This window comes from Peromyscus maniculatus, chromosome 1, assembly GCF_049852395.1.
Source record: "Peromyscus maniculatus bairdii isolate BWxNUB_F1_BW_parent chromosome 1, HU_Pman_BW_mat_3.1, whole genome shotgun sequence".
NCBI lineage: Eukaryota > Metazoa > Chordata > Mammalia > Rodentia > Cricetidae > Peromyscus > Peromyscus maniculatus.
The window spans coordinates 26,675,134-26,747,222 of record NC_134852.1 but is presented as its reverse complement, the minus strand read 5'-3'; the positions used below and the strand labels follow the sequence as shown (position 1 = coordinate 26,747,222).

The following is a 72,089-nucleotide window of genomic DNA, read 5'->3' as shown; positions in this document are numbered from 1 at the left end:
CTGGTAACTAGATAACTGGAGTTACCAACTGTTGTCAGGTACCCTTGAATGCAGTAAATTGGATGGCAGTCTTCTGGAAAGGTATCCAGCAACGTTTACTGCTGAACCATTGCTCCATCCCATCACAGTTACTTTCTTAAAGAGGATGGAACCGCTCTGAAAGACTAGGTTGTAACCTAATACTTTGGCATCTGAAATGTTTTAGCAGGAATTCAAGAGGTAATCATAATTTCATTTCTACATCTTTCTTCCGTTTTTGATGTCTTCCCACTCTGCATGTCTGGCTCTTTTTGAATTTATTCCATGGACCAAGTGAGCTTTAGACTGACATCAGACTACTCTGATCAGTGCCGTAGACTATCACATCATGCCTGGTTCATGAATTTCTATTTAATCACCAGTAACCACACTGGTAGTCTTAGACAAACAATATTGAATGGTTGCCTTTAACATAAATATAATGACTAGCAAGACCTTTTACTTGTCTCAATATTAACTAATTTGACTCAAATGTTTTGAGTTGAATTAAATAAGCATTATTTCCTGCCATAATAGGTTTTCTACTTAATCCTTGGACTGAGAGAATAGCTAGGACAATGGAGAAATGGGGTTTTTATAACTCCAAAAATGCAAGGGTAAGGGTTTTCTGGGGGATGGGGAGAGTGTTTTAGTGTAAAACCCCGAGAAGTGGAAATAACAGCTGTGTAGGAATGGACACCATCCCTATTTTATCTAAGATGAATCACAATAAAATATACACTTGTGGTGGTTATTCTTGGTTCCCAATTTAAGAAGACATAGAATTAACTAAAACCCTAACATGGAGGGCACAACAGTGAGAAGTGTTATGCTTCAGTTGAAGTGGGTAGATGTAGCTAGAGTTTCCCAGCCTTGCCCACAGTCAGGACAAATCTTTGTCAACCACCAGTCCCAAAGCCGCTCAGACCCAACCAAGTAAACACAGAGACTTATATTGCATACAAACTGTATGGCCGTGGCAGGCTTCTTGCTAACTGTTCTTATAGCTTCAATTAATCCATTTCCATAAATCTATACCTTGCCACATGGCTGGTGGCTTACCGGCATCTTCACATGCTGCTGGTCATGGCGGCGGCTGCAGTGTCTCTCTGCCTCAGCCTTCTGCTTCCCAGAATTCTCCTCTCTCCTTGTCCCACCTACTTCCTGCCTTGCCACTGGCCAACCAGTGTTTTATTTATTGACCAATCAGAGCAATTTGACATATAGACCGTCCCACAGCACTTCCCCTTTCTTTTTTTTTAAAAGGAAGGTTTTAACTTTTACACATCTCCAAAGTCAGCTTGGTATATTTGGGAATTTGGGCGTAGCTTCTCTTACTACTTCCTGCTGGAGGGGGGCGCTGTATCTTATAGGGACAAAAAGAAAATTTTAGGATCATGGAGTAGTCCGTGACTTGAAACAATTCTGGATGTTGGATCATCTGGGCCATGGTGTCATTGGAGACCTTTCAGGTGGTCTTGGCTGGTCAAACCTGATGTATCTTAATCTGGAACAAATCCATAGCCTCTGGCTTTCTGTGGAAACAAAAGCAGAGCCTCCTTTCCAAAGCAACATATCCTTACATCCAAATTTTGAAGTTAATGTACCTTTAAAATACACATTTTGGCATAACTCAACAGCTTTTGCAATCAAATGTTTCTCTTCAGTTACGAATATCAAAGAGAACATAATCCAGATTCTCTCTGTGGTAGCCATCTTTATGTGGCTTATGTTTTATATTACCTTGAGCCTATTGCTTTAAACTGCAGCCTTCTAAGCCTGAAATGGCGCTGTGGCTGCTGGCTCCTCCCATTTCAGCTTCCCAACATGGTGGTGGTACGTTTTCCGCCAGCTCTGGGAGCCATCGTGGGTCTGTGCTTTTATCCAAGCAGCTTGTAGCCCAGAAACCTTTTTGTTTTGTACTAGTAAAGGCTAAATCCACCACGCAGCTTAATGTGTCACTTGCAGAGGCCTCATTCCCGCCATACTGCAGATCGAGCTCACATGCTAGGAACCCGACAGTAGCTCAAACCGGCAGGCTGCCACTCATTTGAGAGAGACAATTAGGAAGCTGTTTTTTGCTCCATTTTAGAATCTTTTCTCGGGTTTTAGGTAGAAACTTTTGCCCCACGTTGGGTGCCAGATGTTGATGTAACCAACTGTCTTATTAAATAAGAAACACAGAAACAATGTAAAAGAGAAAGCCAAGAGGTCAGAGCTCAGAGCTAAAATCTCACCCTTCCTCCTCTGTGTCCCAGCTTCTGGAAAAGAGAGCTATTTCCTGTGTGTAACTCGATTTTCCAGTCATTCTGCCTTCTCATTGGTTGTAAACCCAAACACGTGACTGCCTCGTCACTGTCTGAATGTACAGCCCCCTAGGTCTTAAAGGCATATGTCTCCAATGCTGGCTGTATCCCTGAACACACAGAGATCTATGGGATTAAAGGCGTGTGCCACCACCGCCACACTCTGTCTATGGCTCTAATAGCTCTGACCCCCGGGTGACTTTATTTATTAACATACAATCAAAATCACATTTCAGTACAATTAGAATACCACCACATTTCCCCTTTTCTATTTTAATAAAAAAAAAGTGCTGTGGGACAGTCTATATGTCAAATTGCTCTGATTGGTCAATAAATAAAACACTGGTTGGCCAGTGGCCAGGCAGGAAGTAGGTGGGACAAGGAGAGAGGAGAATTCTGGGATTAAAGGCTTGAGTCACCATGCTTGGCTGTTTCCAATGTGGCCTTGAACTCACAGAGATCCAGAGGGATTAATATGGATATGATAAGATAAAAAGGGAATCTACTTTTAAAAAGGAACTGCTTGTTTTAAATAAGATAAGTAATGAAAATTTTTTGGTCTGAGTTTATCAGATGTTACTGGACTGGACATTGTTAATATATATAATGGAGTTTTTATCTGAATCTGTCAAATGTTAATGGACTAGACATCATTAATGTAATTTTTGGCTGTATATATTGTATATACTTATTGGATAGTTTTTCTTGTATTAGTTATAAGCTTTCTTTAATTTTAGACAAAAAGAGAGGAAATGTGGTGGTATTGTGTTCCCCAAAATATTGTTTACCTTAATAAACTTATCTGGGGTCAGAGAACAGAAAAACCACTAGTTAGGCAGTGATAGCACATGCCTTTAATCCTAGCATTCCAGAGACAGAAATCCCTCTGGATCTCTGTGAGTTCAAGGCCACATTGGAAACAGCCAAGCATGGTGACTCAGGCCTTTAATCCCAGAAAGCCAGCCTTTAATCACAGAGAGTGGTGGTAGAAAGAAGAAAGATATATAAGGCGTGAGGACCAGAAACTAGCAGCATTTGGCTGGTTAAGTATTCAGGCTTTTAAGCAGCAGTTCAGCTGACAGTTCAGCTGAGAGCCATTGGGGTGAGGACACAGAAGCATTCAGTCTGAGGAAACAGGACCAGCGGAGGAATTGGCAAGGTGAGATAGCTGTGGCTTGTTCTGTCTCTCTGATCTACTAGCATTGACCCCAATAACTGGCCTCAGGTTTGATTTTATTAATAAGAACTTTTAAGATTCATGCTACAGGTAGATCCACTTCAAGTACGTACTTTGAATGTAGAAAGACTCAAACATTTAATCTGGATCTCAGGGCCTGAAGACACCCACCTTTAATCCAGATCTTGAGGATAGAAGACACACCCTAAATTGGGCCACACCCTCTGCTGCAAGCCTATAAAAGGACATGGAAGCAGGAAACCCTTGCTATTTGATTGCTTGCCCTCAACTTGCAGCAAGTCCATCCCTCCCCTGGTGTTAGATACTATTTGGAACACCAGCACATACTGAAGACCAGTGGACACATCCAACCTCCTGGACTGAGTAAGTACTGGAATTTTGGACTTTCCCTTCACAGCTAGCCAATGTGAGATTAGCAGGACTGCAGCCCTAAGTCATTCTAATAAATCCCCTTCCTTTATACACAGAGAGATTGCTTGTATATGTTCTGTTACTCTAGAGACCATAGTATAACATTTTTTGATATGAGTGATAGAATTTTCCAGATTTTTAAACAGCTGTGTATAATTGTCAAAATCAGTTACCTATCAACCTAAGATTCAATCTAGACCAAAAATGGACTGATGTAAGAGCCCCAAGTAAGCCTAGACTGTCTTCTCTGAAACTAGTATTAAAATCTGTATAGAAAATTTCAGAGATCCAAGTTTCTAGCCCCATCAAAAAGGGAATAGACGAAAAACAAAAACTTAACATGTAATTCATGTCTATTATTGCGTCTCACAAGGTGAAGAGAAAACAATTGCTAGTTCTTCATTTTGGATCCAGTTGAACCTTCAAACTACCTGGAGGAGAAATGGCAGGAGACGGGACAGCCCAGAGATGGGACCACACACATATCAGCCTTCAGAATTTCTCCTACATGTGGACCATCAACAACTTGCGTTTTCTTGTGGAGGAAAGGACAGAAGTCATTAGAAGCCCAACTTTCTCAAGAGAAGCCAATGGCAAATGGTATTTGACAGTAAACCCGAATGGAGTTGATGAAGTAAGTGCGGATTACCTGTCAGTTAACCTAGTTTTGCTCAGCTGTCTAAAGAGTCATGTTTGGGCAAAGTTCCAGTTCTGGATCATAACTGCCGAAGGAGAGAAAACACAAACTATGAGGAGCCCAAGAGCCATTAGGTTCGTGCCAGGCCGTGCCTGTGGATTCAAAAAGTACATCCTTCGAGATTTCCTCTTTTCAAATGCTCCTCGTCTTCTCCCAGATGACAAGCTCAGGCTGCTCTGCACTGTGAGTGTTGTCCAGGACTCCTTCAGAATCTCTGACCAGAACAGGAATCCAGGGATTCAAGTTCCCCCATGCACATTGGCAGATGAGCTAGGAGAGCTGTGGGAGAATTCCCAATTCACAGACTGCTGCCTGGTGGTATCTGGCCAGGAATTCCGGGCTCACAAGGCCATCTTAGCAGCTCGCTCTCCAGTTTTCAGAGCCATGTTTCAACATGACATGGAAGAGAGCAGAAAGAACCGCGTTGAGATCCCTGACCTGGAGCCACAAGTCTTCAAGGCAATGATGGGCTTCATTTACACTGGGAAGGTACCAGACCTGGACAGCATGGCAGATGCATTGCTAGCAGCTGCAGACAAGTATGGCCTGGAGCGTTTGAAGGTGATGTGTGAGGATGCCCTCTGCAGGGACCTCTCTGTGGAGAATGCTGCCCACACTCTCTTCCTGGCTGACCTCCACAGCTCAGGGCAGCTGAAAACCCAGGCACTGGATTTCATTACAGCTCATGCTTCTGAGGTCTCTGAGACCTCAGGCTGGAAGGCAATGGTGGACTCATATCCCCATTTAGTGGCTGAAGCATACCGTTCCTTGGCTTCTGCTCATCTCCCTTTCTTGGAGCCCCCTTTCAAACGCTTGAAGGAATCCTAGTACCTGGTCAGCCTTGTCCTACACTTGTCTCCCAGAAGCAGCAGCTAAATGTTGTTACCAATGACATCTGTCTAGGCTATGGGATGTGTGGAACATTTCCAGTGGAACTGGGGAAAGACAGCATGGTGGCTCAGGTAAACTAGAATGAGTTGTCAGGTTAAGGGAAGGGAAGTGCTGAACTATGTGGTATACTACGCCGTTACTGTCCTGGTTTGATTTTTGTCAATGAGTTGGAAACTGGAAGTTATTTTAGTTGCTGGTCCCAAACACATTACAACAGGGTTTCTTTGGAGAAACCTGTTTGGATTGGACTGAGCAGAACTTATGGTCAAGGACTCTGGAAAGGAGAAAATAAACATGAATGTTTGCTTACAAGGGAAGTGGAAGAGAATGAAGACATTTTTTCTCCTAACTCAGTGTATGGGACTAAAGAGATGAGTCAGTTGCAAAAGCAATTTTTCCTCTTGCAGAGGACCCTTGTTCAGTCCTCCTCTTGTCTCCATCGTCACATCCATCTCTGTAAACAATATATACCCAAATAAAAAAGCAAATGAATAAAAATGTTAAAATCAATTTGTGGATTCCAGTGGTGTTTCTTGTTAGAAGATGACCATTTTAGTCCAACCACCTGTGCTCAGCTGTGGAAGTTTATACAGTGTCTTCAATGCCACACACACACACACACACACACACACACACACACACACACACACACAAATCAATGAGACAATACCTAATGAAATCCTGATACACTCAGAGATTGTTGTCTAGTTCAGTGGATATCACTTGGGATTTCTCCAACAGCTGTTGGGAGCAGATACTGAGATCCACAGCCAAACATTAAGCAGAACTCAGTGAACCTCAAGGAAGAGGGGAAGACAGGATTTTAGGAGACATCAAAGACACAAGGGGAACAGAACTCACAGTGTCAACTAAATAGGGCTCATAGGGGCTCAGAGCATGAAGAGGCCATCACAGAGCATGCATGCATCTGTACGTAGTCCTTTGTGTACACACTGTGGTTGTTGATCTCAGGGGTTTTGTGGGAGTCCTAACAGGGTGAGTGTAGGGAAGTCTCTGACCTGTTTGTCTGAACCTGAAAACCTTTTCTTCCTTCTGGGTTGGCTTCTCTAGCCTTGATATGAGGGGTTTTGTGGTGGTATTGTGTTCCCCAAAATATTGTGCACCCTAAAAATATTATTTGGGGTCAGAAACAGAACAGCCACAATATTGAACATAGAGAATAGGCAGTGGTAGCACACGCCTTTAATCCTAGCATTGCAGAGGCAGAAATTCATGTGTTCAAGGATACAGCCAAGCATGGTGACTCACACCTTTAATCCCAGAAATCGAGCCTTTAATCACAGGGAGTGATGGAAGAAAGCAGAAAGGTATATAAGGAGTAAAGACCAGAAACTAGAAGGTTTTGGCTGGTTAAGCTTTTAGGCTTTTGAGCAACAGTTCAGCTGAGATTCATTCTGGATGAGGACTCAGAGGCTTCCAGTTTGAGGAAACAGGATCAGCTGAGGAACTGGCGAGGTGAGGAAGCTGTGGCTTGTTCTGTCTCTCTGATCTTCCAGCATTCACCCCAATAACTAGCCTCAGGCTTGATTTTGTTAATAAGATCTCTAAGAATCATGCTATAGGTTTTTGCCCACTATTATTACATTTTGTTTTGTTGTATTCAGTTGATATCCCCAAAAGACCTGTGCTTTTCTGTAGGAAAATACAGGAGTAGTACATCTCTGTGAAGTGGAGGGAGGGAAGACTGTGGTCATTTGGGACTGTATGAGACAAGAAAAAATACAAACAAAGAAGGAAATAAAGAAAAATTGGAAAGACATTTGGGGAAGAAGTATTTGGACAGATCTTCAAATCAGCAAAGAATGTGAAAATCCCTGTCCCTTGTTTGTGCTGATAAAAGATACCTTTATCAGAGGAGGATGAAGTCAATAATCAAGTAGATAAGATGACCCACTATGAAGACAGTCAGACTCTTTAACTAGCCATCCTCATTATTGCCCAATGGGCCCAAGTTCAAAGTAGCTATTGCATCAGAGATGGGGTTTATGAATGGAATTAACAACCTGGGTATCCACTCATCAAGAGTGACCTGGTTACAGCTGCTGCTGAATGCCAGCCAGGTCTTCCAACAACAGAGACCAACACAGAGCACCAGAAATGTCACCATGTCCTGGTCTGACCAGCCAACAAGGCCATGAAAAGGATGAATACATTGGACTACTTTCTCTGTGGAATGGACAACACTATGTCCATCCTGGAGTAGATACTTATTCTAGTTATATATTTGCATTTCCCGCCTGTAATGATTTTACCAAAACTACCACTCAAGGTCTAACTGCCTTCTCAACTATCATGGTGTTCCACACAGTATAGCTTCTGACCAAGATACTAAATTCTCAGACAGGGAGGTGCAACTCTGGCCCACAATCATGCATTCCACTGGTTGTACCAGGTTCACAGACTTCCTGGAGCAGCTGTTATGAACTTTGGAAGAGAAAGTTACAGAGCCAATGAAGTGGCCACAACCTGGAGGTTTGGTGTAGGATTAGTCAGGAGGCAGGTTTCTCCATAGTCCAGATCCAGGGGTCCAGGCACCAGGTGGTAGAAAAGGAAATAGTTCCAATCATTATCACTCCTATTGACCCTTTGGGAAAAATTTTCTTCCTGTTCCCATGACCTTAAGTTCTTCTGGCCTGGAAGTTTTGATTCTTGTGTGATTGGTGATGTGGGTCAATGCTCCTGTTTTTAATAACCCCCTCTATTTTACCAAGACCACCATGGCTTAAAGATAGATTTCAACAACATCAAAATTTACAGAAAGCCTACAATTTCATGGAAACTGAATAATGCTCAAATGAATCACCAATGGATCAAGGAAGAAATAAAGAAATTAAGGACTTTCCAGAATTAAATGAAAATGTGCCCTTAATTAGCAGGAAGTAGTATAGAACACTATGATCAAACTACCAAAGTATTCTTTATAAATATTTGTTTTCATTTAAGGGGTTACAAATTGTTATTGGTCATAGTTTTAAAAAAAGGCTAAATAAAGGAGTTAAATTCAGAGATCTCTTTCTAAAAGAAGAAAGGAGGATATGATATAGAAATCATAGGATAAAAGGGTAGATTATTGAATCTACTTTAATTCAAAAAACCAACAATTAATCTTAGATATTTTACATTAGTATGAACTTTTGTTTATTTATGCAAATTTGATGTTAATTTTGTTATACTGTGTGTATATTTCTACTCTCATTTAAGGTATTATGTTTTCTGCAGTTCATTTAAAAATATAATGTACAGTTAAGAAATACAAATTAATAGTCATGTATAATAATCAAACTTTTAGTCATGTTAGGTTTTCTAGATATACAAACATATATTTCAATTACATAGGTAATCTTCAAACACTTCAAAATCTACAGAATATGGCATTTGAAATGTTTTAAGAATTTAGACTTTTCTGGACAGTGAGACACGTCTGCTCTTGGCAGTACCAATTACTTCAAAGAGGTTGCTGGGCATCATTAAGAAACTCATTATGAAGTTCATTTACAATGTGGAAAAGACTACCCATTGGGGCAAGAAACTGCTCTTGCCTGGACAGCTTGACAGTATGTTGTATGAACTGCAGAACACAGAGAAAAGTGACTGATGAACTTTGCCATTAGGCAGAACAGTCCTTGAAATTTCCTGCTTCACTGAAAAGTATGCCAGAGACTCTAGGCCTGTGAGCTGAAGATAGATTACCCAACATTGCATAAGAACTTTGGGTGACCTTCTAGGCAGTCAGATGTCTCTGTTATTTCTAGAATTTTGAAAGTTGCATACAATGTGCTTCCTATTTATTCAGATAATATTATATCCTTCTGAGGTCTATGATGGAGTTGAAGACTAGATAGTTATAATTATAGTTTTTCTTGGTTAGGATAAAAGGTAAATTAGATATGAAACTTGAGACTCACAAATATAGGATAAATGATAGAATATTTTCTTTAATTTTGTCAAATACAAATAGACTAGATATTGTAAGAGTAATTCTTGTTGGATAACTGTTTTGTTATATGTAATTTTACTATGATACAATGAAAAAGTTTCCTTTTGATTAGACAGAAAAGGGGAAGAGCTGTGGGATGGTCTTTCTGTATGCTGTGAATATGTGTTGCTACCATTGGTTAAGTAAGAAGCTGCTATGCCCAATGGCAAGGCAAAATAGAGCCAGGTATGGAATCCAAGCATAGAGACAAGGAGAAAAATGGTGGAGTCAAAGGGATGCTGACCACGACCATGGAAGCAAGATGTAATGGAACACAGGTAATACCACAAAGGCACATGGCAAAACAGCTTAATTTGAATGGGTTGAGTTAAGTTGTAAGAGGTAGCTAGCAAGAAGCTGAGCCATAGGCCATTTGGTTTGTAATTAATATAAGTCTTTGTGTGTTTACTTGGGACCTAGTGGCTGAAAGAATGGGCAGGATACAGGAAAACTTCTGGTTACATTCCTATTTTCTGTAAAACTTGAAATTGACCAGGTTTTGACACACTTTTTGGAATTTGCCATTTTCCACACTCTCTCCTCTGTTCCAGCCAATCATGGTATACTCTACCTACTGCCTCTCAGACATTCTGAGTCACTCCTGTCTTTTCCTCCTTGGGCAATCACAAGTTCAAGTCTTTTACCTACTGTTTCTAGAAAACCCCCAAATTACCTTGACCTTCATCCTTGCCCTAAAACCTGCAATCCCCCTTTCTGTCGCTTCTTCCTCTGGTACTCCCTCTCACTCTTGCCCAGAGGCTGTGGAGGTCTTATGCTTGCCCCAGTCTAATCTCTTACATTAACCCCTCACAAATTCCCAACTCTCCATCTTTGTTGATGGAAGCTCTCTTATAGACAGATAGGAAACTGCCAGGCAGGACATGCAGTGGTCACTTCTATTAAAACAGTTGAATCGACCCACCCGCCAATGGGAACCTCTTCACAAAAGGCCAAATTAATGACCTTCAATAGAGCACTCCAAGAAGCCAAGGGTCAATGGGCTAACATATATACCAGTTCTAACTATGCCTTTTTAATAGACCATATCCATCTGCTCTTTGGAGAGAAAGGGACTTTCTCACTACCAAGGGTACTCCCATAGTTAATAGTCCCCTTATAACCAAGCTTTTGGAGGCCCTCTACCACTGCAGTAGTAGAATCCACTGCTGAGGACATCAGTCCTCCAAGGAACCAGTAGCCTTAGACAATGCCAATGCAAACTAAGTAGCCCAGAGCCTGGCCTGTAGCATCTCTGAATCAACAGAGCATATTTTGTTTTTGGTAACCTCCTATCAGCCCTGTTGTCAACCAGAGGAGACTGACGAAGTCCTGAAAAAATGGGGCCATGCAGAAAAGAATGGATGGCTTTACTTAAATAACTGTCTCATCCTTCCCCAGGACCAGGCACTGGTCATCATTTATTTTTTTCATTTTTCTTTATTAAGACATTTTCTTCTCACTCTACATACCACCCACAGATCCCACTTCCTTCCTCCTCCTACCCCCCAGCCCTCCCTCCCAAGTGACCCCATATCCCCATATCCCCCAAACCAAGGACTCCCATGGGGAGTCAGCAGAGTTGGCCATCATTTCAAACATCCACCAGACCTCACATGTAGGCCCATTTTGTTCCATTTTTTAGAGGCCCTCTTTGACCTCACCCATATTTAAGCTTGTATTTCACAGGTTCACTCCTCCTGCCAGACTTGTGGTGAGGCCAACCCACAGGCGCCCCTCCAGATATGTCATCATCTGCACCAGCTTCGAGGACACCAATGGGGGGACAATTGGTAGATTGATTTCAGCCCCATGCCCACTCATAAAAAACTCCATTATTTCCTAACTCTTGTTGACATCTTCACAGGATAGATAGAAGTCTTCTCTACATCCAGGCAAACAGCAGATGTAGTGCCTCAAATACTCCTGGACCACATCATCCCTTGATTTGGCCTGCCAAGACCATGCATATAGACAATGGGCCAGCCTTCCCTTCTAGGGTCATGGAGCTTGTGTTGGAAGCTCTCAACATTTCCTGGAAGCTCCACATCCCCTATCATCCACAATCTTCACGAAATGTTAAGAGGGCCAATGGACTCATCAAACAACCCCTCACCAAAACTCTCCATTGAACTCAGGTTATCTTGGCCCTCCCATCTCCTCATTGACGTTACCTGCCTCTGAGCCACCCCATGCTCTCTTACAGGCCTAAGCCCTTTGAGATACTATTATGAAAGGTCATTCTTCCTCAGTCACCTACCTTCCAGCCCAAACTCCTTCACTGGCTGGGTGCCTCCCCTACCTCTCCCTTCTGGGGTCCCTTCTCCATTCACATGCTGATAGCTATCTCCCTGCCCCCCACACCAATAGAATTAACTGCCCCCTGAGCCTGCCCCACTCTCCCTGGCGACCAAGTATTCCTCAAACACCTAGCACTTAAGTTTCTGGAGCCCAGATGGACAGAACCCTACACCGTGATCCTCAGCGCCCCTTTGACTGCCAAGCTCCTCGGCACTAAAGCTGGTATATCTCTCCAGGCTCAAGTGGACACCTGTTCAGCATACATGATCTGTGCAGAACCTAGGACCCCCTACCTTACAGTTTCCCAAGAAGTCCCAATGAAGGGCCTATCTGCTCTTCTGCCTTGTGCATTTGACTTTGTCAGAACAACCAGGATTCTTTCTGGCAGTCATAGGGCAGGTTTTAATAATCTATTCTTTCCCTAGCAACTTGACTTCTCTGCTCCTTCAAGAAAAAGATGCCTGAGGGCTCCAGGATGGCAGTTAACCAGATGCTTCTTCACCCACACATTCCACTGACTGTGAGCCCTACTGTGTACTCAAACTGACTGTTAAACCCACATATTATAGAACAATGTATCAATCACCATTACTGTCCTTGGACTTCCCACATAATCAACTTTTACAACCTAAACTAGTACATAACTGTAATCTTATGTTCTCTTCTATGCCCCCATCCAGAACAATGCATGTGTATCATTTGCAGAAAATAGCAAACATAGAAGTTGAAAACACTCTTCTTCAATGAATATCCACCAAAACTGTTGAACACAGTAGCATTGCTGGGTAAACAAAGGAGTTTATAATACTGTTTGTTGTCTGGGTGAGTTGGGGGCCAGTTGAAGTTATTGGCTTAATTTCTTGTAAGACTCCACGAATGATTTCTGTAAAGTATCCCACTCCTTCCCCATGTGATTCTTCCTGAGAAGTCAATAAAAGAGAGCACAACAAAAGGGACAGACACTCACATTCACACACAGGGACAGACAGACACTGACAGACATAGGGACAGGCACAGACTCTGTTAAAAAACAGAGACAGGGACAGACAGACTTCTTCAGACAGGCACAGACTCAGAGTCATGTACCAGACAGATGAGGGAAGACAGGGAGCATGAAGTAGAAAATCCAAACCTGGACTTGTTTTTGGTTGAAGGACTCCAAGTGGAAGTGCGTGTCTTTCTTTCCTTAACACAGCACTGATGCAGTATCGTAATCTGAGTTAATGGCTGATGTGTTGAGTCCATACAGCAGGCTCTCTATTGTTGTTTTGTTCAAACTACATGGCATCAAGCTGCCTTCTAAATACTCAGGCTTATACCTGTCCATTAGGGCAACTATCATCCCTCATCAGTGACATTTATTTATGCAGTGGGCTGTGGTGAATGCGCAGACTCACACCTGGCCAAACTTTAGAGAATGCAAAACTATGAAGTGCTCAGACCTCAACAGGATGTCTGAGTCACACCCTCCAAGGATCAGGGACTACTTTGGAAGAGGGAGGCAGAGGTTGTAGATGATTTCTGTGCAAGGGTGTCCAGGACACTATGATCTTCATACAGTGAGGGGCTCATAAGGCCCCTCCCCTCAGTGAGGGACTTTGTGCAGTGAATGTATGCTGGGGGATGGGATGTCATCAAATTAAAGGAAAAGGAAATGCAGGTATGCAACCACACTTGAACTCTATGGATGTTAAGGACAATATGGCACTTTGGGGGGTGTTTTTACTTGTGTTTGAGCAGTTTGAATATGTAAACCTCAACAAGGCTGGTTTGTGACTTGGAAAATCCATTAAGATTCATTGATACCTGTTATGTCCAAAGAAAACTCCAGTTCCCAAAATTCTAAGGGCAGGCCCAACCTGGACTTTAGGAGGATTTCTGGAAGGTAGCTAGAAGCCAACATTCCTCAAAAACTTGTGAAGCTCTACCCAAAGATGTCATTTCTCTTATGACTGGCAGTAGAGAAAATGGCTGCCTGTGGTACGTATTACCATAATGAGGCACATGCTAGCCTCCAGGCTCCTTCAGTGTCACAAGTTCTTGTTATGCATTTCAAAGTCTATGCTAGTGTCCTAGGTCCTCTTCCCTCCTCCCCTCCCCTAAACTCCCTCTAGTTCACATGCATCCCTTCTCACAGCTTCTCAGTGTCTTTGTGTCTCTGTCTCCTCCTGTCTCCATGTTCCTCTCCTTCTCTCTCTCTGTCTCCTCCTCTGTTTCTTTCTCTCTCTCTTCCTCTCTGATCTGTTTCTGTCTATCATTAGCCAGGTCCAGTTAGCTGACTATGTACAACCATCTTCTTCTGCTTTGGACATTCCAGATGACTCTATCTGTTCTATCTCTGTATCTATAATAAAATCCTCCCCCTTAAACACATAACTGAGAGGTCAGGTGATCAGTTTGTACAATACCAAGAAACAGCTTAAAATATTTGCATAATGCATTTTAATGGGAAATATTACAAACACATACAGAATTCAATATATACTGTGTCACCTTTCAGATAAATATTTAAATTTACAATTTCTATTTTTTATGAAATCTTCCTGACAGATTGATACTTGATGTGTTCTTCTTTTAAAGAATTAATGTTCTGCTTCAGCAGCAACTACAAAGAAAAGCAAGAATTATCAGTTGCATAAAGAACAACCCTGGTGACATGGTCAGGATCAGCAGGAGCAGTGGCATCATCAGTAGAATCTTATATAGTGACATTAGTATCATTGTGTTGGAGAAGGTGTGAGAATGTGGAGCCTTATTTTGTTGGTTTTATTCTCAGATGTGGCTTCTTTTGGAGTGTTTGTTTCCAAGAAGATGCCCTCCTCATAAGTCACAGTGTATGGAAACAAAAATAGAAACTAATATTTAACAGTTATATTTCTCTGCTTAGCCATTCAGAAAACACAAGATTCACATTAGGAGTGAAAGTAATTCCCTCATTCTAGAATAGGAGACAACCATGAACCTACCAACTTTACTTGGTCAGTTTTATTGGACTAAACGGTTATTTTTTTTATTTTATTTTATTTTATTTCAACTGTTATTTTTATGTGATGTATTTTCAATATTATTGGAAAAAAAGAATCATTTTTTTCTGGTGCTAGGAAATGCCTAAAAGTTCATTATAAAGCATGAAATTTATTAATTATATATACTAGTGCCAAAGATAATGAGATTTCGAGTCCAAAAATCTTCAAATATTTTAAACAATTTCTGTGGTCTAAGTTACATTTCTCATTCTTTTAGTTGCTGGGAGCTCTTTGGAACACTCGGTGAATTTGGTTGAGGGGCCCCCAGTGGAACAGACCCTCTGAATAGGTGAGACAGTTGATTGGCTTGATGAGTTTGGGAGGCAACAAAGCAGTGGGACCAAGTACTGTGCTCATTGCATGAGCAAAAAACCTTGAGTCTTAGTTCTTTATACTCATTGTGGATAACTGTGCCTAACCATGACTGATGTTTCAGGAGTGTGGGTGCACAGATTCACATCTGACCAACACAGCATTGAGACATTTCAGACAGAATCCACTCCCCCCCCAAAAAAGAAAAGAAGTAGCGATTAAAAAAAAAAGAATAGTGTCTGGTAATAGCATTTAACCTTCACTAAAAAATACTAAAATGATCACAAATTTCACTGTGATAAATTAAGTTGAAACTTTTCAAAGTAAACAACATTAATGTGGTTTCCCTAACTAGTAGAAAATCACCAATCAAATCAGATTTCGAATGATGAACTGTTGTTTTTAAATGGGAGCTGAGCCCTTCGCACACTGTTCTCTTGTTTTGTTTTGTTTTGTTTTGTTTTTTGTTTTGTTTTGTTTTGTTTTGTTTTGTTTTGTTTTGTTTTGTTTTGTTTTGTTTTGTTTTGTCTTGGTTGGAACAGTCCCTTTGCCAGCTCAGGCTATGTGCCTCTGAGTTGAAGCCAATCTTCCTCCTCTCATTTTAGTATTCCTTACTTAAAGAATTGTCACTCTCAAGAACAGGACTAAGATTGTAAAAAACAGGACACATTACCTATTTGACTCAACCTGGTCCTCCATTGAAAACTGGGCCATCTCTTGTTTTCCTTTAGAAGCCATTTTAATTGCTGTCAACCCACACTGTAAAGAAAAAAATTACACCTTATATATCAACATGCTTCTCAACTGAAAATTTATCAGAGAATCTGTAAAGAATCAGTCACAAAGGACAGATTTTCCTTCATCCCTTGCTGCAAGTTCACACACACACAGCTGGACCCTTCCTTTGGACACACCATTGCCCTGTCCAACATTGCCTGTGAGCACCCCTCCTCTCCAGAACTCTCCACAAACACTCACTGGTTCCAAGCTTCTTAGCTCCATGGAGATGTGACTCTATTGCCCCAACCCCATTATGTGGCATCTAGGTTTGGTGTGCCTTTGTTCGGTAAGAGAGCTCAAGTGGCCTCTCTGGAGCAGTTTGTTAACCTATTTTTCCAAACTATGTCTTCCCTAAACTGTGAATTATTATCTCCCAACCTGAACAGCATTTCCTATACACATAGAAAATTTGAACAAATTAAATAAAAAATGTCTTCTTGGTATGTCTTCTTCAATGATCAATTTCCAAACTTGCCTGTGTGCCAGTGACCTTTCTCATTTTCCACTCCAGCCTTATCTCTGAGAATCAAGCCCCATCAGTAACTTCGTAATTGCAACAGACTTCTGTTTATTCTACAGATATTTATCTTTAAAACTAATTCATTTTTATTGTGTATGTATGGGAATTGTGTGGGGGTCTTTTTCCTTGGTTTAATTTTAAAATTAAGCCCAATTCTGAAACCAAGTAGGCTGTGTGCTGTGTTACTTTTAACTATGTATAAAAATATAAAAAACATATTTGGAGAAAAATGTTTCACTCTGAACAGATTCATTGAGACTGCTTGATCTTTGGCATGTGATGGGTGGACCTGAGTGTCATTGCTGGGTATATACTGGGGATGTCGTTGAATGCTGTTTACCTTGGTTTTTGCTTCAATATCTGCATTGTAGTCAAGCGGTTTGCTGTCAATTCTTGTGTTTCCTGGGATGATCCCTCGTCACTATTCTTGCAAGGAGAATGCACTGCTGACACTCGAGTATGTGTGAGTGTGTGTGTTTGTGTACGTGTGTGTGTGTGTGTGTGTGTGTGTGTGTGTATGAATACTAAAATATTTACAGTGAATGTATAAATCAGAGGGCCAGTGAGAGGGCTAAGGTGATAAAGGCACTTGCCAGGATGACTGACAATTGGAATTTGATCCCTGAGACTGAAATGGTGAGAGGAGAGAACTGACTGCTATAAATTATCCTTTGACCTCCACACTTCTGCTATGGCACACAGGTTTCTTGCCTTCCCTCATCCACCAAATAACTCAGGACCAGGGTGTCCTCGAATTGACAAAGACCAGCTTGCCTCTGCTTCATGAGTGCAGGGATTAAAGGTGGGCATCACCATGCCCAGCCTGCTATTGATGTTCTTCCTGCCTATATGTTCTCTGGGTTTCAATGTGTCAAACTGGCAGGCTGATGAGGACTGTTGTCTAGGGAGTAGCAGACATGTTGATGCTGGCTACTTATAACAACTTATGATATCTTGGCTTACACTCTGATCATCTGCATTACAATCATATTCATTCTGGGGTCTGGAAAGATGGCTCAGTAGTATAAACACTTATTGCTTTTGTTTCATTCTTGTAAAACCCTTGTTACTCTTGCAGAGGGCCTGGGTTTGATTCACAGCACCCACTTCTTGTCTGACAACCATGCAGAACTGCAATTCCCGGGGATCAAATGCCCTCTTGGATGTCTGTGGGCAGCACACACACACAAGGTGCACAGAGAGAATGTATGCAAAACTTTAAAACACATAAAATAAATCAATTTAAAATATACAGGTATGTTGGGTACATTCATGTTGACATGAGCTACCCGAGTCTCCATTATTTATACTCTTCATTTCTATGAGATCTTCTCTCGGTGTTGCAAGTTGCTCAACTTTTGATTTTTTTTCTCCATAGTCTAATTTACTATCACTTACCCGTTAAAACAGTGATTTTTCAACCTGTGGGTCAGACCCATTTGGTAATCATAGGACTCTTATTCACAGAGGTCACCTAAGACCTTCTGAAAATACAGATATTGACCTTATGAGACATAACCTTAGCAAAATTACACTTATGAAGTAGCAACGAAAATAATTTTATGGTGAGGGTCACCACAACATGAAGAACTGCATGAAATGGTCACAGCATTAGGAAGGGTGAGAACTACTGTCTTAGAAGGTCATTAGGTTGGGTGTTCCCAGAAGTGAGGGTAGAAAGGACGTGAAGGACATGTTCCAGGCTGGGTTCTTCTTCTCTGACACTATTTGCAATAATGTAGACATAGGAACACAGAAGCATCATTCCTCTCACAAGCAAATATGTTAGTTTTGAAATTAGTGGGAATTACCACTAAGTATTTTTTTTTTATTTTAAAGCTCTCAGTTATTACCTCTCCCAGAGAAAGGAGGTTGACTTCAGTTTTAAACTTCTTTAATGCCCAGGTCTTGCTATCATCAGAAAGATGTTTTTCTGTTTTCTGCAATGGAAAGGTAGAGGATTAACTTTCTTGGTTTGGGTCTGAAATTAATTCTTTTGTTTTGGAGTGCACAATTTTGAAACTACTTTATTCCTTAGCAGGTACTGAAAATTGAAACATGGAAAGTAGAAACTCTCACTGAAAAGTGAAATATCTTCAAATATGCTCATGTATTTACAAATTACTACAACCTCATCAAGAACTAAAAGGTAGCCGGGCAGTCGTGGCTCACGCCTTTATTCCCAGCACTCGGGAGACAGAGCCAGTCCGATGATATCTGTGAGTTCGAGGTCAGCCTGGGCTACCAAGTGAGTTCCGGGTCAGCCTGGGCTACCAAGTGAGTTCCAGGAAAGGTGATAAGCTACACAGAGAAACCCTGTCTCAGAAAAACCAAGAAGAAAAAGAAAAAAAAAAAAACCAAAACGTAATTATGCTAGCCTAGAGTAAGAGAAAATCATGAACTGAGAAACTTGGTCTTGCCCTGTTGCTGAGATTAAACTGAATTCCCTTGGTTTTAGAGTTTCTGATCTTATATGACATGATTATTAATTTTAATTTGGCCTCTTCCCTCAGTGTTTCTCTATCATGGTGGGGAGGCAAAAGTACATGTTATTTTCCATTTAGAAATAAACTCTGATATAATTACTAGTGTCTTCCATATCATAGTACCTAGGAAACTGCTTTTGTCCATTGATTGACATTCAAAAGCCATAAATATGCAACTTCTGATTCACACAAACCCTCACTCTAGTGCTCCTGGTACAAGCAAAAAAGTTTCCTAACCTCCAGCAGCTCATGGTGATGATGTCGCTTTAATATGAATAGATAAGTATCTAATTACAACCCTCCAGTGTTTTAAATGTTTGAATGTGGCACAAAGAATGTACGGTTATGTTGTTTTAAAACACAGAACAAAAAATCCGGAAGTTAGAGTGGTACTATATGGTAATTGTATCTTCCCTTCTACAACTGCTGGTAAGTGGGGCAAGGATTCCTATTATGTAACTAGGGAAAGTTGTCAACATACTCGTAGGGATTCAAATAGAAAACATGCTGTAATCTCTTCATAATGAAAAGTTTTGATGAGCCAATTACACGTGGCTAAATTTGCACTATTTCCTGCTAGTGTCAATACAGAAGCAAAGAGAGAAAGAGAGGAGAGGCTCTCATATGTGATCCTGAAGTAGGAGTGTCCATGGAAAGATAGAAGCTACCTGCCTTTATGCCAATGGTAACACCTGGACGATTCCTAGATCACTGAAACAACTGGACCCATTAAAATGTATGCAGGTGTGTTACCACAGTCGTGTTTTCAAATCACTCTAAGGTGTATTTATTTCTGCACAACATCCTTGGTCAAACATGAAACATCTAATCCGTGAGGACTGACCTTTGTCTTCTTATCACTGTCTTTCCAGTCCATTCCTTTATGGGGTCCCCACTCCCTACAAGGACTTATTGCTCACTTACAATTTATCAAGTGATGGTTCACACCAACAAAATATTTTTCTCTGGCCATATTTTCATACAAAACTGAGGTAGGTAGACTACTGCTGCATTCTAACAACATTCACAAGAAAATGAATTTCACAAAGGATCACTTTACCGTAGGAAGTGATTCAGTTCCATTATCCTCTGGGACAGGTGTGAGAGCATCACATTTTTCAGGGAGCCTTTAGGATAAAAACATGCAATAATGGGTGGATTTGGTCCTTTGACCGACTCTGTTGTAAGATTGGTTACCTGCATATTAAGCAGCAATTTTGCATTACGTATTTCAACATACACCCAAATTTTACAGTTTTGTGTTGCTTTTGTGAATTTCAACTTAACTCAATCTATAAAACATTCAGTGAAGACTCACTCTTAGTTCTATTTAAAAATCAAAATCAAAGCTGTCAGTGGCCTGGTAGAGGCCTCAGTCAATAAGAGTGCTTGATGCCCACACATAACAAACTGAGTTTGAATGATCATCAACCGCATAAAAAGCTGGGCATGGACACATGCACTTGTAACCCAGTCTTTGGGTGGAAGAGACAGGGTATCATTTGGGCTTGTTGGCTGCTAGAGCTGCTCCAGGTTCAGTCAGAGACCTTATGTCAAGTGGGTAAGTGGGAGAATGACACAAGAAACCAATATCCTCCTCTTCTCTTCATGTCGCACACAGACATAGGCAAACCAGGCAACACACATCTATGCACACTAGAGACAGGATGGTGGTTTTTGCACACACTTTGTTCTGATGGTTGCAGTAACTGAATGATGGCTTTGTGGTTGTGTGCTCTAGCACTGAATGCTCCTATTTCATTCTTTTCCCTCTACCTCTAAGGTACCACGGCCTCTTTTCTGTCAAGAAACTTTTAGGCATTTCATTGAGTCTAATCATCTCTCCCAGGATAGTTTGGTAGAAAATGAAATACACTCTATCTCTAAGCAACAAGCTGCCAACAATGTCAGAAGTCACTCCTTTTTTGGTGCTTTGAAGCTACTTTTTCCACCACCCCCACCCCCACACAGACAGGCACACAGGGACAAGGAAGTGGGGTTCTTCTACATCCTTTGTTCTATTTGATGCAGTAGGTATATTTTATAGTTGTATATGTACATGAACAGTTCCTTTATTACTCCTGGTTCATCCCTCCTGTCCTGATCCTATAGCACAAATTCCCTTCTCTGTTCTCTGTTATCTAAGAGATAGACTTGGTGCAACAGGAGAGCAACCCTTGCCTTTACTCTCACAAGCCAACATATGGTTGACAGGTTATAGGTGGCCTTGTATTTGTTGTTGTTGTTACCTGTTTGCTAGTAGAAGCTAGACCATCACCAAATGTTGCCTTGGACTATTAAGTAACAGCCTGTTCTAAAACTCATAGGAGGGGAGCACAGTCTCTCCTTCTCCTGTCCTTCCTGGCTATGTCTAAGCTCTAGGTGCCTGGGGTTTGTAGTTGGAGAACTCTGATTCAATAGCTATGTTTTTCTTGCTTCCATGTTGGGCTTCACCCAGTTGAGTGAACCTTCTCTACAGAACCATGTCTGAAGCCTACTGCTGATGGGATCCCCAGCAGAGCCAAAAACTTTGAGTCATAGTTGTTTATACTCATTGTGGATAACTGTGCCTAACCATGACTGATGTTTCAGGAGTGTGGGTGCACAGATTCACATCTGACCAACACAGCATTGAGACATTTCAGACAGAATCCACTCCCCCCCCCAAAAAAAGAAAAGAAGTAGCGATTAAAAAAAAAAAAAAAGAATAGTGTCTGGTAATAGCATTTAACCTTCACTAAAAAATACTAAAATGATCACAAATTTCACTGTGATAAATTAAGTTGAAACTTTTCAAAGTAAACAACATTAATATGGTTTCCCTAACTAGTAGAAAATCACCAATCAAATCAGATTGTTGTTAAATGGGAGCTGAGCCATTCGCACACTGTTCTCTTGTTTTGTTTTGTTTTGTTTTGTTTTGTTTTGTTTTGTTTTGTTTTGTTTTGTTTTGTCTTGGTTGGAACAGTCCCTTTGCCAGCTCAGGCTATGTGCCTCTGAGTTGAAGCCAATCTTCCTCCTCTCATTTTAGTATTCCTTACTTAAAGAATTTTCACTCTCAAGAACAGGACTAAGACTGTAAAAAACAGGACACATTACCTATTTGACTCAACCTGGTCCTCCATTGAAAACTGGGCCATCTCTTGTTTTCCTTTAGAAGCCATTTTAATTGCTGTCAACCCACACTGTAAAGAAAAAAATTACACTTTATATATCAACATGCTTCTCAACTGAAAATTTATCAGAGAATCTGTAAAGAATCAGTCACAAAGGACAGATTTTCCTTCATCCCTTGCTGCAAGTTCACACACACACAGCTGGACCCTTCCTTTGGACACACCATTGCCCTGTCCAACATTGCCTGTGAGCACCCCTCCTCTCCAGAACTCTCCACAAACACTCACTGGTTCCAAGCTTCTTAGCTCCATGGAGATGTGACTCTATTGCCCCAACCCCATTATGTGGCATCTAGGTTTGGTGTGCCTTTGTTCGGTAAGAGAGCTCAAGTGGCCTCTCTGGAGCAGTTTGTTAACCTATTTTTCCAAACTATGTCTTCCCTAAACTGTGAATTATTATCTCCCAACCTGAACAGCATTTCCTATACACATAGAAAATTTGAACAAATTAAATAAAAAATGTCTTCTTGGTATGTCTTCTTCAATGATCAATTTCCAAACTTGCCTGTGTGCCAGTGACCTTTCTCATTTTCCACTCCAGCCTTATCTCTGAGAATCAAGCCCCATCAGTAACTTCGTAATTGCAACAGACTTCTGTTTATTCTACAGATATTTATCTTTAAAACTAATTCATTTTTATTGTGTATGTATGGGAATTGTGTGGGGGTCTTTTTCCTTGGTTTAATTTTAAAATTAAGCCCAATTCTGAAACCAAGTAGGCTGTGTGCTGTGTTACTTTTAACTATGTATAAAAATATAAAAAACATATTTGGAGAAAAATGTTTCACTCTGAACAGATTCATTGAGACTGCTTGATCTTTGGCATGTGATGGGTGGACCTGAGTGTCATTGCTGGGTATATACTGGGGATGTCGTTGAATGCTGTTTACCTTGGTTTTTGCTTCAATATCTGCATTGTAGTCAAGCGGTTTGCTGTCAATTCTTGTGTTTCCTGGGATGATCCCTCGTCACTATTCTTGCAAGGAGAATGCACTGCTGACACTCGAGTATGTGTGAGTGTGTGTGTTTGTGTACGTGTGTGTGTGTGTGTGTGTGTGTGTGTGTGTATGAATACTAAAATATTTACAGTGAATGTATAAATCAGAGGGCCAGTGAGAGGGCTAAGGTGATAAAGGCACTTGCCAGGATGACTGACAATTGGAATTTGATCCCTGAGACTGAAATGGTGAGAGGAGAGAACTGACTGCTATAAATTATCCTTTGACCTCCACACTTCTGCTATGGCACACAGGTTTCTTGCCTTCCCTCATCCACCAAATAACTCAGGACCAGGGTGTCCTCGAATTGACAAAGACCAGCTTGCCTCTGCTTCATGAGTGCAGGGATTAAAGGTGGGCATCACCATGCCCAGCCTGCTATTGATGTTCTTCCTGCCTATATGTTCTCTGGGTTTCAATGTGTCAAACTGGCAGGCTGATGAGGACTGTTGTCTAGGGAGTAGCAGACATGTTGATGCTGGCTACTTATAACAACTTATGATATCTTGGCTTACACTCTGATCATCTGCATTACAATCATATTCATTCTGGGGTCTGGAAAGATGGCTCAGTAGTATAAACACTTATTGCTTTTGTTTCATTCTTGTAAAACCCTTGTTACTCTTGCAGAGGGCCTGGGTTTGATTCACAGCACCCACTTCTTGTCTGACAACCATGCAGAACTGCAATTCCCGGGGATCAAATGCCCTCTTGGATGTCTCTGGGCAGCACACACACACAAGGTGCACAGAGAGAATGTATGCAAAACTTTAAAACACATAAAATAAATCAATTTAAAATATACAGGTATGTTGGGTACATTCATGTTGACATGAGCTACCCGAGTCTCCATTATTTATACTCTTCATTTCTATGAGATCTTCTCTCGGTGTTGCAAGTTGCTCAACTTTTGATTTTTTTTCTCCATAGTCTAATTTACTATCACTTACCCGTTAAAACAGTGATTTTTCAACCTGTGGGTCAGACCCATTTGGTAATCATAGGACTCTTATTCACAGAGGTCACCTAAGACCTTCTGAAAATACAGATATTGACCTTATGAGACATAACCTTAGCAAAATTACACTTATGAAGTAGCAACGAAAATAATTTTATGGTGAGGGTCACCACAACATGAAGAACTGCATGAAATGGTCACAGCATTAGGAAGGGTGAGAACTACTGTCTTAGAAGGTCATTAGGTTGGGTGTTCCCAGAAGTGAGGGTAGAAAGGACGTGAAGGACATGTTCCAGGCTGGGTTCTTCTTCTCTGACACTATTTGCAATAATGTAGACATAGGAACACAGAAGCATCATTCCTCTCACAAGCAAATATGTTAGTTTTGAAATTAGTGGGAATTACCACTAAGTATTTTTTTTTTATTTTAAAGCTCTCAGTTATTACCTCTCCCAGAGAAAGGAGGTTGACTTCAGTTTTAAACTTCTTTAATGCCCAGGTCTTGCTATCATCAGAAAGATGTTTTTCTGTTTTCTGCAATGGAAAGGTAGAGGATTAACTTTCTTGGTTTGGGTCTGAAATTAATTCTTTTGTTTTGGAGTGCACAATTTTGAAACTACTTTATTCCTTAGCAGGTACTGAAAATTGAAACATGGAAAGTAGAAACTCTCACTGAAAAGTGAAATATCTTCAAATATGCTCATGTATTTACAAATTACTACAACCTCATCAAGAACTAAAAGGTAGCCGGGCAGTCGTGGCTCACGCCTTTATTCCCAGCACTCGGGAGACAGAGCCAGTCCGATATCTGTGAGTTCGAGGTCAGCCTGGGCTACCAAGTGAGTTCCAGGAAAGGTGATAAGCTACACAGAGAAACCCTGTCTCAGAAAAACCAAGAAGACAAAGAAAAAAAAAAAAAACAAAACGTAATTATGCTAGCCTAGAGTAAGAGAAAATCATGAACTGAGAAACTTGGTCTTGCCCTGTTGCTGAGATTAAACTGAATTCCCTTGGTTTTAGAGTTTCTGATCTTATATGACATGATTATTAATTTTAATTTGGCCTCTTCCCTCAGTGTTTCTCTATCATGGTGGGGAGGCAAAAGTACATGTTATTTTCCATTTAGAAATAAACTCTGATGTAATTACTAGTGTCTTCCATATCATAGTACCTAGGAAACTGCTTTTGTCCATTGATTGACATTCAAAAGCCATAAATATGCAACTTCTGATTCACACAAACCCTCACTCTAGTGCTCCTGGTACAAGCAAACAAGTTTCCTAACCTCCAGCAGCTCAAGGTGATGATGTCGCTTTAATATGAATAGATAAGTATCTAATTACAACCCTCCAGTATTTTAAATGTTTGAATGTGGCACAAAGAATGTAAGGTTATGTTATTTTAAAACACAGAACAAAAAATCCGGAAGTTAGAGTGGTACTATATGGTAATTGAATCTTCCCTTCTACAACTGCTGGTAAGTGGGGCAAGGATTCCTATTATGTAACTAGGGGAAGTTGTCAACATACTCGTAGGGATTCAAATAGAAAACATGCTGTAATCTCTTCATAATAAAAAGTTTTGATGAGCCAATTACACGTGGCTAAATTTGCACTATTTCCTGCTAGTGTCAATACAGAAGCAAAGAGAGAAAGAGAGGAGAGGCTCTCATATGTGATCCTGAAGTAGGAGTGTCCATGGGAAGATAGAAGCTACCTGCCTTTATGCCAAAGGTAAAAGCACCTGGACGATTCCTAGATCACTGAAACAACTGGACCCATTAAAATGTATGCAGGTGTGTTACCACAGTCGTGTTTTCAAATCACTCTAAGGTGTATTTATTTCTGCACAACATCCTTGGTCAAACATGAAACATCTAATCCGTGAGGACTGACCTTTGTCTTCTTATCACTGTCTTTCCAGTCCATTCCTTTATTGGCTCACCACTCCCTACCAGGACTTATTGCTCACTTACAGTTGATCAAGTGATGGTTCACACCAACAAAATATTTTTCTCTGGCCATATTTTCATACAAAACTGAGGTAGGTAGACTACTGCTGCATTTTAACAACATTCATAAGAAAATGAATTTCACAAAGGATCACTTTACCATAGGAAGGGATGGAGTTCCATTATCCTCTGGGACAGGTGTGAGAGCATCACGTTTTTCAGGGAGCCTTTAGGATAAAAACATGCAATAATGGGTGGATTTGGTCCTTTGACCGACTCTGTTGAAAGATTGGTTACCTGCATATTAAGCAGCAATTTTGCATTACGTATTTCAACATACACCCAAATTTTACAGTTTTGTGTTGCTTTTGTGAATTTCAACTTAACTCAATCTATAAAACATTCAGTGAAGACTCACTCTTAGTTCTATTTAAAAATCAAAATCAAAACTGTCAGTGGCCTGGTAGAGGCCTCAGTCAATAAGAGTGCTTGATGCCCACACATAACAAACTGAGTTTGAATGATCATCAACCGCATAAAAAGCTGGGCATGGACACATGCACTTGTAACCCAGTCTGTGGGTGGAAGAAACAGGGTATCATTTGGGCTTGTTGGCTGCTAGAGCTGCTCCAGGTTCAGTCAGAGACCTTATGTCAAGTGGGTAAGTGAGAGAATGACACAAGAAACCAATATCCTCCTCTTCTCTTCATGTCGCACACAGACATAGGCAAACCAGGCAACACACATCTATGCACACTAGAGACAGGATGGTGGTTTTTGCACACACTTTGTTCTGATGGTTGCAGTAACTGAATGATGGCTTTGTGGTTGTGTGCTCTAGCACTGAATGCTCCTATTTCATTCTTTTCCCTCTACCTCTAAAGTACCACGGCCTCTTTTCTGTCAAGAAACTTTTAGGCATTTCATTGAGTCTAATCATCTCTCCCAGGATAGTTTGGTAGAAAATGAAATACACTCTATCTCTAAGCAACAAGCTGCCAACAATCTCAGAAGTCACTCCTTTTTTGGTGCTTTGAAGCTGCTTTTTCCACCACCCCCACCCCCACACAGACAGGCACACAGGGACAAGGAAGTGGGGTTCTTCTACATCCTTTGTTCTATTTGATGCAGTAGGTATATTTTATAGTTGTATATGTACATGAACAGTTCCTTTATTACTCCTGGTTCATCCCTCCTGTCCTGATCCTATAGCACAAATTCCCTTCTCTGTTCTCTGTTATCTAAGAGATAGACTTGGTGCAACAGGAGAGAAACCCTTGCCTTTACTCTCACAAGCCAACATATGGTTGACAGGTTATAGGTGGCCTTGTATTTGTTGTTGTTGTTACCTGTTTGCTAGTAGAAGCCAGACCATCACCAAATGTTGCCTTGGACTGTTAAGTAACAGCCTGTTCTAAAACTCATGGGAGGGGAGCACAGTCTCTCTGTCTCCTGTCCTTCCTGGCTATGTCTAAGCTCTAGGTGCCTGGGGTTTGTAGTTGGAGAACTCTGATGCAATAGCTGTGTTTTTCTTGCTTCCATGTTGCGCTTCACCCAGTTGAGTGAACCTTCTCTACAGAACCATGTCTGAAGCCTACTGCTGATGGGATCCCCAGCAGAGCCAAAAACTTTGAGTCATAGTTGTTTATACTCATTGTGGATAACTGTCCCTAACCATGACTGATGTTTCAGGAGTGTGGGTGCACAGATTCACATCTGACCAACACAGCATTGAGACATTTCAGACAGAATCCACTCCCCCCAAAAAAAAGAAAAGAAGTAGCGATTAAAAAAAAAAGAATAGTGTCTGGTAATAGCATTTAACCTTCACTAAAAAATACTAAAATGATCACAAATTTCACTGTGATAAATTAAGTTGAAACTTTTCAAAGTAAACAACATTAATGTGGTTTCCCTAACTAGTAGAAAATCACCAATCAAATCAGATTTCGAATGATGAACTGTTGTTTTTAAATGGGAGCTGAGCCCTACGCACACTGTTCTCTTGTTTTGTTTTGTTTTGTTTTGTTTTGTTTTGTTTTGTTTTGTTTTGTTTTGTTTTGTCTTGGTTGGAACAGTCCCTTTGCCAGCTCAGGCTATGTGCCTCTGAGTTGAAGCCAATCTTCCTCCTCTCATTTTAGTATTCCTTACTTAAAGAATTGTCACTCTCAAGAACAGGACTAAGATTGTAAAAAACAGGACACATTACCTATTTGACTCAACCTGGTCCTCCATTGAAAACTGGGCCATCTCTTGTTTTCCTTTAGAAGCCATTTTAATTGCTGTCAACCCACACTGTAAAGAAAAAAATTACACTTTATATATCAACATGCTTCTCAACTGAAAATTTATCAGAGAATCTGTAAAGAATCAGTCACAAAGGACAGATTTTCCTTCATCCCTTGCTGCAAGTTCACACACACACAGCTGGACCCTTCCTTTGGACACACCATTGCCCTGTCCAACATTGCCTGTGAGCACCCCTCCTCTCCAGAACTCTCCACAAACACTCACTGGTTCCAAGCTTCTTAGCTCCATGGAGATGTGACTCTATTGCCCCAACCCCATTATGTGGCATCTAGGTTTGGTGTGCCTTTGTTTGGTAAGAGAGCTCAAGTGGCCTCTCTGGAGCAGTTTGTTAACCTATTTTTCCAAACTATGTCTTCCCTAAACTGTGAATTATTATCTCCCAACCTGAACAGCATTTCCTATACACATAGAAAATTTGAACAAATTAAATAAAAAATGTCTTCTTGGTATGTCTTCTTCAATGATCAATTTCCAAACTTGCCTGTGTGCCAGTGACCTTTCTCATTTTCCACTCCAGCCTTATCTCTGAGAATCAAGCCCCATCAGTAACTTCGTAATTGCAACAGACTTCTGTTTATTCTACAGATATTTATCTTTAAAACTAATTCATTTTTATTGTGTATGTATGGGAATTGTGTGGGGGTCTTTTTCCTTGGTTTAATTTTAAAATTAAGCCCAATTCTGAAACCAAGTAGGCTGTGTGCTGTGTTACTTTTAACTATGTATAAAAATATAAAAAACATATTTGGAGAAAAATGTTTCACTCTGAACAGATTCATTGAGACTGCTTGATCTTTGGCATGTGATGGGTGGACCTGAGTGTCATTGCTGGGTATATACTGGGGATGTCGTTGAATGCTGTTTACCTTGGTTTTTGCTTCAATATCTGCATTGTAGTCAAGCGGTTTGCTGTCAATTCTTGTGTTTCCTGGGATGATCCCTCGTCACTATTCTTGCAAGGAGAATGCACTGCTGACACTCGAGTATGTGTGAGTGTGTGTGTTTGTGTACGTGTGTGTGTGTGTGTGTGTGTGTGTGTGTGTGTGTGTATGAATACTAAAATATTTACAGTGAATGTATAAATCAGAGGGCCAGTGAGAGGGCTAAGGTGATAAAGGCACTTGCCAGGATGACTGACAATTGGAATTTGATCCCTGAGACTGAAATGGTGAGAGGAGAGAACTGACTGCTATAAATTATCCTTTGACCTCCACACTTCTGCTATGGCACACAGGTTTCTTGCCTTCCCTCATCCACCAAATAACTCAGGACCAGGGTGTCCTCGAATTGACAAAGACCAGCTTGCCTCTGCTTCATGAGTGCAGGGATTAAAGGTGGGCATCACCATGCCCAGCCTGCTATTGATGTTCTTCCTGCCTATATGTTCTCTGGGTTTCAATGTGTCAAACTGGCAGGCTGATGAGGACTGTTGTCTAGGGAGTAGCAGACATGTTGATGCTGGCTACTTATAACAACTTATGATATCTTGGCTTACACTCTGATCATCTGCATTACAATCATATTCATTCTGGGGTCTGGAAAGATGGCTCAGTAGTATAAACACTTATTGCTTTTGTTTCATTCTTGTAAAACCCTTGTTACTCTTGCAGAGGGCCTGGGTTTGATTCACAGCACCCACTTCTTGTCTGACAACCATGCAGAACTGCAATTCCCGGGGATCAAATGCCCTCTTGGATGTCTGTGGGCAGCACACACACACAAGGTGCACAGAGAGAATGTATGCAAAACTTTAAAACACATAAAATAAATCAATTTAAAATATACAGGTATGTTGGGTACATTCATGTTGACATGAGCTACCCGAGTCTCCATTATTTATACTCTTCATTTCTATGAGATCTTCTCTCGGTGTTGCAAGTTGCTCAACTTTTGATTTTTTTTCTCCATAGTCTAATTTACTATCACTTACCCGTTAAAACAGTGATTTTTCAACCTGTGGGTCAGACCCATTTGGTAATCATAGGACTCTTATTCACAGAGGTCACCTAAGACCTTCTGAAAATACAGATATTGACCTTATGAGACATAACCTTAGCAAAATTACACTTATGAAGTAGCAACGAAAATAATTTTATGGTGAGGGTCACCACAACATGAAGAACTGCATGAAATGGTCACAGCATTAGGAAGGGTGAGAACTACTGTCTTAGAAGGTCATTAGGTTGGGTGTTCCCAGAAGTGAGGGTAGAAAGGACGTGAAGGACATGTTCCAGGCTGGGTTCTTCTTCTCTGACACTATTTGCAATAATGTAGACATAGGAACACAGAAGCATCATTCCTCTCACAAGCAAATATGTTAGTTTTCAAATTAGTGGGAATTACCACTAAGTATTTTTTTTTTTTATTTTAAAGCTATCAGTTATTACCTCTCCCAGAGAAAGGAGGTTGACTTCAGTTTTAAACTTCTTTAATGCCCAGGTCTTGCTATCATCAGAAAGATGTTTTTCTGTTTTCTGCAATGGAAAGGTAGAGGATTAACTTTCTTGGTTTGGGTCTGAAATTAATTCTTTTGTTTTGGAGTGCACAATTGTGAAACTACTTTATTCCTTAGCAGGTACTGAAAATTGAAACATGGAAAGTAGAAACTCTCACTGAAAAGTGAAATATCTTCAAATATGCTCATGTATTTACAAATTACTACAACCTCATCAAGAACTAAAAGGTAGCCGGTCGGTCGTGGCTCATGCCTTTATTCCCAGCACTCGGGAGACAGAGCCAGTCCGATATCTGTGAGTTCGAGGTCAGCCTGGGCTACCAAGTGAGTTCCAGGAAAGGTGATAAGCTACACAGAGAAACCCTGTCTCAGAAAAACCAAGAAGACAAAGAAAAAAAAAAAAAACAAAACGTAATTATGCTAGCCTAGAGTAAGAGAAAATCATGAACTGAGAAACTTGGTCTTGCCCTGTTGCTGAGATTAAACTGAATTCCCTTGGTTTTAGAGTTTCTGATCTTATATGACATGATTATTAATTTTAATTTGGCCTCTTCCCTCAGTGTTTCTCTATCATGGTGGGGAGGCAAAAGTACATGTTATTTTCCATTTAGAAATAAACTCTGATGTAATTACTAGTGTCTTCCATATCATAGTACCTAGGAAACTGCTTTTGTCCATTGATTGACATTCAAAAGCCATAAATATGCAACTTCTGATTCACACAAACCCTCACTCTAGTGCTCCTGGTACAAGCAAACAAGTTTCCTAACCTCCAGCAGCTCAAGGTGATGATGTCGCTTTAATATGAATAGATAAGTATCTAATTACAACCCTCCAGTATTTTAAATGTTTGAATGTGGCACAAAGAATGTAAGGTTATGTTATTTTAAAACACAGAACAAAAAATCCGGAAGTTAGAGTGGTACTATATGGTAATTGAATCTTCCCTTCTACAACTGCTGGTAAGTGGGGCAAGGATTCCTATTATGTAACTAGGGGAAGTTGTCAACATACTCGTAGGGATTCAAATAGAAAACATGCTGTAATCTCTTCATAATAAAAAGTTTTGATGAGCCAATTACACGTGGCTAAATTTGCACTATTTCCTGCTAGTGTCAATACAGAAGCAAAGAGAGAAAGAGAGGAGAGGCTCTCATATGTGATCCTGAAGTAGGAGTGTCCATGGGAAGATAGAAGCTACCTGCCTTTATGCCAAAGGTAAAAGCACCTGGACGATTCCTAGATCACTGAAACAACTGGACCCATTAAAATGTATGCAGGTGTGTTACCACAGTCGTGTTTTCAAATCACTCTAAGGTGTATTTATTTCTGCACAACATCCTTGGTCAAACATGAAACATCTAATCCGTGAGGACTGACCTTTGTCTTCTTATCACTGTCTTTCCAGTCCATTCCTTTATTGGCTCACCACTCCCTACCAGGACTTATTGCTCACTTACAGTTGATCAAGTGATGGTTCACACCAACAAAATATTTTTCTCTGGCCATATTTTCATACAAAACTGAGGTAGGTAGACTACTGCTGCATTTTAACAACATTCATAAGAAAATGAATTTCACAAAGGATCACTTTACCATAGGGAGAGATGGAGTTCCATTATCCTCTGGGACAGGTGTGAGAGCATCACGTTTTTCAGGGAGCCTTTAGGATAAAAACATGCAATAATGGGTGGATTTGGTCCTTTGACCGACTCTGTTGAAAGATTGGTTACCTGCATATTAAGCAGCAATTTTGCATTACGTATTTCAACATACACCCAAATTTTACAGTTTTGTGTTGCTTTTGTGAATTTCAACTTAACTCAATCTATAAAACATTCAGTGAAGACTCACTCTTAGTTCTATTTAAAAATCAAAATCAAAACTGTCAGTGGCCTGGTAGAGGCCTCAGTCAATAAGAGTGCTTGATGCCCACACATAACAAACTGAGTTTGAATGATCATCAACCGCATAAAAAGCTGGGCATGGACACATGCACTTGTAACCCAGTCTGTGGGTGGAAGAAACAGGGTATCATTTGGGCTTGTTGGCTGCTAGAGCTGCTCCAGGTTCAGTCAGAGACCTTATGTCAAGTGGGTAAGTGAGAGAATGACACAAGAAACCAATATCCTCCTCTTCTCTTCATGTCGCACACAGACATAGGCAAACCAGGCAACACACATCTATGCACACTAGAGACAGGATGGTGGTTTTTGCACACACTTTGTTCTGATGGTTGCAGTAACTGAATGATGGCTTTGTGGTTGTGTGCTCTAGCACTGAATGCTCCTATTTCATTCTTTTCCCTCTACCTCTAAAGTACCACGGCCTCTTTTCTGTCAAGAAACTTTTAGGCATTTCATTGAGTCTAATCATCTCTCCCAGGATAGTTTGGTAGAAAATGAAATACACTCTATCTCTAAGCAACAAGCTGCCAACAATCTCAGAAGTCACTCCTTTTTTGGTGCTTTGAAGCTGCTTTTTCCACCACCCCCACCCCCACACAGACAGGCACACAGGGACAAGGAAGTGGGGTTCTTCTACATCCTTTGTTCTATTTGATGCAGTAGGTATATTTTATAGTTGTATATGTACATGAACAGTTCCTTTATTACTCCTGGTTCATCCCTCCTGTCCTGATCCTATAGCACAAATTCCCTTCTCTGTTCTCTGTTATCTAAGAGATAGACTTGGTGCAACAGGAGAGAAACCCTTGCCTTTACTCTCACAAGCCAACATATGGTTGACAGGTTATAGGTGGCCTTGTATTTGTTGTTGTTGTTACCTGTTTGCTAGTAGAAGCCAGACCATCACCAAATGTTGCCTTGGACTGTTAAGTAACAGCCTGTTCTAAAACTCATGGGAGGGGAGCACAGTCTCTCTGTCTCCTGTCCTTCCTGGCTATGTCTAAGCTCTAGGTGCCTGGGGTTTGTAGTTGGAGAACTCTGATGCAATAGCTGTGTTTTTCTTGCTTCCATGTTGCGCTTCACCCAGTTGAGTGAACCTTCTCTACAGAACCATGTCTGAAGCCTACTGCTGATGGGATCCCCAGCAGAGCCAAAAACTTTGAGTCATAGTTGTTTATACTCATTGTGGGTAACTGTGCCTAACCATGACTGAGGTTTCAGGAGTGTGGGTGCACAGATTCACATCTGACCAACACAGCATTGAGACATTTCAGACAGAATCCACTCCCCCCCAAAAAAAGAAAAGAATTAGCGATTAAAAAAAAAAGAATAGTGTCTGGTAATAGCATTTAACCTTCACTAAAAAATACTAAAATGATCACAAATTTCACTGTGATAAATTAAGTTGAAACTTTTCAAAGTAAACAACATTAATGTGGTTTCCCTAACTAGTTGAAAATCACCAATCAAATCAGATTTCGAATGATGAACTGTTGTTTTTAAATGGGAGCTGAGCCCTACGCACACTGTTCTCTTGTTTGTTTTTCTTTGTTTTTTTTTTGTTTTGTTTTGTTTTGTTTTGTTTTGTTTGTTTTGTTTTGTTTTGTTTTGTTTTGTCTTGGTTGGAACAATCCCTTTGCCAGCTCAGGCTATGTGCCTCTGAGTTGATGCCAATCTTCCTCCTCTCATTTTAGTATTCCTTACTTAAAGAATTGTCACTCTCAAGAACAGGACTAAGATTGTAAAAAACAGGACACATTACCTATTTGACTCAACCTGGTCCTCCATTGAAAACTGGGCCATCTCTTGTTTTCCTTTAGAAGCCATTTTAATTGCTGTCAACTCACACTGTAAAGAAAAAAATTACACTTTATATATCAACATGCTTCTCAACTGAAAATTTATCAGAGAATCTGTAAAGAATCAGTCACAAAGGACAGATTTTCCTTCATCCCTTGCTGCAATTTCACACACACACAGCTGGACCCTTCCTTTGGACACACCATTGCCCTGTCCAACATTGCCTGTGAGCACCCCTCCTCTCCATAACTCTCCACAAACATTCACTGGTTCCAAGCTTCTTAGCTCCATGGAGATGTGACTCTATTGCCCCAACACCATTATGTGGCATCTAGGTTTGGTGTGCCTTTGTTCGGTAAGAGAGCTCAAGTGGCCTCTCTGGAGCAGTTTGTTAACCTATTTTTCCAAACTATGTCTTCCCTAAACTGTGAATTATTATCTCCCAACCTGAACAGCATTTCCTATACACATAGAAAATTTGAACAAATTAAATAAAAAATGTCTTCTTGGTATGTCTTCTTCAATGATCAATTTCCAAACCTTCCTGTGTGCCAGTGACCTTTCTCATTTTCCACTCCAGCCTTATCTCTGAGAATCAAGCCCCATCAGTAACTTCGTAATTGCAACAGACTTCTGTTTATTCTACAGATATTTATCTTTAAAACTAATTCATTTTTATTGTGTATGAATGGGAATTGTGTGGGGGTCTTTTTCCTTGGTTTAATTTTAAAATTAAGCCCAATTCTGAAACCAAGTAGACTGTGTGCTGTGTTACTTTTAACTATGTATAAAAATATAAAAAACATATTTGGAGAAAAATGTTTCACTCTGAACAGATTCATTGAGACTGCTTGATCTTTGGCATGTGATGGGTGGACCTGAGTGTCATTGCTGGGTATATACTGGGGATGTCATTGAATGTTGTTTACCTTGGTTTTTGCTTCAATATCTGCATTGTAGTCAAGCGGTTTGCTGTCAATTCTTGTGTTTCCTGGGATGATCCCTCGTCACTATTCTTGCAAGGAGAATGCACTGCTGACACTCGAGTATGTGTGAGTGTGTGTGTTTGTGTACGTGTGTGTGTGTGTGTGTGTGTGTGTGTGTGTGTGTGTGTGTATGAATACTAAAATATTTACAGTGAATGTATAAATCAGAGGGCCAGTGAGAGGGCTAAGGTGATAAAGGCACTTGCCAGGATGACTGACAATTGGAATTTGATCCCTGAGACTGAAATGGTGAGAGGAGAGGACTGACTGCTATAAATTATCCTTTGACCTCCACACTTCTGCTATGGCACACAGGTTTCTTGCCTTCCCTCATCCACCAAATAACTCAGGACCAGGGTGTCCTCGAATTGACAAAGACCAGCTTGCCTCTGCTTCATGAGTGCAGGGATTAAAGGTGGGCATCACCATGCCCAGCCTGCTATTGATGTTCTTCCTGCCTATATGTTCTCTGGGTTTCAATGTGTCAAACTGGCAGGCTGATGAGGACTGTTGTCTAGGGAGTAGCAGACATGTTGATGCTGGCTACTTATAACAACTTATGATATCTTGGCTTACACTCTGATCATCTGCATTACAATCATATTCATTCTGGGGTCTGGAAAGATGGCTCAGTAGTATAAACACTTATTGCTTTTGTTTCATTCTTGTAAAACCCTTGTTACTCTTGCAGAGGGCCTGGGTTTGATTCACAGCACCCACTTCTTGTCTGACAACCATGCAGAACTGCAATTCCCGGGGATCAAATGCCCTCTTGGATGTCTCTGGGCAGCACACACACACAAGGTGCACAGAGAGAATGTATGCAAAACTTTAAAACACATAAAATAAATCAATTTAAAATATACAGGTATGTTGGGTACATTCATGTTGACATGAGCTACCCGAGTCTCCATTATTTATACTCTTCATTTCTATGAGATCTTCTCTCGGTGTTGCAAGTTGCTCAACTTTTGATTTTTTTTCTCCATAGTCTAATTTACTATCACTTCCCCGTTAAAACAGTGATTTTTCAACCTGTGGGTCAGACCCATTTGGTAATCATAGGACTCTTATTCACAGAGGTCACCTAAGACCTTCTGAAAATACAGATATTGACCTTATGAGACATAACCTTAGCAAAATTACACTTATGAAGTAGCAACGAAAATAATTTTATGGTGAGGGTCACCACAACATGAAGAACTGCATGAAATGGTCACAGCATTAGAAAGGATGAGAACTGCAGCCTTTGAAGGTCATTAGTTCGGGTGTTCCCAGAAGTGAGGGTTTAAAGGAGGTGAAGGACATGTTCCAGGCTGGGTTCTTCTTCTCTGACACTATTTGCAATAATGTAGACATAGGAACACAGAAGCATCATTCCTCTCACAAGCAAATATGTTAGTTTTCAAATTAGTGGGAATTACCACTAAGTATTTTTTTTTTATTTTAAAGCTATCAGTTATTACCTCTCCCAGAGAAAGGAGGTTGACTTCAGTTTTAAACTTCTTTAATGCCCAGGTCTTGCTATCATCAGAAAGATGTTTTTCTGTTTTCTGCAATGGAAAGGTAGAGGATTAACTTTCTTGGTTTGGGTCTGAAATTAATTCTTTTGTTTTGGAGTGCACAATTTTGAAACTACTTTATTCCTTAGCAGGTACTGAAAATTGAAACATGGAAAGTAGAAACTCTCACTGAAAAGTGAAATATCTTCAAATATGCTCATGTATTTACAAATTACTACAACCTCATCAAGAACTAAAAGGTAGCCGGGCAGTCGTGGCTCACTCCTTTATTCCCAGCACTCGGGAGACAGAGCCAGTCCGATATCTGTGAGTTCGAGGTCAGCCTGGGCTACCAAGTGAGTTCCGGGTCAGCCTGGGCTACCAAGTGAGTTCCAGGAAAGGTGATAAGCTACACAGAGAAACCTTGTCTCAGAAAAACTAAGAAGAAAAAGAAAAAAAAAAAAACCAAAACGTAATTATGCTAGCCTAGAGTAAGAGAAAATCATGAACTGAGAAACTTGGTCTTGCCCTGTTGCTGAGATTAAACTGAATTCCCTTGGTTTTAGAGATTCTGATCTTATATGACATGATTATTAATTTTAATTTGGCCTCTTCCCTCAGTGTTTCTCTATCATGGTGGGGAGGCAAAAGTACATGTTATTTTCCATTTAGAAATAAACTCTGATGTAATTACTAGTGTCTTCCATATCATAGTACCTAGGAAACTGCTTTTGTCCATTGATTGACATTCAAAAGCCATAAATATGCAATTTCTGATTCACACAAACCCTCACTCTAGTGCTCCTGGTACAAGCAAACAAGTTTCCTAACCTCCAGCAGCTCAAGGTGATGATGTCGCTTTAATATGAATAGATAAGTATCTAATTACAACCCTCCAGTATTTTAAATGTTTGCATGTGGCACAAAGAATGTAAGGTTATGTTGTTTTAAAACACAGAACAAAAAATCCGGAAGTTAGAGTGGTACTATATGGTAATTGAATCTTCCCTTCTACAACTGCTGGTAAGTGGGGCAAGGATTCCTATTATGTAACTAGGGGAAGTTGTCAACATACTCGTAGGGATTCAAATAGAAAACATGCTGTAATCTCTTCATAATGAAAAGTTTTGATGAGCCAATTACACGTGGCTAAATTTGCACTATTTCCTGCTAGTGTCAATACAGAAGCAAAGAGAGAAAGAGAGGAGAGGCTCTCATATGTGATCCTGAAGTAGGAGTGTCCATGGGAAGATAGAAGCTACCTGCCTTTATGCCAAAGGTAAAAGCACCTGGACGATTCCTAGATCACTGAAACAACTGGACCCATTAAAATGTATGCAGGTGTGTTACCACAGTCGTGTTTTCAAATCACTCTAAGGTGTATTTATTTCTGCACAACATCCTTGGTCAAACATGAAACATCTAATCCGTGAGGACTGACCTTTGTCTTCTTATCACTGTCTTTCCAGTCCATTCCTTTATGGGGTCACCACTCCCTACAAGGACTTATTGCTCACTTACAATTTATCAAGTGATGGTTCACACCAACAAAATATTTTTCTCTGGCCATATTTTCATACAAAACTGAGGTAGGTAGACTACTGCTGCATTTTAACAACATTCATAAGAAAATGAATTTCACAAAGGATCACTTTACCATAGGAAGGGATGGAATTCCATTATCCTCTGGGACAGGTGTGAGAGCATCACATTTTTCAGGGAGCCTTTAGGATAAAAACATGCAATAATGGGTGGATTTGGTCCTTTGACCGACTCTGTTGAAAGATTGGTTACCTGCATATTAAGCAACATTTTGCATTACGTATTTCAACATACAACCGAATTTTACAGTTTTTTGTTGCTTTTGTGAATTTCAACTTAACTCAATCTATAAAACATTCAGTGAAGACTCACTCTTAGTTCTATTTAAAAATCAAAATCAAAACAGTCAGTGGCCTGGTAGAGGCCTCAGTCAATAAGAGTGCTTGATGCCCACACATAACAAACTGAGTTTGAATGATCATCAACCGCATAAAAAGCTGGGCATGGACACATGCACTTGTAACCCAGTCTTTGGGTGGAAGAGACAGGGTATCATTTGGGCTTGTTGGCTGCTAGAGCTGCTCCAGGTTCAGTCAGAGACCTCATGTCAAGTGGGTAAGTGAGAGAATGACAGAAGAAGCCAATATCCCCCTCTTCTCTTCATGTCTGCACACAGACATATGCAAAATGTACAACATACAATACACACACAGACACACACACACACACACACACACACACACACATCTGGAAACACTAGAGGGAGGATGGTGGTTTTTCCACACACGTTTTTCTGATGATTGCAGTAACTGATGACTTTCTTGTTGCTCAAAGCACTTAAAGCTCTTATTTCATTCTTCTTCTTCTACCCCTAAAGCACCATGGCCTCTTCTCTGTCAAGAAAATTTTTAGGCATTTTAGGCATATCATTGTGTGTCATGCTCTCTCCCAAGAAATTGGTTTGGTAGAATGTGAAGTATACTCTATCTTGAAGCACCCAGCTGCCAACCAATTCAGACTTCACTACATTTTTGGTGCTTCGAATTGCTTTTTGATAGTCCATTCACAAGCATATTATGAAACTGTGACAGGACTATTCTTATATTCTACAAGTGTTTCTGTTTAATGCTTAGTCTTTATGAGGCAGTGGAGAGCAACACTGTCCCCTCAGTTCTACTCCATCCAAACTACACTGAAGATCTCCACGTTTCAGGGCTTATGGTTTATAAGTTCTGGGGCAACCACTTTTCTTTCCTACCTGACACATCCCTTGGGCTTCACCCCAGTTGTGGAACTCATTGAGGGGACTATTAACCTTCTGTATAGAAGCATATCAATAAGGCCACTCTGAGGCGATCTTCAGCAAAACCTGGGAGAGTCTTGAACCTTGCCAGTTTACTCACACTCTCTCCAGCAGACAGCTCACCCAAATGTAACAGTGAACCAAATTAATGCCCTGCAAACTAATATTGTTACACATATGTGCATGGCATGTGATGTGCAGTGTATTTGTATGTATGTGTGATTTCAGGTACATACATGCCAGTGTGCTGGTGTGGTGACTGGAATACACACATGAGCGTTGACACTCACCTTCAACCTTATTTTTGTGACTGGGTCTCTCATTAACAAATCCAAACCCCAGGCTATTTATTCATGAAACTTCAGGGGATTCTCTGTCTCCACCTCCAATCTCACCATGAGCTCCCCAGGATTATAGATGCACACAAGACCATCAAGCCTCATGTGGATTCTGGGCATCCAAACTCCCATTCTCACATATGCACAGTAAGCACCTTATCCACTGAAACATTTCCCTAGCCATGGCTTATTAACAGCATTTCATACTGTATCAGAGGTATAATCAGTCATTTCAGTATGAGTGCTCCACAAATAATTATTCAGCTTTGATTAACAAAAAAATAAAGAAGCTGAAATTGTCTTACACAGAGGAAAACATGGTTACAGTTTCTGAATTTTATATTCTCTAATTACTCAGTGTATTTTAAAATGCAGACTCTCTTACCACAGTGAAGGTCTTTCTTTAACTCTTCCAGTAACTGCAAAAGAAAAAGGCAAAATATGGTAGAAGCAACTGCAGAAAATATGGGTATTAAATGTCAAGGCCAATATTTTATTACTACTTGACAACAATTCTGTATACCCTTTAAAGTGGATATTGATTGATAAACAATAAATACATGGAGAACTCTTAATTCCCACTTCCTTGTATATTCAAATACAGAAGATGAATTTATCACAAGTTACTACTTAAAAATAAACTGTTGTGTGAAATTCCTTTGACCTTGAGTACTATCAGACAGAGAAACTGGCATCTTAACCAGAATCAACATCACAAACTGAAGTGTTAAAGGGATAGCACAGTGTTGCTGCTGCTGGATTAGTCTTTGGACTAGTGGTGCTAGGAGAACTGTTAGTGAGTACACACATCCTGTATAGAAGTGAAAAGAGATTTTTCAAGGATTCAGTTGAACTTGTTCCATTGAAGATGAAAATTCCAGACACAAGGAAGCTCAGTCTACAGTGACTGCTCTTTGCAGCACAGCAGAACATAAGAAACACAAACAGACCAAGGACAACGACCTTTGCAAAGAATTTCCAGCTGCCAGTGTGGCCAAATATATACACACAGAGGTCAGTGTGTATACTCTCCTCAACTGCTTCCGAGGAGGATGCTGAAGCCTCTGGGTTCCAGCTCTGGTCTCTTGCTCATGTTCAGTGCAAAGAAGTTCACTCTCAGCTGCTATCGCCTTCCATGGTAAGAGCCATTGGAAAGACTTCTGCAGTAGTTATGCACCTGGACTCTACCTCCAGGAAGAGAAGCATAGAAGAAACGTGGGGCCAGAGCACCAATTCCAAGGGAGTAGAACCTCACAGTCTCCCAGGAAAAATAGACGCCAGGAAAATATCAAAGTGAGAGGTGAAATTAATAAAATAGAAACTAAGAGAATAATACAAAAAATTAATGAAACAAAGAGTTGGTTCTTTGAGAAAATCAACAAGATAGACAAGCCCTTATCCAAACTAATCAAAAGACAGAGAGAGAGAATCCAAATCAACAAAATCAGAAATGAAAGGGGGGACATAACAACAGACATTGAGGAAATCCAGGGAATTATCAGGTCATATTTCAAAAACCTCTACTCCACAAAACTGCAAGACCTAAAAGAAATGAACAATTTTCTGGATAGGTACCACATACCTAAGTTAAAACAAGACCAGATAAACTATTTAAATAGTCCAATAACCCCTAAGGAAATAGAAACAGTCATTAAAAGTCTCCCGACCAAAAAAAAAGCCCAGGACCAGATGGTTTCAGCGCAGAATTCTACCAGATTTTCAAAGAAGAGTTAATTCCAATACTCTCTAAATTTTTCCACATAATAGAAACAGAAGGAACATTACCAAACTCCTTCTATGAGGAAACAATTTTATTTGTTTCCACATTTAAAACTTCTAGCGAGTCAAGCTTTCACTCTATGCTAACAGTTTGCCCTCTACAAAGGAATAAAAACAATTCTTATTTCTTTTTTTCAGTTACAGTATGTAAAACTGGAGTGTAAACATCTTAGCATTGCCCATGGCTGAGGCAGAGCATTTGTCCCACCAACAAATGTGCTGAGATTGTGGCTCTATGTTAGAGCCTATGCTTGGCATGTGGGAGGCCTGCATCAACCCTCCTCACCACAAAGAAAATTCCAATGCTGAAATAATGAAGAAACTCACCCACATTACAATAATACTGACTCTTTTTACCTCACCACTTATGTAAAGAGGGTCATTCCGATTCCTCTACACTGTTCACTTGTTGCTGTGCTTTCCCAAGGCAAGGCAGGTGTGGAAGTGTCCATGGTGACAGTTGCTGAAAGCCCAAACCCTGTAGTGTTTCTCCCTCTTAGAATCTCATCCAGACTTGATGGACCAGTCAGTGCCGTCTACTACAGAACAGTGTTCTTTTCTCAGCCTCCCTCCCACTCTGGCAAATTTTTCTGGAAATTATGTCTTGTAGCATAAAAACCAAGAAGCAACATATACTACACTAACTGACAAAACTAAAGGGAAGAGGTGTTGGCAGTGTAGCCAATAGGGAGAGCACCAGCCTAGAATGCTTCTAATGGTAGTGTTGGATCCCCAGCACTGTGTCTAGAACTCAAAATCCATTCATGGTTTAAAAAGTTATTGATAAGCCTATTATTTCTTATGGCAAGGTATATTTACATTAAATGGAGGCAAATTAAAGATAAATATAAAACCATATGTGAATTGTCTAATATGTCTAAATTGAGAAATTATAGGAAGGAAAAAACCAGAAAAAGTTATATTTAGTCCCAAAAAACTTAATGAAAGTAACTGAATACTGTATTTTTTGTTTTCTTTTTACATGATCACATTTTATTGACCCTGATGTATATAAAATATGTAACATAAATACAGTGTATTTATTTAAAAAAATGAAAGAAAAATCCATTTTATAACATGTCACATGACTGTCACATGACTATAGATAACACATACTGCGGACTAGGTTAAAAAACTTTATGTAACATAAATCCAGTGTATTTATTATAAAAAAAATGAAAGAAAAATCCATTTTATAACATGTCACATGGCTGTCACATGACTCTAGATAACACATACTGCGGACTAGGTTAGAAATCTTTTTTGTTTGTTTGTTTGTTTGTTTAAGACAGGGTATCTCTGTGTAGTTTTGGTGCCTGTCCTGGATCTCGCTCTGTAGACCAGGCTGGCCTTGAACTCACATAGATCCGCCTGGCTCTGCCTCCTGAGTGCTGGGATTAAAGGCTTGCGCCACCACTGCCCAGCTTAGAAACCTTTTTATTTATATAAAGATACTACATGCATCAGAGACTCATGTAAAATAAACATGTTTCAGATGATATAATTTGAGATTTGAAATTTCTCATAAACTATTAGTTAAATAATTCTGAATTCCAAACCATTAAAGGCATGTTCAAAAAGGATATAACTACATTTATATCTCATATCCTTAGTTCCTTCTTTGAAAGAACAAAGCATTTTTTTTTTGCAATTAGGGTAATAGCAGTGGATTATTCACCTTCAATCTTACCTGAATGGATTGGAACAGATGTCTTCAGTATTGATTTTAACGGTTGTGATGGTCTTTCTCCACTGTGGCATATTTTAAAAAGTGATATTTTAATATCCATATAAAAACATTTACCAAATTCTTTGAATTATTTGTTGCTTAATTTCCTAATATACATTGCATTTGAGATTTACCCACACCTTTTAATTTGTCTTTCAAGCGGTTAATTATTTGGTGACACTTTCCTTACAACTTAGTCTCATGTGAAAGAAAGGGAGAATTTAGTCCACAAAAATTAGCCCAATAAAAACACACATAGAGGCACACACACACACACACACACACACACACACACACACACACACACGAAAGAAAACACTAGTTCCTCCCCAGCCCTTTTTTATGGCTGCAGTAACTCATGGTTTTATATTCATGTGCTCAGTGTAATTAGTGATTTCATTTGTCATGTCATTCTGTGCACTTAGAGTACCACAGCACCTTCTCTGTCACCATACTTTGTGGAATTTTCACTGACTGTGATGTTATCTCTCAAGAGGTTGGTTTGTGGACCACGGAATAGATTCCTTCTTCTGCTAGTTAATCTTACAAGCTACCATGGCCTTGGGTATATTCAAGCTGTTCCTTAGCAGCCCATTCATGAGTGAATCCTGAAACCACAATCTGCTGTTTCTATGCCAAACAAGCAATTCTATGAACTTACCAAGATAATAACATGAGCAAACAACAATAAAACTTACTGGATAATTTCAGGTTTTTTACTGTGGAACTGTTTAGAAGTCCCAGTAGAATGTAACATGTGGTTTTTGCAAGGTGTGTCTTTAAACAGTTGTAGCTACTGGAACATTATGAATCTGCACTTTGGACATTAGCTGTGACAATTGGGGATCTTTTAACTTGGAGTAAACAAGCTATTCAATAATGTGTAGGAAATGTTTTATTGATACATAGCCCCACTAAAGAAGATGACATAATTGCCCTCTAGTATGGAAGGAATCAATCAAAAGGAACAGAGAACTGGCTTGAAATACAACCTTTAAATGTCTGCAAAACCCAAGTGTCTGAGACAGCAGATCATCAACAGGAATGGGCTTTCAACTCTATGTTCATGTCCAACCGATAGGGAAGACAAAACCCCCTTTAGAGAGAGATAAATAACAGTCATCTGTGGTGTGGCTCTCTACGTTGAGATCATCTCTTGAGATTCAGAGATTTCATTGCTGGGCACTCTGGAAGACGGAAGGCCTGGGGTCTTCCGCCGTCCGGGAAAGGGTGCTACACCTGACAAAAAGTGCCTCTGCACATGGAGATGGTGTCCAAAGAGGAAAGTAATTTGTGGGCTCCATGTAATACTTTCTGAAAACTCAGAATGATCCCCAATTCTGTAAGCTCTCAGAAAAGATAAAGGCCTCAAACTAGACCTCCTAATGAAGGTCTAGTTCAAAAGTTGATTTCAGAAAGGTTTTGAAAAGGTAAGGGGCATCAAATGGACATCAGTGTGTATGGATAACACAAGGAGCCTCATTTTCTAATACACAGAGTTGCTACTTGGGAAATGCTGGTTGAGTATAAACCTCATGGCCATATGAACTAAAAAGAACAACTTTTTAGTCTAAAATATAGTGATAATACTGTGGGTACTGTAACACAAAGCAAAAATTCAGTATATAAAATTGTGTCTATCTGAGAGTACATCCAAGAAATAACTTAGTTATTTTTGGATTTCCCTAGGATTAGTGTATTGTTAAACCTTACCTGCAAAGAGGCCGTGGGTCAGTATTATAATGTATTTCTAAAAATAAAAACAAAATGCATTTTATTTCAACTCTAGAAAAATATAGCATATAAAAATGATTAGACTCATTGTTAGCATCAATTTCTTCAAGACCAATCTAGAGATTATTCTAGAGAAAATATTCATCTCTAGGCAATTACTTCAGGTAGAATTCTTCCATTTTCTGTATATTTCACATCAAAGAAGACATAAATTCATCAAGCATAATACCTAAAAATAAACACCCATACACAACTGTGATGATCTTAATGAGCTCTCTCAGACTGATGGGGAGCAGCATCCTTACCAGTAAAAGTATCACCAATTGACTGTGTCACAAAATAGCTTCTTGGGGTTCTTGTTTGACTTTGGGCTAATGATACTAGAAAAAATGTCTAGACTGGGTGTGGTGGCACCCAACTTTAATCCCAGCATTTGAGAGGCAAAGGCAGGTGGATCCTTATGACTTCCAGGACCAGGACAGCCAGAATGTAATAGTGAGATTGTGTCTCAAAAATAAAACAACAAACAAAATAGAGAGCCAAAAAGGAAAAAATATCTATGAGCCTATACATACTTTTTCTTCAGGAAAACAAAGTATCTTGTTCAGCTTTTTAGTTGGAACTGTTCATGTTAGGATGCAAATTCCTACCACTAGGACTAGATGTTGGCTACTGTCCTTTGTATCATAATGAAACCTCACAGAAAGAAACAGAAGTTGGACAAAGATCTTCAAGGAGCAGCATGAGTGAGGACAACATCCTTACTCTCCTCAACCCTCTGAGAGAAGAAGCTCCTCAGATCTAGTTGTGTTCTCAGCCTTATGTGCAGCTTCAAGGATGCCCATGAAAACATCCATCATCTCTCCTGAAAAGAATGATTGGAAAGATCCCTCCCTTGGTAGTAATGCATCCTGAGCTCTGCCTCAGGTGAGAGGGCAGCAGAGAAGCACCTGTGGGGCTGGAGCAGCAGATTCCGTGGGTCATCTTCTGACATGGAGTCATTGTGCATGTTTACATACATGAACTATGAACTCACTCATGCCCTCACTGTACACCTGCACTTTGCTTTTATTTTAATAAAACTTTCATTTTTTGGTCTTGTTTAAATTAAGAGAAACTTAGTGCATCTTCTTTGCATTCCCCATGACTTAGGAAGGGCATTTGTCCCACCAACTAGTGGGCTGCAATTGTGGCTCAGTAGTAAAGCCTATGCTTATCAGGCAGGAGCCCTCAGTCAGTCCTCACCACCACAAATGACAGGAAAGGCAAATTTCATACTAAAGTGATACAAAATGTTGCCTGCATTACAATAATATCGACTCTCTTCATCTTACCTCTAGAGAGAAGAAGGTCATTTGGATTCAGTACCTAGTGTGATTGTCAATTGCAAGTTAGGTATAAAAGACAGCATGAAACAGTTGCTGATGCACAAACTCAGCATAGTGCCCCTTCCATTGCAACAGAGTCTCTCTAGACTCCATGGAAGAGCAGCTAATTCTCTGAAATATAGAACAATGTCATTTTCTCAACTCTCTTTTTGTGTCTATTGTTTTTTTCTGGAAACCATGTGTTGCAGCAGGTAAGTGATGTATCATCTTACTCAGATCTATTTAACAAAAACTAAAGGGAAAAAGTACTAGAGGTAGAGTTAATAGGTAGGGTGCTTGCCTAGAATGCTCACAAAGCCTTGTCTTCAACCCCTACCACCCCAGAAAACTAAAACCATCAACCAACAAAACAAACAAAAAAGAAAAGAAAAGAAACAAAAGAAAAGAAAAGAAAGAAGGAAAGGGAAAGAAAAGAAAAACATGTCAGGATTGACAAGTTTTCCTAAAATGTATTACATTCACTATAGCACAACACTTCCATCCTAAAACAGGAGATTACTAAAAAAAAAAAAAAAAAAACAACAACAGGGGGTAGGTGAAAACTCTCTAAATCGAGAAAGAAATTGCAAAGAAATTTAAAAAGTCAGACGGTTTTAATTACATCATTAGGTCAGAAATTAATTAATGAAAGTGATTGATTATTGAAGTTTTGTTTGTGCACAATTGCATGTTAGTGGTACTGAACTATGGAACCGTGTGAGGTAGAAAACACAAGGCATTTTTTGTTATAAAAACAAAAGGAAAAGCCATATTTCCGACATTCCAATTTACTACAATGTGACATGGAGGACATGTGCCAGGTTCATAAGTTTTATTCTCATTTATCCAAAAACAGTACATGGATCAATATTAAAATCAAATAAGCAATGTTTTGACAATATATTTTCACAGTTAAAAGTACTGAGAAATAATTCCTTAATTCTCACTTTCCCAAATATTAGGAAATGAATATGAAAACCGTGTAAACGCATTTATACTTGATTTCCTTAACTCCTTTTGGGGAGCTAAAATCCTTACTCTTACTTATTTTATTCAGGGTTGACAGGACCAGATAGAGTAGTTCACTACACAAATCTTACCTTGATTGAACTTGACGCGCTTTTTCTTATTGTGTTTTGCCCTCTCTGAAGATGCGTGTTCACTGTGACATATGTTTAAAAGTGATCATTATTTTATTGTTTGTATGAAGAACACTTAGCATGTTTTCCAAATTCTTTATTTTTAAGTTCCTAAGATACCTTACATTAGATATTTACAAATAACATTTTATTTTTTGAAACAAGATCTCGCTCTGGAGCCCAGCTGACTTTACACCTACTATATGAACTATGTTGGCCTTGAAATAACAGAGATCTCTCTGTCTCCTGCCTCCCAAGTTGTGGAATTAAAGGCATGAGAAAACAGGCCTAGCCAAATGACTTTGAATTTATTCTTCAGCACTTGATTATGATTAGTGACTGCTGTCCTTCTACCTTTTCTCTTTTGCAAAAACTCGGGCCCCAATTAAATCACCACCACCACACAGGCATGCACACAGGGACAGGGAGAGGGGGTTCTTCCACATTCTTTGTTCTAATGGTGGCAGTAAGTAAGTATATTTTATAGTTCCATATGTACATGACCAGTTCAATTATTACTCCTAGTTCATCCCTCCTCTCCTGAACCTACAGCACACAGTCCCTTCTCTGTTCTCTGTAGCAGGAATCTTAACAGGCGTTAGTAATAAAATCAAACCTGAGGCCAGTTATTAGGGTGAAAGCTGGAAGATCAGAGAAGCAGAACAAACCACAGCCACCTCAACTTGCCAATTCCTCAGCTGATTCTTTTTCCTCAGACTGGAAGCCTCTGAGTCCTCATCCGAATGGATCTCAGCTGAACTGCTGCACAAAAGCCTGAAGCTTAACCAGCTAAAAGCTTCTAGTTTCTGGTCCTCACGCCTTATATACCTTTCTGCTTTCTGCCATCACTCCTTGGGATTAAAGGCTCACTTTCTGGGATTAAAGGCGTGAGTCACCATGCTTGGCTGTATCCTTGAACACATGGATTTCTGCCTCTAGAATGCTAGGATTAAAGACGTGGGCTACCACTGCCTATCCTCTATGTTTAATGTTGTGGCTGTTCTCTTCTCTGACCCCAGATAAGTTTATTAGTGGGCACAATATTTTCGGGAATACAATACCACCACAGTTCTCCCAAGAGATGGATTTGGTGGAACAGGACAGCAACTCTTGCCTTTACTCTCACAAGCCAACATATGGTTGACAGGTTATAGGTGGCCTTGTATTTGTTGTTGTTGTTGTTACCTGTGTGCTAGTAGATGCCAAATCATCACCAAATGTTGCCGTGTAATGTAAAGTCACAGCCTGTTTCAAAACTCATGGGAGGGGAGCACAGTCTCTCTGTCTCCTTTCCTTCCTGGCTAAGGCTAAGATCTAGGTACCTGGGGTTTTTAGTTCGTGAACTCTGATGCAATAGCTGTGCTTTTCTTGCGTCCATGTTGGGCTCACCCAGTTGTGTGAACCTTCTCTACAGAACCATGTCCAAAGGTACTGCTGATGGGATCCCCAGCAGAGCCAACCTTGATTCTTATTTCTTTATACTCATTGTGGACAACTGTCCCTAACCATGACTGCTGTTTCAGGAGTGTGGGTTCACAGATTCACATCTGACCAACACAGTTTCAAGACATTTCAGACAGGACAAAAAAAAAATGAATGGAATGGGGTAATAGCATCTAACTGTCATGATTGTTCAAAAGCCATTTAAAGCAGAGTGAGTGATCAAAGAGACAACATGATTTTCAAAAACTATGTTAAACATAAACATTTTAAAGGAAAATATATAAGAAACAATGAAAATACTAAAATGATGACAAATTTCACTGTTAAAAATAATTAAAGGTGAAACTTTTCAAAGTAAACATTAATGTGGTTTCCTTAACTAATAGAAAATCACCAATCAAATCAGATTTTGAACGATGAACTGTTGTTTTTAAATGGGAAGCTGAGCCCTGATGCACACTGTTCTTTTGTTTCAGTTGGAACAGTTCCTTTTTCTAGCTCCCACTCACTATGTGCCTCTGAGTTGAACCCAATCTTCCTCCTATCACTTTAGTATTCCTTACTTAAAGAATTGTCACTCTCAAGAACAGGACTAAGATTGTAAACAAGAAGAAACATTACCTATATGACTGAAGCTCCAAAGGTTCATTTGCTCCATTCAGTATTAAGAATTGTGCCATTTCCTCTTGTTGTTCAAATAATGCTATTTTCAATGGTGTCAAGCCATACTGTAAAAAAAATTACACTTTATATATCAACATGCTTCTCAACTGAAAATTTATCACAGATTCTGCAAACAATCAGTCACAAAGGACAGATTTTCCTTCATCCCTTGCTGCACATTGACACACACACACACACCGCTGGCCTCTTCCTGTTGACACACCATTGCCCTGTCCAACACTGCCTGTGAGTACCCCTCTTTCCAGAACTCTCCACAAACACTCACTGGTTCCAAGATTCTTAGCTCCATGGAGATGTGACTCCATTGCCCCAACCCCATCATGTGGCATCTAGGTTTGGTGTGCCTTTGTTCAATGAGTGATACAAGTGGCCTCTCTGGAGCACTTGGTTAATCTGTTTTTCCAAATTATTTCTTCCCTAAACTGAGAATTACTATCTGTTTATTCTACAGACATTTTCTTTAAAATTAATTTATTTTTAGTGTGTGTGTGTGTGTGTGTGTGTGTGTGTGTGTGTGTGTGTGTAGTATGTGTGGGCCCAAATCCTTTATCTGTTTAAAGGATTTTAAAATTAAGCCCTATTCTAAAACAAAATAGGCTGTGCTGTGCTCCTTTAAACTACATATAAAAATATAAAAAACATATTTGGAGAAATGTTTTACTCTGAACAGATTCATTGACACTGCTTGAGCTTTGGCATGTGATCGGTGAATCTGAGTGTCATTGCTCGAAGCATACTGGGGATGTCGTTGAATGATGTTTACCTCGGTTTTTGCTTCTATGTCTGACTTGAAATCCAAAAGTGTTCTTACACTTGACTTGTTGCCCCTTGAAACAGCGTGGTGCAGGGCTGTGTTCCCATTGGAATCACGCAGGTGGGGATCTGCACCCTCAAAGAGTAATATGGACATACACTCCACGTTGTCCCTCTGTGTGGCCTGTGGGTATTGTATAAAGAAAGAGATCTTCAGTTCAAGAAAGTCAAGATAGATATTTCTAAAATTTCATTGAATATTAACCCTTAGATCAGACAAATTGCTTAGGTTATGCATATTATCCCTCTCTTTTTGAGACAGGTCTTCTTAAGAACGCCAGGCTTGCCTAAACTCATAATCTCCCCACCAAAGTTTTTCAAGTGGTAGAATTTCAGGGCTATGCCACAACACCTAGATATTGAAGTATCTCATTAGTACTAGTTGGTTATTGTTGTAGTGAGGGTGGTTGCTTGTTCATTTGTTTTGCTAACTTGACACAGTCTGAAGACTCCTGGAAAGACGGATCCTTGTTTGAGGAATTACCTCTATCAGATTGGACTGTGGGAAAGTCTGTGGAACATTTTCTTGATTGAGGCTCATGTGGGAGGGTACATCTTCCTATAGGTGGTGGCACAACTGGGCAGGTAGTCCAGAGTAGTATAAGAAAGCTGAGCAAGCCTTGGAAAAAGCCATGGAAAAGCAGCATTCCCCCCATGATCTCTGTTTCTGTTCCTGCCTCTGGTTCCTGATTTGAGCTCCTGCCCTGCTTTCCCTTCATGATGGACTGGACTTTGATGTGGAATTGTAGGCCAAATAAACATTTCCTCTTCCAAGTTGGTTTTGGTCAGTGTTTTATCACAGCAACAAAAAAACAAACAAGAACAAGATCTAATCCAATTTATACCCAAACTGCTGTCCTATAGCTACCTTAATCAAAGGTGTGCAGCCTTCATCATCCCGGACATCTATTAAGGCCTTTTTGCTTAACAGCAGTTTTACCACGTCTGGGTGGTTGTGGGCACACGCGTAATGGAGTGACGTCCTACAAATTGAGAGGACATTTTAGGAAATTACAGATTATCATAGAAGGCACATTCAACTCTAAATACTAGATAGCAAACTTCATTTCCTTCTAATGTAAGAGAAGTAACTGGGATTTTATTATGTACTTATTTTTCTACTCAAGTGTTCATTTGATATGCTAGGGATACAGTGCATGGCCGTCCCATTTCAGGTAAGTGCTCTAGCACAAGTTTCACCCTTCCTCAGAGTAGCCCGTCTGCATAACAGAACACCCAATAGATTTAACTCAGCTTGGATTTAAATCCTACTCTAATTGCTGTTATAAACTAGGTATATATTATTAGTACCCAGTAGGTAGGATTGCAGGCCAGTGCCGCTGTGCCTATCTTGCTCTTTATTTCACATTTTAGCATCACTGACATCTCTACCACTTAAAATTCATGATATTTTATGACTGTAATTGGCAATATTATGTTATATATTAGGCTTTCTATGTGCTCCATAACTCAATTTCCCCATTCACAGGATAGAGGTTCAACACTGTAGCTATCTTACATCGTGCTACTGTGATGCTTCAATTCATGTCTTCAAGAGGATGGACAAGTGCTTCTAGCACCTGACAGTCAGTGTTTGGCGGATACAATAATGATTAGTCTTCCTACTGATAACAAACACAATATTTCAATGAAGAGAAATAACAGAATTCTACTTAATGTGCAGACACAAAATTTTTTTATTCAAATATATTTCCAAATTTTAAAACTATATTCCCCAAGATGACCTTGAACTTGGTAATTCTCCCAGTAGGTAGGATTGCAGGTCAGTGCCACTGTGCCGACCTTACTCTTTATTTTACATTTTAGCATCGCTAAAATCTATGCCATGATATTTTATGACTATAATTGGCAATATTTTTAACTTTGATACTATACAACATAAAAGCTTATCATGTAGTTCACTGTGCCTTACATTAAATGAAATATGATACGATCTACAGGCCCATGGGTGGCGCACGCCAGTAGGATTTGCTAAAGGAGGCAGAGGCAGGAGGATCCAAGTAACAGCACCAAATGAAAGGATCAATGGCACTGGTGGTGCAGCTGATTACCAGTGGAAAAGTCACAAGCCAGGGCCACAACTACCAGAGTTACAGAGAGCTTTATTGGAAGGAGGAAGGGGATAGGAAAGAGGATAGCCAGGTCTAGAGGGGGAGAGAGAGAGAGAGAGAGAGAGAGAGAGAGAGAGAGAGAGAGAGAGAGAGAGAGAGAGATGGCAGGAGGAGAGTGGAGAACAGAGCGAGAGCAAAGAAGCAGCATGGGGTCTACATCTGGCGTTTTAAGGCATGCACATAGTCGCCAATGTCTCGACGACATAAGACACAAGACCCCAAGCTGCACATGTAGAGGAGTGAGGGCAGGATGCTAACAACAATATTTTTAACTTTGCTACTATACAAAATAAAAGGTTATCATGCATTCCACTGTAGCTTACATTAAGTGAAATATGATACAATCTACAGACCCATGGCAATTCTACAGGCCACTTGTATCTATGTAAATTTTAGCACTTAAGACTATGAAAGCCGGGCGGTGGTGGCGCACGCCTTTAATCCCAGCACTCGGGAGGCAGAGCCAGGCAGATCTCTGTGAGTTCGAGGCCAGCCTGGGCTACCAAGTGAGTCCCAGGAAAGGCGCAAAGCTACACAGAGAAACCCTGTCTCGAAAAATAAAAAAAAAAGACTATGAAAGGCAAACAGGTTTAAAATAGCAGTAACAACAAACAAAAATCTAAATCCTCAGTTATCAGTACTTTGAATTTTTTTTTCATTTCTCAATACCCAAAAGTAATATTTCTATATTGCTGCCAACAGGGACACAGCCTAGTCTTCAGAAAATAGAGTGCCCATGATAATTCAGACACCAAATGGTAGCAAAGCAGGCCATTGTGCTTTGCCTTGCACCCCCAGTGTGTCCATGGACTCACACCAAAATTGGGCAAATGTCTCTATAAGGAGATAACCCATTGCATCATAGCTCCCTTGCTTTGATTTTCAAAAAGCTTTAAACCAAAAGAAACTAGAGATTCAAATGAGCATGGTTCATTGTATTCAATATTTAAATTTATAGAATGTAAGGAAAGCTAACTGGGCAGAGAAACAAAGATTTTAAGAATGAGAGAATCTTGAGATGTAGTAGAATGTGTTTTCTGTATAGTAGATAATAACTAAGTTCCATGTGGGGAATAAATGGATTGACAGAATGGACAAATACAGTTGAAAATTCAATGTTTTTAAAGAATGCGTTTGTTCAGCAAAGAATACTTTGAAAATACACTTTATTTTCATTATTTGTAGAAAGCTCTCATTTAGAAGACTAAATAACCACTCAGAACTACAGAAATTATCAAGAAGCATATGCGCTATGGCTATGGAAATTCTACTGTTGAGTGTCACTGGTTCCCCTTTAGAACACAGTGTGAAATAAGAAATAGGAAAGAAGGGCTGGGGTGGCTGGAAGAGCTCAGTTGGTAAAGCACTTGCCATGCAAGCCTGAGGGCCTGAGTTCAGAACCCCCAGCACCTTGACAATCTAGTAGAGATTTGGGTGAGAGAAACAGCCTCAAAAAATGAGGTGTAGGGACCACAAGGTGGTTCATCAGGTGGTGGGACCTGCCAGCAGACATGATGGCCTGGGTTCAACCCCCAGAACCCACAATATGGCAGAACACACAACTCTCAAATATAGCTTTCTTCTGACCTTCATACACTTACCTGCAGATATGTGGGGTACATGTGCACACACACACACACACACACACCCCTACAATTTTTTAATAAGGTGAAAAGCAATTGAGGAAGATAATGTCAACCTGTAGCCTTCACATATATATAAACACACACACACACACACACACACACACACACACACACACACACACACACATACACACACACCATGTACACATAGTTCTAGTTAAAAATGTCCTTATAAGATCCCTCAGCAAACATGGGTCCCAATGATGTAAGATTTCTTGGTGATTCTTTCTTTGGCTCAAAGTTGACATTTTATGTGAAAATTTATCTCGTGTTACCATTTTCTGTGTTGTATATAACATAGTACTAAAAACATAGACATTAACGGCTGGAGAGATGGCTTGGTGTTTACAAGCTCCAGTTTCACCTGTAGAGGACCTGAGTTAGATTTCTAGCACCCACGGCTGTCGGTAACTCCAGTTCCAGGAGACCCAACACCTTCTGATGCACGTAGTGCTTTGGAAATACATGCAGGCAAAAAGATTATATACATAAATCTAAAACAAATTTAAATATACACATAAAAATAAAATGTATGTAGTTTCATTAGCTAAATCGCTTTAAAGCGCCCAATAAAGTGCTCTAAAAGAGACAATGTAAAAGGATTTGTAAATTAACTGAAATTCTTTCTTTTGCTTCTCTTAAAGAAGGCCTGTGCTGTCCTTCCAAGGTGTGCTGGTCCCAGATGCCTAGAAGCCTAAAGCAGGCACAAACCCCACTGGGCTCAGTCCTGGAAGGTGTGTTTCTCCTTAGTTGGCCCTGACTGTCGCCAACACTTCCTGTCCCTCCTGGCCCTTTCTCTTCCCCGGGCCCCATTACCTGCGCCTTGTGTCCTGTTCATTCACATAGTGTTGGTGGCAGTCGATAAATCGCTCTATTGATGTCACGTCCCCCACGCTGGCCGCCCTTTGGAGTTCCCCGACAGGGTCGTACCCGATGGAGTAGAGGGTAAATTTCGGTTGTCGTTTCCGACACGAGCACCCATGACCCAGGCATGAGGGCCACAGGCGGCTGTACCAGCGAGCCCTCTTTGGGGCTTGAATAGCAGGGGCATCGTAGTCTATGTCCTCCTGCATGTTGAGCCTTAAGGCTCCGCAGGCCCTCCCCGCCCTCCCTGCCCTACCCGCCCTCCCCTTTAGCCACCCACTCCCTCCCAAACCCTAAAGTAAAAAATAGAACACTGGTACACTAAAAATTTGAAATTCGGTTAAAGTCTCGCCACTGACACACAGGACCGTCCTGCTAGCGCAGGTCCTCGGTTCAGTGTGAGCAAAACTCTGCTTCACCCTTAGCAACACAGCTGCCCTGGCATTGTGATGTGCTGTGAGCACACAATGGTGCTCAGCAGCTGTGAACCGTGAGCGCGTGCTCCGCCCATGCCCATGTCAGACTCCAGTGGCAAAAGCCTACCATGCCCAGCCCCTGTGCAAAGCACTGTCAAACGGAATTTTGGGGTAGAGCTACCTGCAGGGCCTCCATAGCAAAACACTGGGGAATGGGTTGGGTCCTTACAGTCCTGCAGCCATGAGAAAATACCTCCCTAAGACTGGCCTGATGGAGCTAGAAAAAAATTCATCCTGATGGGGCCAAGCCAGACCCAAAAAGACAAATATTGTTTTTTTTTTTTCTTTTTCTTTTTCTTTTTTTTTTTTTTTTGTCTTTCGAGACAGGGTTTCTCTGTGTAGCTTTCATCATTTCCTAGAACTCACTCTGTAGCACAGGCTGGCCTCAAACTCACAAAGATCTGCTTGCCTCTGACTCCCCAGTGCTGGAATTAAAGGCATGTGCCACCACTGCCCGGCTTGGTTTGTTTGTTTGTTTGTTTGTTTGTTTGTTTGTTTTTGTTTTGTTTTCTTTAAAGGTTCTGCAATGGGAACTACAATCTGAATAACCACAGATGTTTGGTACCTGGTAAAGGACCAGAAGGGAGGAGAGTATCTCTCAAGGAAGGGGAAAGTGTATAGTGTTATGAAGATATAAATGAACACTAGATTAGAAGGATTTAATGAGAGAAGGATGGGATAGAAAGTTAAAGGAGAAATATGGGCAGGGACATTCAACACTGCAAACCCTTTGAATAACTATATGGAAACTGACTACCCCAGAATCTTACCATACATTTGTGAAAGGGATCTAAACGGGCTCAAAACATAACAGGTTTGACAAGGCTCCAATTAGACATCTTATGCCACCATCTTAAACCTCCTGTGCCAGGAACAGGGTACAGCCTCTTGAGTCCCTAACCAAAGGGACCCACAGAATCCCCAAATAGCACAGGCTATTTCCAAGGCTGTTGGGGGCTCTGCAAAGCTGATGTTAAGGTCTTGTTTCTGAAGGTAACATTTCTATCATTGAACACTGAGAAGTTGAACTGATGTCTAACTAGATTCTTCACCCACTAACCAGAGTTCATGGTACTGGAAGGCAGTTTGTGCACTACTGGAGGAGAAAGGTAATCCTCAATATCTCTCAGCTACAAACCATGTGACCCACAACAGCACCCACATGGAAGCTCACAACCATCTGTAAATGCAGTTCTAGGGGATCCAGCACCCTCTTGTATCTTCACAGGCACCAGACATGCGCACAGTGTACTACATACATGTAGGCAAAACATAATACACATGAACTAAGTGTAATCTTTAGATAATAATGTAAGACACTTATGTAGTAGGTTCTCTCTATTAAAGCATACAATCCAGCAGGGTTTTCTTAGTATGTTCTTAAAATTATGCAACCATCACCCTATTTGATTTTAAAATATTTTTGTTATTTGAAAAGAAACCATTTATTTATTAGTAGTTATTCTTGGTTCCTCCAGACCCCATCCCCTATCAGCTACCAATCTAACTTTCTGCTTCAGGTTTCTCATTCTGGGTGTTTAAAAGAAATCAAGCCATCTCATCGAGAACTGTCCTATGCTTCTGTCATTTTGCTTCTTTCACTGAGTTTAATGTCTGTCATGTTTTTTCATGTTGTAGGATGTAGCAGTACTCTACCCCTTTTCATGGCTAGACACTTGACCATTGTATTAACACTGCACACTTTGTTCACCCATTCATCAAGCCGTAGGTATTTGGGGTTTCTACCTTTTCTCTATTATAAATGCTGTGCATACTCTGGTGCTAGTGGCTGCATCATTTTATGGCTACAGTTCCAGCAGTAATGTAGCAGGTTCCTGTACCTCGGTTCCTTTACACTCTCACATGTGCCCCAGCACCTGTACATGCTAGACAAGTGCTCTACCCCTCACCTATATCCTCAGCATGCAACATGTACATTTCAATTTTTCTTTTTTCCCCATTATTTTACAATGATTACATATTGAAGTGACAATTACATTAAATGAAAGTAAAATACTAGCAAAATTAATTTCACTTGCTTAGTTTTACATTTACCATAATTTATAAAGATATTTAAAATTCAGAATATGCAGCCAGAAGTGGCGGTACATTTCCTGTAATCCTAGCACGCAGCGGGTAGAGGCAGGAGCATCATCTGTTCAAGACCATCTTCACTTAAATTTGAGATTTATCCCAGTCAGGGATACATGCATTTAGAAAGCATTTTGTGTTCATAAATAACAAGGAATTTGCAGGGTGCATGTAAGATGGAAAAAGTGATTTAGGAATCCACTAAGAATGTTATATTGCAAGGGAACTAAAACAATTTTGAAGTGTGTTGAGTGTTAATTACAGATTCTCTTTTTTTTGTTTTTTGTTTTGTTTTGTTTTTTCAAGACAAGGTTTCTCTGTGTAGCTTTGTGCCTTTCCTGGAACTCGCTATGTAGACCAGGCTGGCCTCGAACTTACAGAGATCCGGCTGGCTCTGCCTCCTGAGTGCTGGGATTTTTTCTTTTTTTAGTCTTCCTTTTTTTGGTTTGTTTGTTTGTTTGTTTGTTTTGTTTTGTTTTTTTATTTTATATATTTTTTTTATTTTACAATACTATTCAGTTCTAAATAATAGCCACAGATTCCCTTGTTCTCTCCCTTCCTGCCCCCTTCCCCTTCCCCCCCCAGCCCAACCCCAATTCCCACCTGCTCCAGATCAAGGTCTCCCCTGCGGACTGGGATCAACCTGATAGACTCAGTCCAGGCAGGTCCAGTCCCCTCCTCCCAGATTGAGCCAAGCGTCCCTGCATAAGTCCCAGGTTTCAAACAGCTAACTCATGCAACGAGCCCAGGGCCTGGTACCACTGCCTAGATGCCTCCCAAACAGATCAAGCCAATCAACTGTCTCACCTGTTCAGAGGGCCTGATCCAGTTGGGGGCCCCTCAGCCTTTGGTTCATAGTTCATGTGTTTCCATTCATTTGTTTATTTGTCCCTGTGCTTTATCCAACCTTGGTTTCAACAATTCTCACTCATATAAACCCTCCTCTTTCTCACTAATTAGACTCCCAGCGCTCCACCAGGGGCCTAGCCATGGATGTCTGCATCCAGATTCCTCAGTCCTTGGATGGGGTTTATGGCACACCTATTAGGGTGTTTGGCCATCCCATCACCAGAGTAGGTCACTCCCAGCTGTCTCTCGACCATTGCCAGCAGTCTTTTGTGGGGGTATCTTTGTGGATTTCTGTGGGCCTCTTTTGCTCTTTGTTTCTTCCTTTTCTCATGTGGTCTTCATTTACCATGGTCTCCTATTCCTTGTTCTCCCTCTCTTTTCTTGATCCAGCTAGGATCTCCCACTCTCTTTCCCTCGACTCTCGCCCTTCATTGCTCCCACTCATGTCCAGGCTTTTCATTTAGATCTCATCCATTTCTCCATGTCTTTCTTGGGGTCCCATTTGCCAGGTAGCCTCACTGGTGATGTGAGTAGCAGTCCAATCATTCTTGTTCCACATCTAGCATCTTCCTATGAGTGAGTACATACCATATTTGTCTTTCTGAGTCTGGGTTACCTCACTCAGGATGATTTTCTCTAGATCCATCCATTTGTCTGCAAACCTCATGATGTCATTGTTTTTCTCTGAAGAGTAGTATTCCATTGTGTATATGTGCCACAATTTATTTATCCATTCTTCAGTTGAAGGGCATCTAGGTTGTTTCCAGGTTTTGGCTATTACAAACAATGCTGATATGAACATAGCTAAGCAAGTTCTCTTGTGGTATGATTGAGCATTTCTTGGGTATATGCCCAGGAGTGGTATAGCTGGATCTTGGGGGAGATTGATTCCCAATTTCTAAGAAACTGCCATATTGATTTCCAAAGTGGTTGTACAATCTTGCATTCCCTCCAACAGTGGAGGAGAGTTCCCCTAGTTCCACATCCTCTCCAGCATAAAGTGTCTTCAGTGTTTTTGATCTTAGAGCCATTCTGACTGGTATAAGGTAGTATCTCAGAGTTGTTTTGATTTGCATTTCCCTGATGATTAGGGATGTTGAACAATTCCTTAAATGTCTTTCAGCCATTTGAGTTTCCTCTGTTGAGAATTCTCTCTTTAGTTCTATAGCCCATTTCTTAATTGGACTGTTGGTCGTTTTAATGTCTAATTTCTTGAGTTCCTTATATATTCTGGATATCAGTCCTCTGTCAGATGTGGGGTTGGTGAACATCTTTTCCCATTCTGTAGGCTGTTGCTTTGCCTTGTTGACCGTATCCTTTGCTCTACAAGAGCTTCTCAGTTTCAAGAGGCCCCATTGATTGATTGTTTCTCTCAGTGCCTGTGCTACTGGTGTTATATTTAGGAAGCGATCTCCGATGCCAATGCGTTCAAGACCACTTCTTACTTGCTCTTCTAGCAGGTTCAGAGTAGCTGGATTTATGTTGAGGTCCTTGATCCACTTGGACTTAAGTTTTGTGCACAGTGACAGATATGGATCTATTTGCAGTCTTCTACATGTTGATATCCAGTTATGCCAGCATCATTTGTTGAAGATGCTTTCTTTGTTCCATTGTACACTTTTGGCTTCTTTGTCAAAAATTTTATGTTTATATGTGTGTGGGTTAATGTCAGGGTCTTCAATTCGATTCCATTGGTCCCCATGTCGGTTTTTATGCCAATACCAAGCTGTTTTTATCACTGTAGCTCTATAGTAGAGCTTGAAGTCAGGGATTGTGATGCCTCCAGAGGTTGTTTTATTGTACAGGATTCTTTTGGCTATCCTGGGTTTTTTGTTTTTCCATATGAAGTTGAGGATTATTCTTTCCAGGTCTGTGAAGAATTGTGTTGGTATTTTGATGGGGATTGCATTGAATCTGCAGATTGCTTTTGGTAAAATTGCCATTTCTACTATGTTGGTCCTGCCTATCCATGAACATGGGAGATCTTTCCATTTTCTGACAAGTTCTTCAATTTCTTTTTTCAGGGACTTAAAGTTCTTGTCATATAGGTCCTTCACTTGCTTGGTTAGTGTTACTCCAAGGTATTTTATGTCATTTTTGGCTGTTGTAAAGGGTGATGTATCTCTGATTTCCTTCTCAGCTTCTTTGTCCATTGTATATAGGAGGGCTACTGATTTTTTTTTTTGAGTTGATTTTGTATCCTGCTATGTTGCTGAAGGTGTTTATAAGCTTTATCAGTTCCTGGGGGGAATCTTTGGGGTCACTCAAGTATACTATTATGTCATCTGCAAATAGGGAAAGCTTGACTTCTTCCTTTCCAATTTGTATCCCCTTAATCTCCTTATGTTGTCTTATTGCTCTGGCTAGAACTTCAAGTACTATATTGAATAAGTATGGGGAGAGTGGACAGCCTTGCCTCGTTCCTGATTTTAGTGGTATTGCTTTGAGTTTCTCTCCATTTAATTTGATGTTGGCTGTTGGCTTGCTGTAAATTGCCTTTATGAAGTTTAGGTATGTTCCCTGTATTCCAGATTGTTCCAAGACTTTTATCATGAAGGGGTGTTGGATTTTGTCAAATGCCTTTTCTGCATCTAGTGAGATGATCAGGTGGTTTTTTTTCTTTGAGTTTGTTTATATGGTGTATTACATTGATGGACTTTCATATGTTGAACCGTCCTTGCATCCCTGGGATGTAGCCTACTTGATCATGGTGGATAATTGTGTTGATGTGTTCTTGGAGTCTATTTGCCAGTATTTTATTGAGTATTTTTGCATCAATGTTCATGAGGGAGATCGGTCTGTAGTTCTCTTTCTTTGTTGTATCCTTGTTTGGTTTAGGAATCAGGGTAATTGTAGCCTCATAGAAGAAGTTTGGTAATGTTACTTCTGTTTCTATTATGTGGAAAAATATAGAGAGAATTGGTATGAACTCTTCTTTGAAGATCTGGTTGAATTCGGCGCTGAAACCATCTGGTCCTGGGCTTTTTTTGGTTGGGAGACTTTTAATGACTGTTTCTATTTCCTTAGGGGTTATTGGACTATTTAAATAGTTCATCTGGTCTTGATTTAACTTAGGTATGTGGTACCTATCTAGAAAATTGTCCATTTCTTTTAGGTTTTGCAGTTTTGTGGAGTAGAGGTTTTTGAAATATGACCTGATAATTCTCTGGATTTCCTCAATGTCTGTTGTTATTGTCCCCCTTTTCATTTCTGATTTTGTTAATTTGGATTCTCTCTCTCTGTCTTTTGGTTAGTTTGGATAAGGGCTTGTCTATCTTGTTGATTTTCTCAAAGAACCAACTCTGTTTCATTAATTTTTTGTATTATTCTCTTAGTTTCTAATTTATTAATTTCACCTCTCACTTTGATAATTTCCTGGCGTCTATTCTTCCTGGGAGACTTTGCATCTTCTTGTTCTAGAGCTTTCAGGTGTGCTGTTAAGTCACTAGTGTGAGATTTCTCCAACTTCTTTATGTGAGCATTTAGTGCTATGAATTTCCCTCTTAGCACTGCTTTCATAGTGTCCCATAAGTTTGGGTGTGTGGTGTCTTCATTTTTGCTGATCTCTAGGAAATCTTTAATTGCTTTCTTTGTTTCTTCCTTAACCCATTGGTGATTCAGTTGAGCATTATTCAGTTTCTATGAGATTGTAGGTTTTCTGTAGTTTTTGTTGTTGAAATCTAACTTTAAACCATGGTGGTCTGATAAAACACAGGAGGTTATTCCAATTGTTTTGTATCTGTTAAGACTTGCTTTGTAGTCAAGTATGTGGTTGATTTTAGAGAAAGTTCCATGGGGTGCTGAGAAGGTATATTCTTTTTTGTTAGGATGGAATGTTCTGTAGATATCAATTAAGTCCATTTGAGTCATAACATCAGTTAAGTCCTTTATTTCTCTGTTAAGTTTCGATTTGGGTGATCTGTCCAGTGGTGAAAGTGGGGTGTTGAGATCTCCCACTATTAATGTGTGGGGTTTTATTTGTGGTTTAAGCTTTAGTAATGTTTCTTTTACATATGTGGGTGCCCTTGTGTTTGGGGCATAAATGTTCAGAATTGAAACTTCATCTTGGTGGCTCTTTCCTGTGATGAGTATGTAATGCCCTTCTTGATCTCTTTTGATTGATTTTAGTTTGAAGTCTATTTTGTTGGATATCAGGATGGCTACACTCGTTTCTTAAGACCATTTGATTGGAAAGTCTTTTCCCAGCCTTTTATACTTAGGTAGTGTCTATCTTTGAATTTGAGATGTGTTTCTTGTATGCAGCAGAAAAATGGGTCCTGCTTTCGTATCCATTCTGTAAGCCTGTGTCTTTTTATAGGTGAATTAAGTCTGTTGATATTAAGAGATATTAATGACCAGTGATTGTTCATCCCTGTTATTTTTGGTGGTAGTTTATGTGTACTCCTCTTCTTTGGGGTTTACTGCTATGGCTTTATCTATTGCCTGGGTTTTCGAGTGTGTATATGACTTCCTTAGGTTGGAATTTTCCTTCTAGTGCTTTCTGTAGGGCTGGGTTTGTGGATAAGTATTGTTTAAATCTGGCTTTGACTGGAAATGTTTTGTTCATTCCATCTATGATGATTGAAAGTTTTGCTGGGTATATTAGTCTGGGCTGACATCTATGGGCTCTTAGTGTCTGCATTACATCTGTCCAGGTCCTTCTGGCTTTCAAAGTCTCCATTGAGAAATCGGGTGTCATTCTGATGGGTTTACCTTTATAGGTCACTTGGCCTTTTTCCTTTGCTGCTCTTAATATTCTTTCTTTATTCTGTACATTTAGTTGTTTAATTATTATGTGTTGAGGGGACTTTTTCTGGGGTCTAGTCTGTTTGGTGTTCTATAGGCTCCTTGTATCTTCATCGGCATTTCCTTCTTTATATATATATTTTTTATTTTACAATACCATTCAGTTCTACATATCAGCCATGGGTTCCCCTATTTCCCCCCCACACCCCCTCCCCTTACCCCCAGCCCACCCTCCATTCCCACCTCCTCCAGGACAAGTCCTCCCCCGAGGATTGCGATCAATTTGGTAGACTCAGTCCAGGGAGGTCCAGCCCCTTCCTCCCAGACTGAGCCAAGTGTCCCTGCATAAGTTCCAGGTTTCAAACAGCCAACTCATGCAATGAGTGAGCACAGGACTTGATCACACTACCTAGTTGCCTTCCAAACAGATCAAGCCAATCAACTGTCTCACCTATTCAGAGGGCCTGATCCAGTTGGGGGCCCCTCAGCCTTTGGTTCAGAGTTTATGTGTTTCCATTCATTTGGCTATTTTTTTTAATAATTGAATAAAACTGAAATTTATTATATGCCACAGTCATCCTAGGGACCTCCATGATATATATATAGCCTCTATGGTTCTAAGGGTTGTGGTCTGATTGTTCTTTATTTTATATCTAGAATCCACCTATGAGTGAGTACATACCATAACTGTCTTTCTGGGTTTGGGTTACCTCACTCAGAATGATTTTTTCTAGTTCCATCCATTTGCCTGCAAATTTCATGCTTTCATTGTTTTTCTCTGCTGAGTAGTACTCCATTTTGTATATGTACCACATTTTTTTCCATCCATTCTTCCGTTGATGGGCATCTAGGTTGTTTCCAGGTTCTGGCTATTACAAATAGTGCTGCTATGAACATAGCTGAGCATGTATCTTTATGGTATGTATCAGCATTCTTTGGGTATATGCCCAAGAGTGGGATGGCTGGGTCTTGAGGTAGTTCGAATCCTAATTTTCTGAGAAACCGCCATACTGATTTCGACAGTGGTTGTACAAGTTTACATTCCCACCAACAGTGGAGGAGTGTTCCCTTTGCTCCACATCCACTCCAACATTGGTTGTCATTGGTGTTTTTGATTGTAGCCATTCTAACAGGTGTAAGGTGGTATGTCAGAGTCGTTTTGATTTGCATTTCTCTGATGATTAAGGATGTTGAGCATTTCTTTAAATGTCTTTCAGCCATTTGTAGTTCTTGTTTTGTGAATTCTCTGTTTAGCTCTTTAGCCCATTTTTTAATTGGACTGTTCAGTACTTTGATGTCTAGTTTCTTGAGTTCTTTATATATTGTGGAGATCAATCCTTTGTCAGATGTGGGGTTGGTGAAGATCTTTTCCCAATCTGTTGGCTGTCTTTTTGTCTTATTGACTGTGTCTTTTGCCCTGCAAAAGCTTCTCAGTTTCGAGAGGTCCCATTTATTAATTGCTGTGTTCAGGGTCTGTGCTATTGGTGTTTTATTTAGGAAATGGTCTCCGGTGCCAATGCGTTCAAGAGTGCTTCCTATTTTCTTTTCTATTAAGTTTAGAGTAACTGGATTTATGTTTAGGTCTTTGATCCACTTGGACTTGAGTTTTGTGCATGGTGACAGATATGGATCTATTTGTAATCTTTTGCATATTGAGATCCAGTTATGACAGCACCATTTGTTGAAGATACTTTCTTTGTTCCATTGTATAGTTTTGGCTCCTTTGTCAAAAACCAGGTGTTCATATGTGCATGGATTAATGTCACGGTCTTCAATTCGATTCCATTGGTCCGTATGTCGGTTTTTATACCAGTACCAAGCTGTTTTTATTACTATAGCTCTATAGTAGAGTATGAGGTCAGGGATGGTAATGCCTCCAAGATTTGCTTTATCGTATTGGATTCTTTTAGCTATCCTGGGTCTTTTGTTTTTCCATATAAAGTTGAGTATTTTTCTTTCCAAGTCAGTGAAGAATTGTGTTGGGATTTTGATGGGGATTGCATTGAATCTGTGGATTGCTTTTAGTAAGATTGCCATTTTTACTATGTTAATCCTACCTATCCATGAGCATGGGAGATCCTTCCATTTTCTGATATCTTCTTCAATTTCTTTCTTTAGAGATTTAAAGTTCTTATCAAAAAGGTCTTTCACTTGTTTAGTTAGTGTTATCCCAAGGTATTTTATATTATTTGTGGCTATTGTAAAGGGTGATGTTTCTCTGACTTCTTTCTCAGCCCTTTTATCATTTGTGTATAGGAGGGCTACGGATTTTTTTGAGTTGATCTTGTATCCTGCCACTTTACTGAAGGAGTTTATCAGCTGTAGGAGTTCCCTGGTAGAGTTTTTGGGGTCACTTATGTATACTATCATATCATCTGCAAATAGTGAAAGTTTGACTTCTTCCTTGCCAATTTGTATCCCTTTGATCTCCTTTTGTTGTCTTATTGCTCCAGCTAGAACTTCTAGTACTATATTGAATAAATATGGGGAGAGTGGACAGCCTTGTCTTGTTCCTGAATTTAGTGGTATCGCTTTGAGTTTCTCTCCATTTAATTTGATGTTTGCTGTTGGCTTGCTATAAATTGCTTTTATTATGTTTAGAAATGTTCCTTGTATTCCTAATCTTTCTAAGACCTTTATCATGAAGGGGTGTTGGATTTTGTCAAAGGCTTTTTCAGCATCTAAGGAGATGATCATGTGGTTTTTTCTTTCAGTTTGTTTAGATGGTGTATTACATTGACTGATTTTCGTATGTTGAACCATTCTTGCATCCCTGGGATGAATCCTACTTGGTCGTGATGGATGATTGTTTTGATGTATTCTTGGATTTGATTTACCAATATTTTGTTGAGTATTTTTGCATCAATGTTCATGAGGGAGATTGGTCTGTAGTTCTCTTTCTTTGTTGCATCTTTGTGTGGTTTGGGTATCAGGGTAATTGTAGCCTCATAAAAAGAGTTTGGTAGTGTTCCTTCTGTTTCTATTGTGTGGAACACTTGAAGGGGATTGGTATTAGTTCTTCTTTGAAAGTCTGGTAGAATTCTGCACTGAAACCATCTGGTCCTGGGCTTTTTTTGGTTGGGAGACTTTTGATGATGTTTCTATTTCTTTAGGGGTTATTGGTCTATTTGAATGGTTTATCTGGTCTTGATTTAATTTTGGTATGTGGTATTTATCCAGAAAATTGTCCATTTTTCCTGGTTTTCCATTTTTGTGGAGTACAGGTTTTTGAAGTATGATCTGATGATTCTCTGGATTTCCTCGTTGTCTGTTGTTATGTCTCCCTTTTCGTTTCTGATTTTGTGAATTTGGGTGCTCTCTCTTTGCCTTTTGGCTAATTTGGCTAGGGGTTTGTCTATCTTGTTGATTTTTTCAAAGAACCAACTCTTTGTTTCATTGATTTTTTTGTATTGTTCTCTTGTTTTCTATTTCGTTGATTTCAGCCCTCAATTTAATTATTTCCTGGCGTCTATTTCTCCTGGGTGAGTTTGTTTCTTTTTGTTATAGAGCTTTCAGTTGTGCTGTTAATTCATTGGTATAGGATTGCTCCATCTTCTTTATGTGTGCATTTAGAGCTATGAATTTTCCTCTTAGCACTGCTTTCATAGTGTCCCATAAGTTTGGGTATGTTGTACTTTCATTTTCATTGAATTCTAGGAACTCTTTAATTTCTGTCTTTATTTCTTCCTTGACCCATTGATGTTTCAGGTGGGCATTATTCAGTTTCCATGAGTTTGTGGGTTTTCTATCATTTTTGTTGCTATTGAGGTCTAACTTTAAGGCATGGTGGTCTGATAAGATACAGGAGGTTATTCCAATTTTTTGTATCTGTTGAGATTTGTTTTGTGTCCAAGCATGTGGTCAATTTTTGAGAAGGTTCCATGGGGTGCTGAGAAGAAGGTATATTCTTTTGTGTTAGGATGGAATATTCTGTAGATATCTATTAGGTCCATTTGAGTCATAACATCTGTTAGGTCCTTTATTTCTTTGTTAAGCTTCAGTCTGCTAGATCTATCTTTTGGTGAGAGTGGTGTGTTAAAATCTCCCACTACTAATGTGTGGGGTTTGATGTGCGTTTTAAACTTTAGTAGTGTTTCTTTTATGAATGTGGGTGCTTTTGTATTTGGAGCATAAATGTTTAGAATCAAGACTTCATCTTGGTGGATTTTTCCTGTGATGAATATGTAATGTCCATCCTGGTCTCTTTTGATTGATTTTAGTTTGAAGTCTATTTTATTAGATATTAGGATAGCTACACCAGCTTGTTTCTTAGGTCCATTTGCTTGGAAAACCTTTTCCCAGCCCTTTACTTGGAGGTAGTGTCTGTCTTTGGAATTAAGGTATGTTTCTTTTATGCAGCAAATGGATGGGTCCTGTTTTCTTATCCATTCTGTTAGACTGTGTCTTTTTATAGGTGAGTTGAGACCATTGATATTGATGGATATTAATGACCAGTGATTGTTAATTCCTGGTTTTTTTTTTTTTTGGTTTTTCAGGACAGGGTTTCTCTGTGTAGCTTTGCGCCTTTCCTGGAGCTCACTTGGTAGCCCAGGCTGGCCTCGAACTCACAGAGATCCGCCTGGCTCTGCCTCCCGAGTGCTGGGATTAAAGGCGTGCGCCGCCGCCGCCGCCGCCGCCGCCGCCGCCGCCGCCGCCGCCGCCACCCGGCCTGTTATTTTTTTTGGTTGTGTTGTGTTGTCCTTCTGTGGTGTTTGTTGGTGTGGGATTATCTATTGCTTGATTTTTCATGGATGTGTTTAGCTTCTTTGGGTTGAATTTTCCCTTCTAGTGCTTTCTGTAGGGCTGGGTTTGTGGACAGGTATTGATTAAATCTGGTTTTATCCTGGAATATTTTGTTTACTCCGCCTATGGTGATTGAGAGTTTTGCTGGGTATAATAGTCTGGGTTGGCATCCGTGGTCTCTTAGTGTCTGCATGAGGTTTGTCCATGATCATCTAGCTTTCATAGTCTCTATTGAGTAGTCTGGTGTTATTCTGATGGGTTTGCCTTTATATGTTACTTGGTCTTTTTCCTTTGTGGCTCTTAATATTTTTTCTTTGTTCTGTGTGTTTAGTATTTTGATTATTATGTGGCGAGGGGACTTTTTTTTTTGGATCCAGCCTATTCGGTGTTCTGTAAGCTTCTTGTATCTTCATAGGTATTTCTTTCTTTAGGTTAGGAAAGTTTTCTTCTATGATTTTGTTGAATATATTTTCTGTGCCTTTGAGTTGGTATTCTTCTCCTTCTTCTATCCCTATTATTCTTAGGTTTGGTCTTTTCATGGTGTCCCAAATTTCCTGGACATTTTGTGTTACGACTTTTTTGTCTTTAGTGTTTTCTTTGACTGACAAATCTATTTTCTCTATCGTGTCTTCAGTGTCAGAGATTCTCTGTTCCATCTCTTGCAATCGGTTGGTTATGCTTGTTTCTGTAGTTCCTGTTCGTTTAGTTAGGATTTCTATTTCCAGTGTTCCCTCACCCTGTGTTTTCTTTATTGTCTCAAATTCATTTTTCAGATCTTGGAATGTTTCTTTCATCTGTTTAATTGCTTTTTCTTGACTTGATTTGATTTCTTCACATTTTTTGTTCGTTTTTTCTTCCATTTCTTTAAGGGAGTTTTTTATTTCCTCTTTAATGGAGTTTTTCATTTCCTCTTTAAGGGAAGTTTTTATTTCCTCTTTAAGGTAGTTTTTCATTTCCTCTTTAAGGAAAGCTTTTATTTCCTCTTTGAGGGAATGTTTTATTTCTTCTTTAAGGGCTTCTATCATCTTCTTAAAGTCATTTTTAGGGTTGATTTCTTCTGTTTCTTCTGTCATGGTATGTTTAGGTCTTGCAGGTGTAGAATCACTAGGTACTGATGTTGCCATATAGGTCTTTATGTTGTTTCCTGTATTTTTGCACTGGCGTCTACTCATCTCTTCCTCTGTGCAGTGCAGGTGGTGTCTGTGTCTGAGAGTGCCTCTCTTGTTCTAATTTTTAGTCTTGGTTTAGTAGGGGTTCTTGGTTAAATTGGTGCTATTGGGCTATTTCTTCAGGGGCAGCAGATTTCAATCAGTGAATTATATACTTATGATTCTGGTGATCTGGTTTGGTGGCTGGGTAGCACCTTCTTTTGTGTTCCCAGGTCACGTTTTGTTCATTTGTCAAGTCCTCAACTGATCTTGTTCCTTCAAACTTTAAACTGTAGGCATCTGAATCCTCTCCCAGATGGGTTTCAACTGAGCATGGTAGTCTCACCAACACCTACAAGTTGTTGGGTTTCACAGGATTAGCAGCTGGGCCCTGGGTTGTCCTCAGACAGAATGTTCAGATTCGTTCTGGTTCCAACCCTCGGAGATAGCTTCTTCTCCAGGTGTTGGGGTTAGGGGCGTCCCTGTTCCAAGCTGTGTCTGCTTGTCTCCGTCCCTGGGCCTGTCTACCCCTGCAGTCCACCGCTGGGCCTGTATGTCCCTGTCAGCCACTGCTGCCAGGCCCATCTACCTCTGCGGGCCGCCTCCGCGGGCCTACCTGCGTCTGCTTGTCTCCACCTCCAGGCCCATCTGCATGAATCTTAATTAGTCTTATTAATAAAAACCTGGAGTCAGATATCAGGGTAAGTGCTGAAAGATCAGAGGGACAAAGGAACAAGCCACAGCCACCTCTTACCTTACCAACTCCTCAGCTGAAAGAATTGAGCTCCTTTCTCTGCCCAGCCATATCACTTCCTCAGCATTTCCTTCTTTAAGTTGGGAAAGTTTTCTTCTATAATTTTGTTGAATATATTTTCTGGGCCTTTGAGTTGGTATTCTTCACCTTCTTCTATCCCTATAATTCGTAGGTTTGGTCTTTTCATGGTGTCCCAAATTTCTTGGACATTTTGGTTTATGACTTTGTTGGCTTTAGTATTTTCTTTGACTGATCAACCTATTTTTTCTACTGTATCTTCAATGCCAGAGATCCTCTCTTCCATCTCTTGCATTCTGTTGGTTATACTTGCATCTGAAGTTCCCGATCTTTTACTCAGATTTTCCATTTCCAGCATTCCCTCTGTTTGTGTCTTCTTCATTTTTTCTATTTCCCTTTTCAGGTCTTGGAATGTTTCCTTTATTTGTTTCATTGCCTTTTCATGATTTTCTTTTAGTACTTTATTGTTTTCTTCCAGGACTTTATTGTTTTCTTCCAGGACTTTATTGTTTTCTTCCAGGACTTTATTGATTTCTTCTAGGACTTTATTGTTTTCTTCTAATTTGTTTGCCCTTTCCTCTAGTTGTTTACAGCATTCTTCCCATTTTTTTGTCTTTTCCTCTACACAAGCCTCTACCTTCTTCATGATGTTATTCATAAGGCTGTATTCTGCTGCTTCTTCCAATTTTTGATGTTCAGGTCTAGATGTTGGAGTCGGGCTAGGTTCTGGTGATGCTGTATTGCTCTTCATTTTGTTGTATGTACTTCTGCCTTGACATCTGCCCATCTCCTTGTGGTTCGTTCTTGGTCTTATCAGTGCAATTGGTTCAGACAGAGCTGACAGATTCAGGAAGTCTCTCTCTCTTGTCCAGATGGGAGCTCTTTTGTCCAAATGGGAACTCTGGGGCAGGATGGAAGCTCTTATCTGGACAGGAAGTCTGGGGCAGGATGGGAGCTTTTTTCCAGACAGGCAGTCCAGGGTAGGATGGGCGCTCTTGTCCAGAAGGAAAGTCCAGGGCAGGATGTGTGCTCTTGTCCAGAAGGGAAGTCCAGGTCAGGATGTGAGCTCTTGTCCAGAAGGGAAGCCCTGGGCAGGATGGGAGCCCTCTCTGGTGCAGAAGGGAAGTCCAGGGCAGGAAGGGAGCTGGGGGCCGGTCTCTAAGTCTCAGGAAGTGGCTGGGGTCTCTGGCAGATGGGCGTGGGGACAGGGCATGGAAATTGCAGGGGCTGCCAGGGGGCTTGGAGAAGGGGATCCTTCCCTGTGGGGTTAGAAGGGGACCTGCCCGGTGGCCAGAACCTGGGGCCAAGTTGGGCAGGTCTTCCCCGGAGTGGCTGGTGCCCAGGGATGGAGTCCAGGCTAGGCCCGGATACTCACCTCTGGTCCACAAGGGTGTTTTTGGTTTTTTTTTAAGGGTTTCTCTGTTTAGCATTGAAGCCTTTCCTCGAAATATAGCCCAGGCTGGCTTCGAACTCACAGAGATCTGCCTGCCTCTGCCTCCTGAGTGCTGGGATTAAAGGCGTGCACCACTACTGTGTGCCCCCCCCCACTTGTTAACCACCTCCTCCCATTTATCTATCCAGAGGCTGATTTTTCCCTCTTCTTGGCTTCAAACTGAGCATGAGAGTATAACGAGATGTCTGAAAGACCCTCCCTATGCAAAAAGTAAATCAGGCAAAGAATTTGTATGTGTGGCAAGCCTATTTTCTGAGGCCCTCACACTCTCTCCCTGCCCTCTCACAACCCTTTCCAGGAAAAGATCAAACATCA

At 40.2% G+C, this 72,089-nt stretch overlaps 1 protein-coding gene and 1 pseudogene across 1 annotated transcript; one reads left to right on the top strand and one right to left on the bottom strand.

Annotated features, from left to right (window-relative positions):
• The first annotated feature begins 4,375 nt into the window (after positions 1 to 4,375).
• LOC143272307 (speckle-type POZ protein pseudogene) lies at positions 4,376 to 5,458 on the top strand (annotated as a pseudogene).
• Positions 5,459 to 14,241: 8,783 nt separating this feature from the next.
• On the bottom strand, positions 14,242 to 55,751 carry LOC143272049 (uncharacterized). The gene is made up of 21 exons (XM_076565618.1): positions 55,449 to 55,751; positions 51,723 to 51,837; positions 50,805 to 50,978; positions 49,979 to 50,085; positions 47,876 to 47,937; positions 45,388 to 45,424; positions 43,636 to 43,697; positions 40,552 to 40,585; positions 38,641 to 38,707; positions 36,948 to 37,034; positions 34,458 to 34,543; positions 32,385 to 32,451; positions 30,721 to 30,807; positions 28,233 to 28,318; positions 26,184 to 26,250; positions 24,520 to 24,606; positions 22,040 to 22,125; positions 20,001 to 20,067; positions 18,308 to 18,394; positions 15,828 to 15,913; positions 14,242 to 14,421 (listed from the first exon to the last, which is right to left on the bottom strand). The coding sequence occupies exons 1-21, from the start codon at positions 55,703 to 55,705 to the stop codon at positions 14,412 to 14,414; spliced, it is 1,818 nt and encodes a 605-aa protein (XP_076421733.1). The 5' UTR covers positions 55,706 to 55,751; the 3' UTR covers positions 14,242 to 14,411.
• Between the last annotated feature and the right edge of the window lie 16,338 nt (positions 55,752 to 72,089).

Bases quoted from the DNA above. Each gene is read 5' to 3' on its own strand.
- LOC143272049 (XM_076565618.1), bottom strand. From the start codon at position 55,705: ATGCAGGAGGACATAGACTACGATGCCCCTGCTATTCAAGCCCCAAAG. The intron at 47,938-49,978 runs GTAATGTTTCTT...CATATGTCACAG, and splicing joins TTGGAGCTTCAGTCATATAG to TGAACACGCATCTTCAGAGA. The intron at 38,708-40,551 runs GTAAGAGAGTCT...TTTATCCTAAAG, and splicing joins AAAGAAAGACCTTCACTGTG to GCTCCCTGAAAAATGTGATG.